We start from the raw sequence: 70,951 nt of genomic DNA, 5'->3' as shown, positions 1-70,951 counted from the left end.
AAATATATATTTTTTTTATATTTGTTTCTTTTTTTTGCAATGCAACTAGAGTTTTAAGTCTGTTATTTATATTTAAATTGAAATAATTATTCCTACTTACATTGATCTAACTTTAAAAATCTTAACCACCTCCAAGCGGCCTCGAACCTGCGATCCCAGAACCAGAACCAGTAGTCTGCACGTGACGTCACAGCCGACATTTGTGAGAAAAGCAATTAATGACGTTTTATTTTAGGCTTTGGCAATTCAAAGGCAGATGTCGCTGAACGCTTAAGTTCTTCGAAAATGTCGAACTGGTAGGCACATACTAGTTTATGAACTAGTATTTTTTCTAACTGGTTTGGGTTTTCACTGCAGGATTTTTATCAACTGACACCATGACTTTTTTCAAACTACCGCCATATACATAGTCGAAACACTGTGCGAGCTACAACTATATAGGAATTATGCGCTGTTGAGTAAGCGCTCTGCTAAGATATACACGAAATTACGTGCCAGCCGGTTTACGTTCTCCACTAATTACACCTTTAAACCTGCATGTGCTTGTGAGCCGCGCCCGTAATAATGAAAGCGGCTAACGTATGCATTTGCTATAGAACTTAACTTTGAAAAACAAAATGCCTTCAGATGCAGACCTTTATTGTATGTAAGTATGCATATGCATGAGGTTTATGCAATAACTTTCAGTTCAGTGCTTTATTGAATAACATTTTTTTTTTCAAAATTTAGTCTCATATCTACCGTTCAGAGACGCGTGCACAATCAAACACCATGTCGAACTTGATCGCCAGTGTGTACAATTTTCTAACCGCGCCAGGCACCTTGTACGGTATGTAACCGATAGCTTATACATATTTATGTACATCCTTTTAAGCCCAGATTTCAATTCATCTTCCTTTTAGGTAATCGCTTTCTGCCTTTCCATGGCGCCCTACTGCCATATCTACTTGCCGATATTTTGTATGTGCTGCTGGTGTTCAAGATCGGTCCGTGGTACATGAAAAATCGTCCGCCATACAAGCTTCAAACTGTGATGCGATACTATAATATAGGACAAATCATTTACAATGCATATTGCTCCTACGTGGTAAGATTTAGTTATACATTTTTTATAGTTTCCGAAAACGAATAGCACCAAAATTGACTGTTTGTTGGCACTTTTCATCACATAGGGCTTTTACTTGTATGTTTATAAACGTCCAACGCCCATCACGTGTATAACCATATTACCCACAAATCATCCCCTCAAGGACATCGAAGGCATCATTGGCGCGCTCTATGTTGTTAATAAATTTACAGATTACTTTGATACAATAGTTTTTGTACTCCGCAAGAGTTACAAACAAATCACCTTCCTGCATGTTTATCATCACATCATGATGACAACTTTGAGTTTGCTGTTTATAAGGTATACTGGCGGTGGTGGGCATGCATCCATGGTTGGTATTCTGAACACCTGCGTCCATGTATTCATGTATACATACTACCTGATGAGTGCGACGAGACCGGAAATGAAGAAATCACTTTGGTGGAAAAAATATGTGACCAGACTGCAGCTTGTACAATTCGTCCTGATACTCGTACATCAGGTGTGGCCATTGGTGATTCAACGGGATTGCGAGTATCCAAAGTTGCTTTGCTTGTGTACGAGCCTGCAAGCCATCCTGATGCTTTATTTATTTGGTAGTTTTTACATTAAAACATATATACGAAGACCTGAAGAGAAAGTACGCTAAATTAGTTTTAAATTTATTGCATTTAATTTGTTACGAGTACTACTTGCATAAAATCAAAAAAAAAGTCATAGAAATCGTTTACCTGAATACTCCTTAGGAACGGACAAACAGAAAAATGTGTATATTTAAAATTAAATAAAAGATGATTTTACTTTCAAAGTATTACCAGAAAAGTCAAGAAACAATTTGATTTTCAAACCGATGAATAACACAGAGTGCATAATGCTGGGCAGCTACAGCACAAAACAAAAATTATAAAAATTATAAAAATTCGACAAATTTTCAAACTATTTTCAGAATATTGTGGCATGCAGTTTTGTAGCTCATTCAATTATTGTATAATAAAAAACAAGTTTCAATTGGCTACAAAGTACCATTGATTTTTAGGAATTTTTTCGCTAATGGGTTCACGCATTTTTTCCCATACAAAGTGTGCTCCACAATTTTTTTATATGGAAGAGAATGCCTAGCATCGTTCAACAAAAAAATTTCAAAAATCAACAGTAATTTCTAGCCGTTTGAAGCTTGCACTTTATTATACTAAAATTGAATGGGGTACAAAACTGCATACTAAAATTTTTCTGCAAATTCTGAATAAAAAGTTTAAAAGTTTGGTGGAACTTTGTCGAATTTTTGTAATTTTTGTAATAAGTTTGAAAAGGGGATTTATATGGTGTTTGTTGTATAAGTAGCCAGGCTTTTATAAAAAAATATTAAACATAAAATAAACCAAATTAAGGCGAGTCTATTATTTCTGCCGCCAGTGTACATAGAAATGGGTTTGTAAAACGGGGCGTGGCACATCCCATAGGCTTGGAAATTTTTATCAGCTATAACTTCAAAACCATAAGACACATGAAATTGAAATTTAGTATGCAGACATATCTACGGTAGGTGCTTTTAGTAATATATATGTATTTGAGTTTGGAAAAAAGGGCGTTGGAGATGTTTAGATTAAAGTATATATAAATGAGTTTGTAAAAGGTGGATGAATATGTATTCATCTATTATATCACTTTGATATTTAAAACTGTGTTTTTTGTTGAACCTGACAGTCTTTAGGCCATTTCGAAATGGAAAGATTAAATCGTTTCTTTGATCCCGCGATGCTGTCAAACGAGAAATGTTCATTCATAATGAATAAAAATTCAGCTATTCTAAGACAGCTAAGGGAATAGGCAGCTAAGGGAAATGTACGGTAGTAGACTTATTGTAATTTTAAAATTCTATCGTTACCTTAATCCACCTTATATGAATAATGAAACAAGCTTTGTAGTACAGATGTTTTTGATGACAAATATATCGAGCCCTAACCGCCAAAATAACGTAAGCGACATTTTTTTTCAAAAATTTTCTTTTTGATGCAGAAATGTATCTCGATGCTCTAGTAATATTTCTGCATCAAAACCAAAATTTTGATAAATATGTCGCTGACGTTATTTTGGCGGTTAGGGCTCGATATAGTAGTTGAAGCACGATAAAGCTAAAAGTATGATTTATAAGGATGTCTAAATTTAAACAAAAATATTTTTTTTTCTTTAATTTTTGCTGAACTGTATATTTGTACTACTGTTTTATATATTTTGATTTGTTTACCCCGAACGATGTCGGGTGCTCTGCTAGTGTACATGTCGTCGATGTTTTTGCAAAACTGCCCATCGACCAATTGCAAAACCGCATACGGCAATCAAATTTTACAGGAGAAAGAAAAAACGGTTTTTCTTTGAAGGCATTGCTTTGATAGGCGGCATTTTCTCTAGCTATTATTTTACAAATCTGTTGTTTTAATAACGATTTTAAGATCTCGACGCCTGTAGTTCAGGGTTACCAAATATCATTTTTGCCACAACGGCGATTTAGGCGGTTTTGCAAAAACATCGACGATATGTATAACGGCAATCGTCGAACCAGGCATCGAACTGGGCCCTAGCGAGTGGTTGGACAGAACTTCGACCTACGGCGGCGGGCGAATATAGTTCAATAAACCTGCATATATGTATGTACGTACACATCGATTGTTCTCTGAAATAACGCCACAACTCAAAATTTCATGTTTTTGAGCAATATAGCGGATTGGGTTAATAAATAGCCATATATTTTTCTGCGTACTTGTTACTAATCCGACAGGTGGCGAAATTGTGTTATTTTTCAGAAAATCGAAGTAGGCAACCTTTACTACTTGACAGTGGCACATGTCTCACATTTATTATGAAAACTAAAGTTCGGACCGATTCCAATTTTTTTTCAGGTAGGTACCGATGTCGATGCCGAATAATCGGCTTATGGGGAATGAATCGGCCGATGTCGATGCCGATTTCATAAAAAATTACCAATAAATGTATTAATTCATAAAATCAGTTAATTTAACGGGGTTAACGAAACAAAATAAAAGAAATAATTGAATTATTTGGCTTGTTATGAACATTACATACACATGTATGTACATTAGACTGCATCACCAAAAAAAAAGTTGCGGTTTGTCCGCCAGAATTACAAAATTCATTATATTTTAAGAAAAATATTAAGATTTAAGCGAGCTGGAACGATTTGAAAATTTAGTTTTTTATGAATAAAAATAAAATTGTTTCTTAAAGAAGTTTTTGAAAAAAGCCCGCTCAGATGACTAGACGGATTAGGCTTAAAAAATCTGCATAAAAATATTTAAAAATCTTTTCAACGGAATCGTAATAATGAGTCTTTTGATGCTGTTTTTTTATTTTTTTCAAAGATTGATTTACGAAAAACGTAAATAGTATTTTCCCACTATATTTATGTGCAAAAAAAGTCATTCGTGTCCCAATTTTTTTTTTGCGTCAAATACCAACACTTCTTAATTCAACTTTGAATAATGTTCGCTCATCCTACCTTTCTCTTTCATCCTTCGAATGAGTTTAGTAGCAAAGAAATAAATAGGGTGAGAAAATATCTTTCCAATGATATCTCACAAGTCTAAATCGGAAGAGTTTAGGTTCAGTTATTCAAGTTTTTCTTATACCAATCTTTGAAAAAAGTTAAAAAACAGCATTAAAAATCTCATCATTACGATTCCGTTCAAATTTTTTTTTTAATTTTTTTTTTAATATTTTTATGCAAATTTTTTAAGCTTAAACCGTTTTGTCATTTGAGGGGATTTTTTCAAAAAAATTCTTTAAGAAACTAATTTTATTCATAAAAAACTCCATTTTTGGAGGTATTTTCAAATCCGTCCAGCTCACTTAAATCTTAATATTTTTATGAAATATTTTGGTGGACGTCTTAAAATATAATAGATTTTATAATTCCAATGGAAAACCAGTACCAACTTTTTATTTTTTTTTGTATGAGGAGTGATGCAGTGTAATGTACATACAGACGTATGTACGTGTAAAAATATATGTACATATATCACATTTATGTACATTACATTAAAAAAATTTTAATATGTTACTAAGCAAGAAATTTTTAGGAACATAAAATTTCATTTCGTTTTGTACTAAAATACACTATTTTCCACTCATTGCAAAAGAACTTATATGCCAGGTATATATATACATATGTACATACATATAGTGGTCCAGAAAATAAAACAATTGCAATATTTTGACCAGTTTGGGCATTTGGAATTTGTTTTTTTGCTTATTTACTGTTCATTATTTTCTTTATAAAAGTCTAGCTAGTATACAACAAACACCATCTTGCCGATTTTGAATAGAAACTCCCTGGGAGTTTTCTCTCTTCTCCCTTTCCTCCTATTATGAATAAAAATTCACTGAGGATTTTTTATATTAAATGGCGGAGTTGAGCTGTCAAAAAATTCGAAGTTCGAATTCCCGCCTCCAAAATTTTTGGGCAAAATGCTACCCCCTGCGAGTTAATTATTGGAGGATTTCTTTCTCGGGAGAAACAAATTCCCGGAGAACAAACTCCCCGCTAGGTAAAGGCTGCATATAAATTCAGATTTCAAACTTTGTACAAAAATTAGAAAAATTCTGCTTATTTTCACCAAAATTTGAAACTGTTTAATCAGAATTTTGGTATGCAGTTTTGTAGACCATTTAATTTTAGTATAATGCAGTGCAAGTTTCCAGCTGCTATAAAATCACGTTAATTTTTGGCAATTTTTTTTCTGCTGGCAGTGTTCTCCATATAAAAGAAAATTTTCGAACATACTTTTGTATGAAAAAAACGTGAAACACATTCAACAAAAAAAAATTAATTTTTGTGAGCTGTCTGCAAATGTTTTTTGATGTTAGCTGTCGCTTCACCTGAACATATGAAAAGAAATTCCAAAGAATCGGCAAAGAAGCGGTAAAAAAAGGCCGATGCCGATGCTGAATCGGTCGGACTCTAGTGAAAATCGTCGATAGGTTAGAAATGCTTTTACAGAATGACTGCAAATAATCCACAGTAATTACGTACGGCCCTACTGAAAAACATGAAATTTGGAGTTGCCTCGTTATTGCAGAGGACCATCGATATGTGCAATACATTTACATAATTGAACCTTTGTACTACAAATTTATTAATTGACGTTCTAACAATTAAACAAGTTTATTCGAAAAAATATTTTTTTTTTTTGCGGAAAAACGGAATAAATTTAGACCGACATTTGAACTGCATTAAAAATCAACGAACAAATATTAACAATCTCATACAAAGTAGGCATAAAATGTTGCGCGCCAGTAAACTTACAAGCGGAAGTGTGAACCAGTACTGTCTGGGAACTCATTCAGTAAACATTTGACTAGTTGGAGGCCGGCAAAATGTCCAATCTTTTGCAATATACCTACGACTTGCTCACAAGTCCCAGTCCCAGCAAAGATGGTAGGACTATTAAATATACATACATATATATGTATCCTTTATACCTAAATACTTTTGTTTATACATTATGAAATGATTGATTTAATTTCACATTTCAATTTTTTCAAAGGCTATGAATATTTACCCTACCATGGCGCCCTCTGGGTAGGCATACTCATCGAAGTTTTCTACATGGCATTTGTCTTCAAAATTGGACCGTGGCTTATGAGGAATCGAGAGCCGTTTAACTTGACGACGGTGCTGGCATATTACAATATAATACAGATAGTTTTCAATTCCTTTATGGGACTTTTAGTAAGTGTATAGTTTACTAAGTATGTATATTTATGACTACGAAATCATAAAAAATATGTACCTAAATCGGAGCAAACGCCCATTTTAACATCGCTGCGATTTCACACTTTCAGGGTATATACTTGTATATTTACAAATATGTTGTACCCATTAGTTGTATGACAGTTCTGCCATGGGAACATCCACTCAAGTGGATGGAGCTTATAACCGGCTACTGTTATTTCACCAATAAGTATCTCGATCTCTTCGATACAATATGCTTTGTGCTACGAAAAAGTTACAAACAAGTGACTTTCCTCCATGTTTACCATCATGTAATGATGACCGGGACAGCAATCGTTTATATGAGGAATATTGGTGCTGGTGGACATGCCGTCGGTACAGGCATCATGAACTCAATTGTGCATGTGATAATGTATGGCTATTACTTTGTGAGTGCCACCAGGCCGCATTTGAAAAATTCACTATGGTGGAAAAGGTATATTACACAAATCCAATTGGTGCAATTCATTTTGGCATTCATACATAATATGTGGCCACTGGTAATTGCTCCTGAGTGCAGTGCTCCGAAAATCTTTTGTGTCTTCTCTGTGATACAAGCCATAATAATGATATACCTATTTGGTAGTTTCTATAAGAAAGCCTACTTGGATGTGAGAAAAAAAGTTGAAACGAGCAATAAGTTGAAATGAACCGTCGTGGTACCTGGGAGTCAACTACAACAAATTACTTTTATTAACACTTTAGTTAGCATGCCTCCGCTCTACAGATGTATGTAAGTAATTGTTTTTGTATAAGCAAGTGAAAATGGTAATCTAATATAGGAGATTCTACAATGTAGACAATATAAATATACAGTACAAATGCACAAAAAAGTGTAAAAATCTATATCTGGAAATATACAATCTATATATACATACATATACTACACGAAGACATTTTTTTGTTCAGGATAAAAGATCTTCACCGTTCGCTCGGTTTTCAAAAATGGCATGTCAAATTAAAGCTGGTTAAAACTGGTTTATTTTTTTGAAAAGAGTTGCCACCTGTTGAACAATTAAATTGAAATTATCCGCACCGTTCGTTCGATTTTCCAAAATGAGGTGTGTCAAATTAAATGGCTTGGACTGTATGTACAATAAGGCTTTACTTGTTTGAAAAGAGTTGCCACCTTTTAAAAAATTATATTCCAATTGTTAAAAAAATAAATCAATAATTACTAAATGGGTATCAACCGAAATCGTTTTCAAAAACCTTTGTTTCCTAGCTGAACTATAGGAGGGTTGCCACCTGTTTAAATAATCATATTAGGTAAGAAAAATATGTACCACCATATGGATACCAAACGAAAGGAGTTTCAGAAAGTAGTAGTTAGAAAATATTTCAAAGATGTTTACAAAAATCGCATTTTTTTTAAATAAAAAGTGATTAGTTTTTTGATTTGGCCGTTTTAAAAAGTTATATATAAAATGCTTTAAAAATATTTCTTTCCAAAAATTCACATCAGATAAAAGTGTTGAAAAATTGTATCAACGAAATCAAATTAATGAGTTTTGAGGTATTTTAAATCGCTCAAGCTCACGTAAATCTTAAATTTTTTTTCCAAATATTTTGAGGAAAGTCTTAGATTCTATAATTTCGGTGGAAAATCTCAAATGTTTTCTAGTAACGCACTCTAATGTACATACATAAATTCGACGCACAAAAAGAGAGACAAAATCAAATATTTCGAGAGCGAGGAGAGATACCGAAATAAATGTAACGGTAATTTAAATCTTTTGAGACGATGATTCAGAAAAAGTAGTCTCGTTGCCATTGGCTAAACATGCCGGCAAACGGTTAAAGATTGAATATTTCCTTGAATACTTTATTTATTTAATGGAAAATAAATTGAATAAGTAGGTTAAAAATATAACATATTTTATAAATTATAAGAAAAAAAACCATATTCATTTATAATATTTTTTAAGTACAGGATGAGGGTTAATACGACCTTAAAAATATTGGTTTTAAAGTTTTATTTCTTTTTTTAACCTCAAAGCGGTGAATTCTTTTAAAAGTTTTAAATACATACATATTTTGGTCATTCTTGCGTCAGCAGATCCATTTCCATGGTCTGAAGAACCGAAAAACACATTTAACTAATTTTTTAAATTTATTGCTTGCTATTTCTAGACAAAAAATAGAAAATTCAAAAATGAATTTTTGAAGATCGGGTTTGAGGTCAATGTAATTTTTCATGCCTTAAAATGAACAGCAAAATCAAAATTATTTGTCTTTTTTGGCCCAAGAAAAGCTTGTAATGAACTTTTGAAAAAAATCTAAATGCTTTTTTCTGTGCTTGCGACCATGCAAATGGATTCATTCAAGCAAGAACAGCCTAAATATGCATGTATTTAAAACTTTTTAATTTCATACAGGTTTCAGTTTAAAAAAAGAAAGATATTTAAAACCATCTATTTTTGAAGGTCATTTTAAATAAAAAAGGAGAAATTATTTTAATTCTAATTTTCTTACACTTGCTTAACGAATTACTTAAGATGAACTTTTGATTTATGTTATTTCATTGTGTTTCTATTTGCCGCTTTTGTGTGTAAACAAAAATTCTATCAGCTGTTCGTCTAACTTGCAACTTTGTACCATAATTTTGCTGCCGTATATTTCTTACTGGAGACTTTAAACGAACATTCCTAATTTCGGTACCTCTTCTCGTTTTCGAGATATTTGAGTTTGTCCTTTTTTTCAAAATTGAACATAGTGCATCGCGTCTATGTACATTAGGGTGTATCATCAAAAAAAAATTGCGGGTTTTCCACCGGAATTATAAAATTTATTATATACATATGTACATGTGTTGGTTTTTTCATGTCCTACATATATGGATTTGTTAGGATTTAGAAATGTTTGATCGAAGTCTACAAAAATTATAATTAATAATAACATCTCGAGTTATATTTTTTTTACTGCAAATAAAAATACTTCCACGAGTATTATTTTTCGCTCTAAAATTTTGTAAATTGATATATTTTAATCAAAAATAATCATTGTTTTGTGAGTTTTTTTTTGTCAGAAAAATAGCAATATAATAATGACTATATGTGTTTCGAGTTTTATTTTTTATTTTTATTTTATTTTATTTTTTTTTTTGAAAATGCAACTCATTTTTTTATCGTTATTTTATCGCTTAGGGCGTGTGTGAATCGGTAACAAAGTTCTTTGGGCAAAGCTGTTGAATAATATTTTTACTATGGTGAGACAGTTTGGCCAATCTGCTGTGTGAAATTAAATCTTTTTTAACAGCAGTAAATTTTTGATAACCGCAGATTTATGCGGAATAAAATATTACAAATTAAAGTGAAATTAATATTTTAAGAAAACATCTAACATCGTTGATTGCAATTCATCAATTGAATTTCTATGCATTTGTCAAAAATTACACTAGCCTCATGAGCTACTGAAATTTTATTCACCTCATAGTTGTCAGAAATTTGATCACCGCGAACTTTGTTACCGCTCTTAGAAATAAAAATTAACTTTTGACTCGATTTTTTTTTGCAGATCAAAAAATTAAAACTAAAAATAATTTATACTTAGAAATGTAAAGTTTGGTACCAGCACCTCTTTCGGCAAGAGGAAAAATTTTGGAAAGTGCCCCAATCCCTATCTCGAAAAATATTTGTTTGGACCACTTTATGTAATGTTCATATGTGTGTATGTTTTCGTCAAAAATAATTGTCCGATGGCTAAGCCAAATGTGTATACCAAATTTGGTCGAGATTGGTCAAGGGGTTTTTGAGATACACATATATAATATAAGTGGGCGGTGCCACCCCCATTTTCCTAAAATTTCTTGAAAAATCTGAAATTCCGGTACATACACACATATAAATTCAAGGCCGTATTTAAGAAAAGTCGCCTGAATTCGACAATTTTTATGCGATTGCATAAGTTTATTTGACAATAGATTTAATTTTAGATAGTACTCCATTTTTTTGAAATTGTAGAAATTATCGATGGTCAAACTTTAAACAAATTAAAAGAAATATGTGTATTTTTTTAATTTACCCGATAAAAAATCCCAACAAGCCTAGTCCGACAATAGATCATTATATACCATTTTAAAGGCCTATATATCGTCATTCGGAACGCGACCTCCAAATGACCTTTAAAAAATCTATAAAAATAGGCAATAATATTTCTCATAAAAGCGAATAAAATTAGGGGTATGATCTTAAAATTAAAAAAAAAAAAATATTTTCGATGGGCACACTAATGTACATGTGTACCTATGTATGTATGTAAACCTATGAATTTATTAACATGACCTCAGCTTGATCTACGTTCTAAGCGTTTGAAAGCACATTAACGCCGCGTTTATACCGCAATATGCAAATGGAAAAAGTAGCGTTTCGTTCAATTGGTTTAAAAAAAATACTATTTATACTCGTCGCTAAACACATTCGTTTATAAATGAACACATGTGTTGCAACATTTTACCTACTTATGTACAAGCAAGTGTAGAGAGCTTGGTTGACCCCGTAACATAGCCAAAGGGAATTTTGCATACTGCCAATCAGTGCATTACTTTGTTCTAATATTTTTTTTTTATTCATAGAAAACTAGTTTTACCGCAACTTTGTCTTCATAAAATTCGGTTTAATGTTATACATACATACTTTCAAACCTAACAAAAAAGAAAATAACTTACATATTTCAGTGAAAAAAGTAAAATTTTGTTTAAAAAGATTTTTTATGGCCTCGAGGTTCCAGAACATAGTCAATGTGTCGAATTTCTATTAAATTGGCTTTTTTAATATAAAGAATAACTTATACTTCGTAGCTAGTATTTCTATTATATGTAGATACGTATATAGCTAAATTTTTTTTATTATTTTCATAGTTGTAAATTTTCTTCAACAATTTTTCTCAATAAAAGGGCATACAAACTCTTTTTAACCGACTTCCAAAAAAGGAGAAGGTTATCAGTTCGTCGGAATATTTTTTTTTTTCAACCGATTTCAATAATTCGCATCGGAAAGGTAGTGTCTCAGAGGTGGTCCCGTACCAATCTGGTTTTGATCCGATCATTGGATCATGAAATACATATATATATATATATTTATATATATGAGAATTGAAGTCGGTTTTGTTTTTTGCTTAAAAATTACTTGTCGTTTCACATCAATATCTCCTAGTTGTATGTATGTATTTCATTAAGCTAAGCAATATGTATACTGAAATTTGTATTTGAAATTTGAGAAAGGTGAGAAGTCTTTGCTATCAGACGAAGAATATTTTATTGCACTAATGTTCACTTAAATTGAATTAGACTTTTTAAACAGACTTATTCTTCAAAACTATTTTTGTATAAATCTTTCTTAATTATCTTTCGTTTGGCATCCTTTTTTTATATATACGTAATTTATTGGAATTTATTTTTTTTTTTTGCAGATGGCAATCTTCTTTATACAGGTGGCAACCCCATTTGGATATATTTTCGAAGCAAAGCTTTCTTATTCCACATCCATATTGTAATACTTTAATTAACTTATAAAAAAATGGGGGTTCACTTACGAACAGGGGGCAACCTTCTCAGACATATTTTCAAAGTAAAACTCTCTATCCTCTATCTAACCTCGTTCATTGCCATCCCTATTGTACTACTTCAATTAACTTATTCATAAAATTGAATTTACCTAATTACATACATAGGTGGCAATCCTTTTAAAAATGTTTTCGTAATGAGGATTTTTGAAATCTCTTTTATTTGGCATCCATATTTTAAAATTTAATTGAACTTATAATTTAATTTTTTAAGCAGGTGGCAAATGTCGTTCTCGTAAATTTTGTTCCCAAGAACGCTTAAAACCCCAAATCGAAATGAGAAGAAAACCTTCGGGAATGTTTTCACAAGAACGAAAGAGAAAACAAAACTGTCGAAAACGTTCTCAACGGGAATTATATTAGAACAAAACTCCCTGGAACAAAAAACAAAATGCGAAGAATACTTTCGGGAACGTTATGGCAAAGAACGAGACGGGAACAAAAGTCTACCTCTCGAAAAAACATTTGGGAAAAAAAGTCTCAGAGACTCGCTTAAAAAAAAAAAATTGGGAACAAATCTTCTCTGAACTATTTGCGAAGAATGGAAGCGATAATAAAATATTTCTCATAGCGTTCCATTAGTTTGAAATGCTTGCATATTAAAATTAATCAAAAAATAACTGAAAGATAATTATGCAAATTAAGTCAACGAAAGACTTAAGACACGAACTTTTCTACCACAAAAAATGTTCATTAAATGGACAGTTCAACGATGATAAACGATCTGGAAGTTGCAAGGATCCAGCGTTGCTGACATTACATCACGGTATAGAGATTTTTTCTATCGTTATTGACATTACATTTTGTTCTCATGCAGAACTAAATATCTGTGTGCCAAATTTTATCCAAAGAAATTGTAACAAACATACTTTCCCAACAACTTTCACATTTATTATGTTGGTAGGATTTCATTTAACTTATCAGTGAACTTGATTTTAGATTCCTAAACTGGTGGCAACTCTCGTTAAAAAAATTTCTGAAATACATACATAGATACAGCTTTCTTAATCACTTAATCTCTTTTATATCGATGTTAAAATATTTTATTTAGCTTGGTAATTAGCTAATTTTAACTACTTTTTAAACAGGTGTCAACCTCTCAAAGAATATTTTTTAAATATTTTATCCAACTTATTAATTATAAGATTTTAGCTTTTTAACAGGCGGTATCCGCTTAAAAATATTTTCGAAATAAATCTGTTTTGAACCCCTCTCGTTTGACACTCACATTGTTATAATATTTTTTTCAACTTATAAGTTAATTGATTTTAAGCTTTCAAAAAAGTGGCAACTCCCTTAAAAAATTATCCTATATGCTCGCAGCCAGCAAAAAGTTCGAAAAAGCAAAAAGGGGTTAAATGCGGATTTTTGTCCGTTTACCGATTCCATTTTCGAATATTTTGACGATCCGTTTTCCCCTAAAGTGTGCGGCAGAAACGTTTGTACAGACAAGTATCGAAAATAGTTTTGAAACAGATACGTTTTGGGCTGTTTTTCTGAAAATTTTGCGATTGAAGTTTTCGTTCGAAGAAGATAAACCTTAATACAGAAAGTTCAATCGATCGATATTTTTATAATTTACATAAATAATTTCAACTCTCTCTTCCCTTAAACTCAAATAAATGAGAGGAAAAATTTTCTTTTGCGGCGTCTACTACAGCTACCCTATAACGGATCGCAATTCCAGTCTTGGATTTGTGGCGGAAGAGAGGCTTCCTCGCCCAATGCTGTCATTCCACCCGCCGATCGAAAATATTTCAGTCATTTTCGCTCTCGACACAACGGAACTGGAAGGACGAGATCTCCAAAGATCTTTTCTACGAACTCTGCTGCGTAACATCCGACAACGGAGTGACGCTGATCGATTTGGCCATGGCCCGAAGCATGGTGGTCTGCAACACTAGGTCAAATGGTGGAGACGAAGATAGAAATTTGGTGTTTGATGAAGAAAAATCCAGGTCAATGTATTGCGACGATGCCGTCGTTCCTTTACTCTACTCTCTCAAGGCAGAGCAATAAGGCGCCTTAAAAATAACAAGGCATCCGATTCGGACGATATGCTGGCTGAGCTGCTCAAAGCCGACGAATAAAAGTTGGTCGGGTAAATGAACTAGCTGTTAGACAGCATTTATTCTGATGAATTCATGCCGGGATCTCAGTGCACTTTTTCCAATCCACAAGAAGTAGGATCCCACTGTTTTCGCCAGTAATCGCGGAATAAGCCTTCTTAATATTGCTTAAATGTTTCTGTCCACGATACTGGGTGATATACTTAATCACTTCATGAACCAACTGATTGGAACTCATTGGTATGGATTCAGACCTGGTAAGTCCACCATTTACCAGATATTCACAGCACGCCAAATCCAAGGCGAAAGGAAGGCAACACAAACCATCTTTTTGTCGATTTCAAAGCCGTTTTTGACATAACGAAGAGAAGCTGCCTGCACACCACTATGTTTATCACAATTTTTAGTTTCGTTCAAATTGGGGAGGACCTTTCCGCGCCGTTTGAGACCGAACGACGAGCGATTCACTCTCCTGCAAATATTTCTATCTAATGCTGAAAAGCGTAATAAGAGCTGCACACAGCAAAGAACGATGCTGCTGGTGTATGCGGATGACACTGAAATTGTCGGCCTGAAGCCTAGTGAAAAAGAAGCTAAAGGCGTTGGTCTAGGGGGAACGAGGACAATAAAGAGTACCTATTAGCAAAACATAAAAAGCTTTCGGGAATTGGGACACACGTCAATATTGGCAGTCATAACATTGAAGTACTCAAGGATTTTGTCCACCTAGAAAACCATCAAATATTAACAGTCTGGAGTCATGGATGACATGATATGAAACTCTCTCATTTCGCTTCCGAGAATCTAACTTAAACTTGTTTTCTGACTTGGCAGCACTGTCAACTAAAGTTGGACTGAATAGCTGACAAGCAAAATAGCGAGCTGCCACTAGATACGCAGAAAATACACCGATTTAATTCTAATGGATTTCTGTCAAACACATAAAAAAATTATGCTTGGAGATAGCGTTTGCAAGAAAAAACATTTTATATGTTAATTTTTAACACTAGATAATTAAGAAGATACTAAAAATCTAAAATATTTGCTTGTTTGGTTAAACGTTTGTCGGTTTGGACCGAAACCAAAAAGCTTTTCCAATTTCCTCCCTCCTGTGCGAATTTACCCAAGTTGCTCGTCCCTACCGCAGACAGAAACTAATTTCGGAGCCTTCTTGTCCTTGTCCAGCTAACGCATTTCATAATATTTGTCATTTTGCGCAATCATCTGATTTTCAGGGTAACCAGCTCCCCTGACAAAGCTTCAAAGGGCAGATAATGTGTCTTTTTGCCTACAAGGGTAGGACAAAATTTTCCCATCGTTTGCCTTTATTTTACCATTATCAACCACTTTAGCTTCCTCCGCTCAGCTGGCGGTCGCCTCTTTGCAGGCAATGACAAATATTCGAGTGAGTTTTTGCAATGCAAAGCCTTTTCAAGGAATTCTGTGGTGAAAAACTTCATTAATACTGATTTGGCGTCTCTTCCAATGATGAGGTTCAGAAAGCCTTGAATGAGAGCCCTTCTTTTGATAACGACCACGGCAAACTTTTGAATGATAAAATCCTCGTGGAAACGTCCGACGTCTACTACAGTTTGCATGTAAGGAGCGCAAATTTGGTGCCGAATTTGAGGTGGGCGAGAGACGTCGACGTCGAGCAGTGCTGGTCATCCCAGTGGCCCACCATCTCGCCACAATTCGCATCAATGTAACAACATTTCGCTCGTTTGTACCCTCGCTCCGACGGAAGCGAAGAGCCAGGTGTCCAAGAATTTCTTCTATGAGCTCACCTATACGCGCAGCCCCGTCACAATATCATAATTGTACTCGACTATTTTAATGCCAGGGTGAGCAAGGAAGGGATCTTTGGTCACACCTTCGGAAAACTCAGCTTCCAAGACGAAACGTCCTATAAAGGACTGAGGCTGATCGTGGATGTCTCCACGTCGAAAAACCAGAAACCAAATTGATCATGTTGTGGTATACGCAATACACGCTGCCATTGTTTTAGATGTACGTAGGATCCAAAAACCCAACCACGAGCCAGATCGCTATCTTGTTACAGGACATGCACACGCCTCGTTGCAGCAAACAATTTACTTAATTGACGCATAAGGAATACTCGATAATGAAAAGCTGCAATCAACACATTTGGGCAGCATATTTAACACGCGACCCTCACGAAAAGATCTTATAATACCGAGCGATAAGAAGGATGCCTAGACAGTTTTTGAAAGACTTACTTACATAAGCTCTCAAGACTAGAGCGAATTCCTGTAAGAACAAACATAACAATCTAGTGACCGATGTCTTTACATTATGGAGGAAACACTTCTCCACCTTGCTAATGACGACGATGTAATCGGTCCCCATCATCCGACTATGATGAGCGGCGAACAGAAATTTCCCGTCTGAAAAACAACACAGCTGCTGGATCTGTCAGTCTGCCTGCTGAGTTACATATTGAAGTACGGCGTCGAGGAGCTGATACGATGCATGCATCAACTATTATACAGAATATGTTCGGATGAACGCATGCCAAACGACTGGAATTTAAATGTGCTTATCGAGCGTTTTGTGTAAACTGCTGAGGCCCAAAGTCAAGGAACTAATTAGTACTTATCAAATCTTGGAAAATACCTTCGAGAAGAGGATCAACACGCACGTAAAAACGAGTTTCCTATACGCCAGGATATCTGAATTTTGGTATCCCCGCGGAACTAATACGGCTGTGTAAAATGGCGATGAGCAATAGCATTAACTCCGCCAGAATTGGGAAGGACCTCTCCGAGGCGTTTGTTACCAAACAAGGTTTAAGACAGTACGACTCTGTAGACGATAATAAGAGCTGCTTCAATCGGTTGTCGGTCAAAGTATGTTTCTGTGTTATTTGTAATTTTCAGGTTTTCATGCATATTAAAAGTACCTGATTTGATTATAGTGAGCATTAAAAATTCAATATGCATTTGTGTATTTGGGTTAGAGTGGGGAGTAGACATTTTCTTTACTTTGCACTACTTGGAAGCTAAATGCATCTAAACGTTGCTTTAACGTTTAAGATATTGCAGACAAGACATCAGCTATGGGGATAATTTTGTTTCGTTGGAAAGCGCATTGAAAAACATGCATACTTACATACATACATTAGGCTGCATCAGTTTCCATACAAAAACAAATCGATGCTGTTTTCCCATCGGAATTACAAAATTCATTATATTCTAAAACTTCTGCCAAAATAGTTTGGAAAAATATTAAAATTTACGTGAGCTGGACCGATTTGAAAACATCTTCAAAAATTTCTTTATTTTGATTCCGTTAATAAAATATTTACACATTTTTTTGCACAGCTTTTAAACTGAAACTCTTCTATCATTACAGGTGATTTTTTTTATAAAATAATTTTATTTATAGAAAAATCCAGCTCACCTAAATGTAGATATTTTTCCGAAATACTTTGGCAGGAGTCTAAAGTGTACGATATATTTTATAATTTTCGTGGAAAACTTGCAACTTTTTTGGTGAGGCCCCATAATGTGCATATAATAACTCAAACAAATGACCACGTGTTGATTTATTTTAAATTTAAAACTTTTTTTTTGTTATTTTTCTATAAAAATACCGCCCAAGCTTTATCCAAAAGCATATAAATCACAGTTTCAAACCTAATACAAGATTTATGAAAATTCAACAAATTTTAAACAAAATTTCAACCTCTTAATCTGAATCTTTTGAACATTTTTGGGTATGCAAACGCGTTGATTTTTAAGATTATTTTTTTGAGGTCTTTGAGAATTTTAAAAGTTACACTTCATTGGACCAAAATGGTATGGGCTTTAAAACTGTATACCCAAAAATGTTCTAAAGATTCAGAATAAAAGGTTGAAATTTTGGTGAAAATTTGGGGAATTTTCCTAAGTTTTGCCTAAAGTTTGAAGCTGTGATTTATATATGGTTTTGGTTAAAGCTTGGACGGTACATTCATAGCAAAATAACAACAACAAAATTGCTTGAAAAGGATAAGGAATATTTAAGAATAAAATTGTAGTTTAAAAAACTAAAACCTCCCTATTATAATTGCCATTCGTACTTGTCATCAGGTATGTAACTTGAGAATAGAAAACGCTGCATCTTTTAGGCGCATCAATATTACATAGTTACATTCCGAGCTAAAAAAAAGGAAGATAATAATCAACCTATGTCATAAAAGTGACAGGTGCGACAATTGTCGACTTTTCCATAAAATTTCAATGTCAGATTTGTCGTCGACATTTTTTCTATTTCATATACGCTTGTAGGGAGCTGTGAAAATTTTTGAAAAGCGACAGTCAAAATACTGGAATATTGTCGACAATGGTGGTGACAACTGTCACTCTGACAAAATTGTCGCAACAATATAGAGAAAACTAAAAAGCTCTGCCGGGAAGTTTTCACAGCAGAATTTTCTAAATTTATTTATATGGTAATTTTGCGCGCATTTTATTTCTATTCAATAACTTGAGTATTTCGGAAAACTAAAGTAATGCAAATACAATTATTGCATATCGTCGTTTAAAGGGCAAAACCGCGTATCAACAAAATGCAAAACCGCGTATCAACAAAATGCCAAACCGCGTATATGAAGTTGTAGAAATTATTTTCTGGAGCGTAAAAACACTCATATTTCAAAATGGTTCTCTTTTATATAAAGCAATCGCATTTTAGGCTAGTATATTTCAGGATGAAAGGATAAGGATGGAGCCAAGAGTTTGTGTGAGCAAATCCAATTTTTGGCAGCCAATGTCAGTTACGCGGTTTTGCAGAATGACGATACCCGGTTTTGTACTTTAAACGGCGATATGAATTACATATAAATTTCATATGGCTAGCGACAATATTGTCAACGAGAAGTTTAAAACCCTACAATGACAATTGAAGCACTGGTCAATAGACATGACTTCCTTTAAGTTCTGACTAAATCCTGTAAACCGGACTGTTATTGGAACAGACTATATATGTATGTAATTTTTACTATGCGCGTATAGCATAGAATGATTCTATTTGTAATTCTAAGCAAATTTGCCACAGGAACCATGGGTATAAACTCAATTTAGAGTTTTCCAAGTTGCGAAATAGGTTTTAAAGAAGATGTGGAAATGTTCACTGTTCCCCCCTCTTATGGAATTTAAAGAAAAAGGGAAGTGTAGAAATGGATTGCTCACACCAAAAAAAAACCCTTATAGCATGTTTTTATACACTTCTTTACGACACTACAGCAAAATGCTACGAAACCTATTTACGCAATTTGGCAAGCGCTAAATTTATTTAAAAAGCAATTTTCTTTTGGCCACGCGCGTAGTTTAAAAAATCTCCCTTACAAATTGCCCCGCCCTAATGTATATGTCAAAAATTCACTTGATGTTCATACATAAGTATTTACACAACTATGGACTAGTTGATTTCCTCGCAGGGTTCTGGCCAATGTAAAGTAGTACGTTTGAAACGGAATATAGACAATATTCCAATTGAAGAACAAAGAAACGCATTATAGGGAAATAAGAGAAATACATAGGTGTTGTACTAGTAGTATTCACGTGGAACATTTGAAAATGAACCTATGTCTACGCATGCATGTTTACAACGGCCAGTAATGATATGTAAATTCAACCCATTTTTTAAGTGAGCAAAATAAAATAAATAAAAGTGATTTCGTACATTGAACATACGAATTACTGCGTTCAATTCAATGTTTTTTTCATTGAAATAATAGCAAAAATGTCTATGTCTCTATACTAAATTATCGCTCGAGCGGGAAAGTCGTGCCAATCGGAGTAGTGTGAAAATAATGTCGAACATTATAAGGACCGTCTACGACTTTCTCACAAGTCCTTGTGCATCACCAGAGGGTAATTATCTACAAAAAAAAAAAAAAAAAAAAAAAAAAAAAAAAAAAAAAAAAAAAAAAANTGTAATACATATATATAACTGTATTTTCAGGATATAAATACCTGCCATTCCATGGAGCTATATGGCCAGTTATAGTTGTTGATGCTATATTTCTGCTTTACGTCTTTCGAATCGGACCATGGCTGATGCGCAAACGTAATCCGTACGATCTAAGGCGCGTACTTTTGGTCTACAATGTATTTCAAATAGTTTTCAACTCTATCATGATCATACTGGTATGTATTGGAAAGCAAGCAAGTTCATATATTACGCCGTGCAATAGAAACCACAAAAATTTCCAAACTCGCGAAATATAGGAATATCGCGTTTTTAGTTTTTCTCATTGACGTCTAATTCAAAAAATTATTAAAAAGAACTCAGTGCATTGTAAAATAACAATATGCGTACCAAACTCAAGAGAAAATTCTGTTGATTTAATTTAAAATTTGTTGGGTCACAAGGACGAATAAATATTGAAAAAGTGCTTTAGTTTATTTTTATTTTGTTTTTAAACTGCAACTAAAAGGACGAATGTCAAGGTTGTGGGCGTGTGCATATTTGTCCTTAACATATAACTTTTTGAAAAACAAATATAGGATATTCAAGGATACAATTTTGAAAGGACATTTTCAATACCTATTCGTCCTTGTGCACCAAAAAATTGAATCTTCTTCAATGCTACAGAATTTTCTATTTTGTTTGATACCAGCATTGCGCTGCATTTATTAAATTTTTTTTTAGTTAACCAAATTTTCTAAATTTCAAAGTCCTTTTGAAAAAAGCCTGACGTCAGAGGGAAAAACAAAAACGCAGTTTTACTATATGTATGTGGCCCTAGTTTCGCAATTATATCAACATTTTTATTTGTGAAATTTATTATTTGCAATTACTTCCAACATTTGTCTTCAAATTGTACTATATTTTCAACTTGTTTCCATTTCTCTCTTCCTTGCATAGAGCATTCTCTTAGTGTCAATATACATCAATCGACCAGGTGGAATTGGTTGCATCGAACGACTGCCGTATGATCACCCGCAGAAAGGTTTCGAAATATTTTGTGGACTCTTATATCTTGGCAATAAGTTCCTCGATTATCTGGAGACTGTATTTTTCGTATTGCGCAAGAGCTACAAACAAATTACACTTCTGCATGTCTACCATCACATAATGATGACCTCCTTCGTATTCCTTTATATTCGGGGGCCCGGTTCGGGCGGTCATGCGTCCACGGTGGCCATGATCAACACTTTCGTTCATTCAGTAATGTACGTTTATTATTTGTTGAGCTCAATTCATCCGGATATGAAGAAATCGTTGTGGTGGAAAAAGTACATCACTCAAATTCAACTAATACAATTTATTATCGATTTTATCCATCAAATTTGGCCGCTGGTGGTGGTGCCAGATTGTCCGGTAGCTAAGGCATGGTGTTTGGGTACTTTGACGCAAGCCACAATTATGATTATTTTGTTTACCAATTTCTATATTAAAACTTATATAAGAAAACCAAAGCCTAAAACTAACGCTAAAAAGAAATTATAATAACTAACGGAGTTCAATGTAAATTTAAGGTTAGAAATATGCATTTGCTATTATGCACATTATTTTATAAAAAATTTTGTGATATCTCAACTGATCCAAAACGATCTATACATATGTATGTATAAAATATTATACATATTGATTGTTTCATTAATAAAAAAAATATGAATATTTTCTATATCTATCTTTTAAGAAAATTGATGTGTAGGCATTTACGAATAGTTGTAACGTTGAATAAATTAAAGGATATTTGTTTGTTTAGTTAATATACAGCAAATAAAAATAAGTAGCGGCTTAATAGAATAAATTTTAATTTTCTGATATAACAAAAAAAAAAATAATCAAAATTATTACTTTTAGCTTTTGAACTTCTTTTGTCCTGCCATGTACATATTTTCTGTACACATATCGTTGATCTTTCTTGCTTCTTGTCGCAATTTTTTTTTACTCAGATGACTTGAGGCAAGAAATTCCAGCAACATTTGGGTGACTGCCGCATCCTAGTAGTGCAAACCATCCATAAATTATGAATTGTGGTAAAGCGTTAAAGCACTCGGGAAACTAAAAATGTAAGTACATATATTAACTACTATAATCAGGCCCTTATCTATGATTACTTTTCGGGGGTTATAATAAAAAAAAATAAGTTTAATTTAACATTGGTTAAGGAACAGAATTTATACATACACAAGGAGTCCTAGACCAGCCGTACACCCCCTCTAAAATGTAGGGAAATGTTTTTTTTTTTCAAATGGGATATACAGGTTTTACCATAGATTCAGATTCTGCGCATAAAACTCATAACTTTTGTCGGAAACTGTTTTTTGGAATGGACTTCCGATTATAGCAATTGACTTCCGGTCTGTTTAACTCACGCCCGGTCTAAACTAGAAGTTTGTAATACGACCAAAATATAGAACATCCCCGACACGGTAATTCATATTTTTTTATTTTTTATTAAAAAACATTTCAGAAGTACAGGACGAATTCAAGTTCGAAGGTCATTTAGAAGTTTGAAGAGGCACTTCCGAGAAAAAAGTTTCAAACAAATGCTACCTATTTTTATCCTCAGAATCCGAAACTGTAGGTCAAACATCCGGAAGTCGGTAATACCACCAAAAGGGCATCTCTGATTTGGTAGGTCATACTTTTACATATTTTGAATAAAAAAAAACATGTTCCTCCATTTTAGAGTGGCTGGACGGGTGGTCTAAGACACCCTGTATATTTTTGTATAAGAACTAATAAAAAATATCCACATAAACGCAACAAGAATAAAACTAAAATAAACTGAAAATTAGACAGTCCAACAAATTTCGACTTTCTTTCTGAAACACAATTACCATGCTATAACTTTGAAAGAGGGCATCACACTGACCAATTTTCGTGGTCATTTCCACTCAAAGCTTAAGGAGTCATTTTACGGGCCTTTACTCATTGCTAATGGCGAATACCGCAAACGAAGGAACGATGAGCTGTATGAGCTCTACAACGATATAGACATAGTGCGGCGAGTTAAAATACAGTGGCTATGTTGGTTTGGTCAAGTCGTACGTATGAAGAGAATCGCTCCACCTATGAATGTATTCAACGCGGGTTACCATGCTGGTAACAGAGGAAGAGAAAGGCCTCCTCAGTGATGGAAAGGCCAGGAGCTGAAGGACTTTGTGTGAGTTGGTGCCAGTTAGCGAATAAGAGAATCGATTGGCTTACTTTGATAGGCTCGGATAGAAACGCTTAGGCGGCTACTGCGCCAATTCAGAAAAAGAAAAGTGTATCTAAGGCGAGAAGAAGAAAGGGAAGAAAGTATGCTAATTTTTGTCTAAAGTTGGTATTATTAAAAAAAGGCAGTTCTTCAGCACGAGTTCAATATGTTTAATAGCTCTTAGCTAGTCTAAGCTAGGTGAGTGTAAGGTCTTACACAAATGTAAAGAGTACATACAAAAAATTTCAAAACCAAATACGAAAAATTGTGATTCCGAAAACTTTTAATAGAATGTCGATATTTCCAAAGCCTTCTTAGAAGCTCTATGAAATCCCGAAAAATTCTGAATATTTCCGAAAAATTTTTAAAAATTCGGAGTTATTCAATGGGATATATCCATATAATTGGAAAATCCTTTACGATTCCTCAAATTTTGCATGAATTAAAAAAATAGGAGTGTTTAAAAAATATATACGAAAAATTGTGATTAGTTCCGATAAATTGTGATGATATCCCAATAATTCGGAGGACTTCTGAAAAATTCTGGAAATTTCCAAATAAGTTGCAGTAAACCTGCTCCAGATATTTCCAAAAGATTTGGACAATTCGTTAAGATTCCTAAAATTTTCGAAAAACTCGGAAAAATTAGGAATATTTCTTAAAATTCCAAAAAAAAAAGGCCAAAATATAGAAATAATTTCGAGCAAATCCCGATAAATCCGAAGACTCTAAAAAATACTCTGAAATTCCGAAGAATTCTGAAAAATTCCGAGTCATTCAGTGAATTATCTCTATATAAGCTGCACTAAACCTGCTACGGAGAATTCGAAAAAAGTTGGACAGTTCGTAAAGCTCGGAAAAATTAAAAATAAACCGTCAAATACAAATAAATTTTAAGAAAATATCAAAAGGAAATTCGTTAAAAAATACGACAAATTTGTATTAATTCCGGAAAATTCTTATGAGATCCTGATAGTTCTGAAGGCTTCTGAATAATTCTATGAAATTCGGAAAAATTCTGAAAAATTCCCAGTTATTCTCCATATAAGCTGCAGGAAAATTGCTACAGAAGTTTCGAAAACATTTGGTCAATTCGATATAGATTCTTTAAATGTTCGAAAAATTCGGAAAGTATTGCTTAAAATACCAAAATTTCTCAAAAAAATTCAAGAAGTCAAAAATCCAAAAATTTCGAAAAAAAAAATAAAAAATTGTATTCATTCAGAAAGGTCAGATGGTTTCAAGCTAAACGAAAAAGTGGATAGCGGGATTCACTCCGGTGAACTAATTCTAAACCGCAGTTTTTGCTTACCGGACCACAGTAGCGTTTTTCATAGTTTGTCATACTACCAGATAAATCTGACCAAAAGTTGATGTAAAGCGACCCATAGCTCTCACACGGCTTGACCGCTTTTCTCTCCGATTAATAACCGGACACTGCCTTATGGGCAACACTATCTTTGTCAACATTCAGCCACTTTAACCTGACCTAAGATGAAAATATATCTAAATATATATGTATGCCTTCTAATTAATCGATAATTTATGTAGTTAGGTAAGTTAAGCCTTTTGTTTTCCGAAACCAGGTGGCCTATATAGTTCCAAGTAAACGTCTAAAACTGACTAAATTTTTTAATTAGTTATTTTCAGATTACAATTCTAAACCAAATAAATGAAGTCTTAATAATTCAAAAACATTTTCAAAATTCCATAATTGCGTGTTTTTGGGACAAAACATGTGTATATATGAAGTCATAATTGGTTCTTTCGTCAGCAGCGAGTTGGCAAACAAATTTTTATTTATGTATAATCACAAATGTTTGTATTTATTTATCTAAAAACTGAAGGCAATCACCGACGTGGCAAACTAAATTTAGCACTTAATCTCATTTCATTCAAAGAAAAAAAAAAAAGGATTTGCTAATTAATGAAAAGCAATTGATTTCGACACAAAATAAACAAAATACAAACACAAAAGTTTAAGAAAATTTAAAATTAGGAATTGTAAATTGAAAATGTAGGTGGTAAAATTTTATGGATTTGCTGAAAACACAAAACCACCGTTCGTAAATAAACAACTACACACACCCAAATGCTATCGACGTCAGCGAAACGAGAAAATTAATTTAAAGTTGTTAATAACGTCAGAGAAACAAATTTTACTCAATGAAAATTTTGCACGCCGTTGAGGCATTCTACAAATGCCATGCAATGAATCGCTGACTATAGGTGGATTGATAACGTCATCGTTGTTTCGCAATTTTTACACCTACTTTCTTAAATAAATATGTGTGGAAACATAAATAAATGCACATCCATATGTATGTATGTGAGTATGGGCAGTAAGGTGTTTACATGATAAAATAAATGAACTCTGATGTTTCAGGGAATACCGGTATCGGCAACAATTTTTAAGAATTTTAGACGCTGCCCACACCTTGGTCAATGTCCAAACATTTGAGTACCTTACGATATCTCCAAATACATACATACATACGCGTGAATGTATGTTTTTGAAATCGCGTGCACCTACGTAAATTTTTAAATAAATGAACTTATATTCATACTATGAACTTCATAGTATATGTGTAAGTACATGTAGGTAATGGCACTAATAACCGGACACTTAACGCATTTTCAGACTTTGGTTCGTCTTATCTTTTAAAATATCCAACATATTATAAAAATGAAAGTCAAATAACAACCCTTATTATATTCTTGTTATATTTTGATATGAAGTTGTTAATAAATAACAACGTTCTATTAATTATTTGTGTTTTTATAAATAAAGTGAATATGAACTGGTAACCGGACAGCAATTTCATTAACCGGACAAGATAGTTCTAACAACCGGACACTCAATATTGCGTTTATTTTTATCTCTAATTTAGTTTTATTTGAATACAAGAACTAATAAAAAATAATATAATTCATTTAAACGAAAATTTGAGAAAATTAAATTAATTCGTAGTCATAAAATTAATAAAAGCTAGTATTATTTAGCAGTCTTAACCCTTCCTTTGGATTTTTTTAAATTCTTTTTTGCCAATCGTTCTTCCTTCCTTTGAAGGACAGCTTCTTGTTTCAATTGTTTTTCCTGTTCTTTCTGCTCATAAATTTCCCTCCATCCCCTCGAAGATATGGCACTTGGCGGTCTAAATGCACCTTCCTTACACCGTTCACCTAAGTTAATCATAAATTGATAACTACGTCAGAAAAATATATTGTATATATACATATATATAAATAAACTTTTTACCTATAAATTCCACAGGTTTTGGATAAAATAGGTGAGTCGAGATAGCGTTGGAGGTAGATGCAGAAATATTGGATGAAGAAAATCCCGAGGCAAGTGATCCAGCTTGTTCATTATTGGAATCTGCTTCGTTGTTGCCCAGTGTTTGCTCGTCAGCTAATTCTAATATTCCCTCATCGTTGACCACAAATACACCTGAAGGAATTTCAATGTTATCTAATGATACGTCTAGCAATGAGATTGTCGAAAGATTGTGACTTGGCACATTTGGAGTAATGTCTTCTACTGCACAAGGTGTATTTCTACGATATTGAGCATTTCAATCTGAGAGCGTAATCGGCCATTACTCATACATTCTTCGTTTCCAGATGACTCAGCTATTAGTTTTAATATAATATCCGGATCTATACCATGATCTCGTAGTTTAGAAGATAATTCCATAATTACTTCAGAAGCGAATTTGTACTTATTAAGGGTGGAAGGTGGCTGAGCAATTTCCGCAAGGTTAATGGTATTTGTCTTCACACATTTAGAGTAATCTCCCGCATTAGGATCTAATGGATATAGACCACATTTTCGAAATCCATTTTCAATCGTCGTGGTGTAGTTTTCATAATTTTCAAGAACCATCTGCAGCAATGTGCAAAAATTTTTCTTAGTAAGTACTTGGCCCACATTATCATTTTGCCAACTGCGTACAGTATTTTTCCAATTTGCCGGTTGCAAAATATGGGTGGTATTGGGTGGCAATGCATACAAAATTATTTGTCTTTTATCGCAAAACTCACTCAAGTCTAAGGTTAAATGAGATTTGTGCCCATCAACAAAAAAAAATGACAGGTCTTTTTACATTTTGCTCAGTCAACCAAGTGTCCATACAATTTGCAACATATTCGTAAAACGTTTCGCTCCGCATCCACCCACTTTCTGTGCGACCGAGGAACCAACTGTCTGGCATACTGCTTACAATATCCTTCGGTGGTCGTACATATGGAAATATAACCATAGGTGGAACAGTTTTTCCAGCAGCAGACATAGTTATTAAAACAGTGATCGTTTCTTTTTCACTTGCAGTTGTTATTTGATATACATTCTTGTATCCTTTTGGGGCCATTACTTTTCCAGTTTTAGAGCACAAAGAAAAGCTGGTTTCGTCACCATTAAATATTCTAGATGGATCCTGCATAACGTCTTCTTGTCCGATATTTGTAAGGTATTCTTTAAGTTCCATAAACTAGCTTCTTATGGTATCTTCTGCAGCATTGGATGACGTTTTAAAAACAATTTCAGCCAAGTTTTTCCTGGTCTATTATCTTTGAAAGGCGTTTTCCGGCCACTATCTTTAACAATTTTTTGGACTGTGTTAAGGAGGTCGTCCTTTTTTAGAGGAAAACCGCATTTACATAGGTTAATAGCCCAGTCCGTAATTTGTCTCTCTTCTTCTAACGATAAGTAGGTATCAGGGCCTAACTTAACACTCCATTTATTTGTTCGAATATCCGAAAGAGCTTTTGCTACCTTGTCCTTATCAGGGATTTTTCTATTCCTTCCCGTCATTTGAATTATTGAAATCTACATATGTAATTAGGTACATGAATCATAGATAATAATAAATTAAGTTAGAAATCTTATGTAATACCTGTGCTGAATATCCACAGGGAATTTAGAAAATGAGAAAACATTCCATAATTTAAATGGGGTACTCTTTACTTATTTGTACAACGATTTCGGGTAACTGTGCCCAAACGCGTAAAGACTGGTTTTCACTATGCCATATTTTGACGCCAAAATTAGGCGACATATTTTGACACAACTTTATCCCTTTATCCATACCTTTACCGATGATATTATGGGCCAAAAACTGACAAATAGCTGATTTCGTAGCGCATGTACACGACTAAAGACCTATCCTGATACAATTCAATCGATAAACCGCTTTTTGATCACTTTTGACAATGCGTTTTCACTTATTTGACGACAAATGCCACTCAATTTGACATAGTGAAAACTAGCCTTAACCCGAATCAAAAAACTTTTACACACACTTGTAGACAAGAGTCTACGCTTTATTTATTTAAAAAAATTCTATATTTGTGCACTATTTCATTAATAATTTCGGTTTGAAATATGGTATTTTTTTGCAAATTTCCGAGCTGAGCTGTCGAACACAAAAAATATCCACGAAATATCTCTGCAAAAGGTGTTCAGCCCCTCCTCTTCGGCAACACAGAAAGGAGAATTTTAATTATAACTCAGGGTTATAATCCTTTGCAAAAAATCAAAATATCCTCTATTTCCAAACAGCTCACGAGGGGGCTGTGGGCTGGTGAGGGGGAACGGGAGAGGGGGGAGGGGTTGCTTTTCAGTAGGCGTGGTCAATCCTCTTTCGTTTAGGGGGCGATTTGGGGGCTACTAAAAACTCGTAATAGTGAGAATTTGGCAGGAAAACTGTTAAATTCAAGTTAAAATTAAGCTGTCCGGATACTAGTTGACTAGTTTTCAATAACCGGGCAGTCTGTCCGGATACTGAAATAAATAGAAAAATATTATCCAGTTACCGGACACCTAATTTTAAATTAAAAAAACGTATATTTTGTTAATATCCTTACCTGAATGTATTATTTAAATAATATATAAATTGCACAAACACTTTTTGATTCACTTGTCACTTACACAGCGTATTAAATTTGCACTAGCTTCCGCGCCCACAGATACTACAAATGTAGAAATATTGCTTCTTCGCGCTAATGACGCATTTCGGCTAGACTGTTTCGCTTAAAGATATTTTAATATTCATGTCTATCTAAGTTTTTTTGCGTAAATGTAGGGATTCAACTTTGAATTTTGAAATGGTAACATTACTTATTTACTAAGTACAACCGTTCTCTTGTTTCTAAAAGAAAAAGAAGGAAGTGTCCGGTTACTAGGGGTTGTCCGGTTATTAGTGCCATTACCTATACCTACATACATTGATATTGGTTTAATTTTTTGCTCAGAAATTGATTGTAATTTTTAAGTTTTATTTTTCGCTAACAAAATGAAACTTAAGCCGGGATCGATTCGCCACTTAACGAAAAATTTTGCATGCGAAAGCAACAACAAAGTTATCTAGCAAAGATGGACGATAGCGAGTTTGGGTGTACCTCATTGAGTTCGTTCGTTTCACCACTCACTAACTGTTGGCGAATCGATGGAGAAGCTGGAGACAACGATACATATCGTTGCCTTAATATAGAAAGGCCCTATCTCACATCGTCGCTGAAATACACAAAGCCGTAACTAACTAAAATCTTTTATTGCATAAAACGATTTGGGGCCATATAATGCGATCAAATGCATCATAATCAATTAAAACGTAAATTTTCGATTTTTAGTTAGTTACGGCTTTTTGTATATCAGCGACGATGTCAGATAGGGCCTTTCTATATTAAGGCAGCGATATGAACACGAACAAAAACGAATACGAAAATGAGCACGAATACGTAGGCGAACCCGAAAACGAAAACGGCGACTGCCATTACAATTGCAATTAAAGTTATAATTACCATTACAATTACCATTATTACTTATATTACCCTTACAATTACAATTACCAGTACCATTAACATTGTCATTAGCATTACCATTACAATTACAATTACCATTACCATAAGCTTGATATTTTTTTATAAAACTTTAAAAACAAAATTCAGTGCCGCCGAAGGTAGTCCGAGTGACAAAGAGTATATTTGTTTACCACTTATGCTCGTAGCATTTATCTTTCAGCATGATTTTTTGAGTTAAAATTTTAGAAATAATCAGTACTTTCGGTCGCTGAAAGAACACATAAATACTATTCACATATGTATGTATTTACCGGGTACTAATCTTCTTCAAAACAAAGACGCTGCTCCGTAATTCTGTACTTAATCCCTTCTGGAACACTATTGCCCGCGGTATGTCATCTCTGAGAAGTAGGATGATATGAGCTTTCGTCTGTCAAACCCCACTCTAGCAAAATTAAGTAGTTTCTTTTTGTTAGGTGGAGTTAGCTTTGAGTATTATCACAGCGGGTGCTTACAACTGCTCCCCCAAGCAATTAAGACTATGTCAACCGCATAGCCTTCTCAGAGGACTAGCTGGAGAAAATCGTCAGAACTTAATCCTGTCGGGGCGCCATTAAATAAGTACATATACGACGAGGCAAATAATATTTTGCACAATTATTTCTGGGCTAGAAAGGCAACTTTCTGCAGATATGTATGTGAAAGCCATTTCCAAAAAAAAACGTAATTTTACTCCACCTTAATTTGCATACCAAAATGTAAAAATAACTTGTTCTCAGAAATTTAAAAAAAAAAAAAAACTTTACGATGTATTGTGTCAAAACTTTACCTCGAACTAAGCTAATTCAGCAAAACTTCTCCACTGGCTACCGTAATGTTTGTGTGGTAAAACAAAATATTGTCTATACTTACATATGTACATATCGTTACCTTAATCCTCAAAGGCCCTGACGAACATTTTTAATCTTACAGGAGAAGCAAAAAACATTATAAAAAGAGTATCAAAAACTGGTAGGGCTTTTTAAAAAGAGGCATGTAACCTCGTTGTTTTTGGTAGGTACTAACACTTTAAAATTTTGTCTGAAGGTGTACTTTAATACCTCCTAGCAAAATCTATAAAAACCGCAATTTCGAAAAAAGTGTTGGTAAGGACCTTTGGGAATTAAGTAATTTGTTGGACGGTTAGTTCGTTTCTTGAACTTTTACCACTTAATTAAATGTGCATACATACTACATATATATATTTTGTGTACATATACAAACATATAGATTTTTTTAATCTAGATTCATAGTGATTTTGTTTAATTCGTTGTAGTCGTATGAAAATTTTTTGTAAGCAAACATATACATAAACATATTTTTTTGTTTACGTTCAGTGATATATATTTACACATACGTGCGTGTGTCCCGAGTACATACATACATATGTGCGATTTCATGTTCATCTTAAACCAAAGGAAACGATGAATTAATTCACAACGGGTGTCATGTACATACTGTTTTTAGGTAATTATGGGCGTAAACTTTCATTCAGTTTTATTTTAAGTTGAATGACTGCTTAGTTTGTTGATAAATTTCGTTTAATTCCTATGAACCAAATATAATAGACATATGAATTAACAAAAATAAATACATAAATTATCAGACGCGTAAAACTAATTTTCAGTAATTATTTAGTTTGTTTAATTTTTTTATTGTAATTTTTTTTCTATGCATATGTATGCTAAAAATTAAAGCCGCAAAAAATATGAATATGCTTTTAATCTTGCTTGGTAATAGTCTTCCGTCAGGGGTAACCAATCTGAGGGGCACAGCCCGCTTACAAGAATTAGGAGAGTTTTGTAAATTTGTCCATATTATAATTGTCACTGGCCTTTTATGAAATAGGCTAAAAGTTTTTACTATATTTAATTTGATTACCCAGGCAGATATGTATCCATTTTCAAAGATATACATACATACATAGTTAACATACTGCCAAGGGCTAAAAAGTGTGAATGTTTTTTTTCAAATTTATACATATTTATTTTTTACCTTCAAAATATTTATTTTAAATTTGTTGTGGACAGGAAATCCAATCCAATTGACCCTCAGAACTTTCTCCACCTTCAACGTGTTAATTTCTTCCTTTTACGCCAAATCTCAGAAAACTCGGCTTACTCTTTTGGCCTTTTATGCTCCCAAATTATTGTGGTTGCCGTTTCTGTTTCTATGGTATGTGACTCCTCAAAACTTGCACTAGCATGCGCATTTAATTTCTCCAAATGGTTAGTATCAAAACTGTTAGCTGGATGCAGCCATGACACGATTTACTTTTTGTATAACGGTAAATGGGTCCGAATGATTTATCGCCAGCAGCTTTAGCAGAGGCATTGACTTCACGGAACATTCTTTCGCAACTTCAGGTGTTGCCTCTTCGTTCACGGGTTCTTCTTCTTGGTTTTCTGCATTAGCTGGTGCCTCATCGTCAGCATCTTGCTACTTTGCGAACACATCACGTAATTTTTGGGTAAGAGACGTCTTGACGTAAGCCATGAAGATGTTAACAAACAGCTTGATATCACGAGACGAGCAAATCGCAGGCAAGCCGCAGACATAGTATTCTGCTATAAGGTCATCAATGGTCACATCGATTCTCCAGAAATATTAGAGCAATTTGGTCTAATTTGCAATAAGCCGGATCTAAGGAATAAGAATACTATTACACACTGTTAGCTCAACAAAAAATTATGTGCGCTACGGACCAAGGAATAGAATAGCAGACACCAAGGCGACACTATTAATGGCCTTAATGGCAACGTCGACTTCTTCAGTGGTACCTTATCGTCATTCTCTGCTTCAATTTAAAAAAAAAATGAACTAATTTTCAATGTTCAATTTTGTAGCACTCTGTCAACCATTAATTTTGTTACATAACATACACATACCACCTTATACATGATGCAATAAAGAAAGGTGTTATACGTTGGCAACTTCTCGCTCTAATCCGCCATCTTGAACTACCTTAGGAGAAACTGTGTTGTTTCTTTGCTAATTTCACTGAACATTTCCCAAAATATAAGAAAAAAATTCTAAACAAGCTACATTGATTCAATTTTCGTTGTTCGTTTTGTTCTTATTCGCTGACATTTGTTTTCTAATTGCTTGAAATTTGGTAAGTATTGTAATAAAACCGATTTATTTTACAAATTAATTATAATTTTGCATTTATTAGGTAATTTCCTTAGTGTTTTCCTGGCCGACCTGTGCTGGTATTGTAATTAAGAGCTAATACACGTAAGTTACAACATATTATTTTGACTTCATTGATGAACCATTCCATTTGCAGCATTCTCTGGTGAACTGCAGCTGCGGCCGAATTTGATTGTGTGCATCATCCTGCAGATATTTTGAAGTAAGTTGGAACCAGCTCTTTGTTATTTCAAAACCTAATGAACCATTTATTCGCAGATTTTGTGGACGCTTCTGTTGTGCTGCGTTCCTGCTCCGCCCGTGTTTTATAGTGTTGCGTCCCTGTTGCGCCTTTGCAATAGTGTGTGCGTTGTGCTTTAGACACGTTGAAGTAAGTTGAAACCAGGTGTTTGTTTGTTAAAAACCTAAAAAGCCATTCATTTGCAGATTGTTTATATGCTTCTGCTGTGCTGCGTTCCTGCTTCACCCGTGTATTAAATTGCAGCGTTCCTGTTAACATAAGCATCGTCGTTTAAGTACAAAACCGCGTAACTGACATTTGATGCTAAAAATTGGATTTGCTCACACAAGTTCTTGGCTCAATCCTTATCCATTCTTCCTGATACATATTAGCCAAAAATGCGATTGCTCTTTAAAAAAAGATAACCATTTTGAAATATGAGTGTTTTCACTCTCTAGAAAATAATGTATGCAACCTCGTTGGGTTTGCATTATCTTGATACGCGGTTTGGCATTTTACTGATACACGGTTTTGTACTTTAAACGACGATATGTAGATGTATGTACATATATATCACATATATTGACTTAGATATGCATAGACAATTAATGTGTACATAATTTTTTTTATGTTAAAACTAGATATGTATATAGTATATTATTATTATTATTCGGTTCAAAAAAGTCCTATCTCAAATGAAAATACTTTGAAAATGTGCTGATAGGGCGTTTTTGGATCGCCAGCTGAGATAGGGTGTTTTTGAACCGAGTTCTGAGATAGGGCATTTTTCAATCAAATTCTAAAATAGGGCGTTTTCCAGCCAAATTTTGAATTAGGGCGTTGAAAAGTTTTCTGATATCGAGTGTTTTCGACCTGGCTGCCGAGATAGGTCGATATTCCACTCAGCCATGGATAAATAGTCGCATTTTTCGGTATATGGAAGACGATTAAACACGATTTGTTATTATATCGATTCTAAAAAATCAAAGGTAATTTTTAGCCACTTCAAACTTGCATATAATAAGACTAAAATTGAAGGGGCTATAAAAAAAAAATGTGAATTTTGGGTGAAAATTTGTTGTATTTTTTGTAGTTTTCTACGAAGTTTTAAAATTGGGTTTTGTTAGGAATTGAACTTTATTTTTATTGTAAATTCTTAGAAATAAATTAACATGAGAGGGAAATAATATCACTTTGAAATAGGGTTGCTATTGATATGACCGATACTGTATGTATATAATAAATTTTGTACAATTAAAAATCAAAGTGCATTTACTAAAATGAACACAACGTATTAATTATAAATTCTGAAATATATTGTTAATTTCAAAAACAAATAAATAATTTGGATGTACGTGAACTTGGGTAATGTATAATTGTTTATATGATTCCTCAAAGTATCCCTTATATAACACTGTGGAACACAACAAAACCTTAGTGCGAATATATCCGGTTCGATAGCTGTTGGCATACGAATAATGCCTCATACTCAGATTTACTAGATCAATTCGTGTTCTCCGAGAAAAAAAATTTTCACGATCCAAAAATCTGAAAAATCTTTTTTCTCCAAATTTTGAACATTTATCGTTTTTGGCTTATATTTTATGGCAAATACCATACAAAGCAAATATAGGCCAAAAACGGAGAATTTTCAAAATTTTTAGAAAAGAATTTGGCCGCTATACTCAGATTTTTGAATCGTGAAATTTTTTTTCTCGAGAACACGAATTGATCTAGTAAAACTAAGTATGAGGCATTATTGGTATGGTCAACAGCTATCAAACCTGATATATGCGCACAAGAAGCCCATTTGAAAGAGGGGGACAAAATATCACACGTAAATTAATTCCTCTATTTGGCCTGTACAATATAAGGGAAACATTTCAAATTCACAAGGGATAATTTTCTTAGTGATGCGGCTTATAAAAGGAGTTATATATGCCATACTGTTCTAGCTGGGTATTATCAGCTCAAAAATTTTAAGCAAATTATCATATTCCTGTGAATAAAAACGCGCCTTATTTTATTATTTTAATTATCTACAACTTTATGAGACTACCAAGCCATATATATACCTATTCAGATAATCGGAACGCTGTTGAGATTTTAGTACTTTTTCAACTAAAGGGCTTTTTTTCTTCCCGTTTTTCTTGTACTTCCAAAATACAATATTGACCTAAGGTAGTTCGATTTCGGGCTGTCACAACGTACAACACCTTTCATTATTGCATCATGCACCTTATATTCGAATGGCCTCATTCATAAAAAATAAAGTAGGTTTAAAGGGCAAAATAAAGTTATTTCCGTCGGACACTCATTTCCGGAAACGCATACGCAAAGTTAAAATACAATGAAACCTGCTTTATCGACAGGAAAGCAAACAGCTGAGGCGTTGACAGTTGAGCTTGTGCATATGAAACACATCCTAAGATTTGACATTCTAGCTGGAATATTTTGCATTGTTTATCACCGCAGGTGCGATAATTATTGAAATAAAATCACGTATTTGTTGAAAATATTATCAGAAAATGGCAGCTAAAGTTTCATCGGGCAACAATAAAGTATTCCAGGCGGTTAGTTGACATGGAGATTTTTATTTACAAAACCCCAATCGTTGAAAGAAACCTAACCTCAATGAAGCAAATCGGTCTAGGATTGCTCATATTAAAACCGCATTAAAATATTTGTTTATATCTATGTATATTCCTTAACAGGATGATGTCCACATATCCTTCGAAGATCAACAGAAAATTAATCGTTTCGCAAAACATAATGCGCGTATGGATGATCTGAAAATGGAGCTGGATATGAAGAAAAATGATTTGAAGAGTGTGGAGGAAGCGCTGGACGAAATTGAACTTTTCGATGAAGATGAAGAGATACCATTCTTGTTTGGCGAAGTTTTCTTAACACACAAATTAACAAAAACACAGGTAAAGCATACAAATGTTTTTCGGTAAAACTATATGAAGTAGTATTTTCTCCAACAGGAACTTTTGGCTGCGGTTAAAGAGGAAACATTAAAAGAAATTGCTGCGATTGATGTGAAAGCAAATGAAATTAAATCCGAAATGAATGAGCTGAAATCGCACCTGTACCAACGATTCGGAAGCAATATATCGTTAGAAAGCGAGGACTAGTATTGAGCTGTGGTAATAACACGAATAAGCAATCCCTTTATGTTAAACTAAGGTTTAACTTCATATTCATCTTAAATTTTTAACAATATTTTGAATATACTTAATTAAATACTAATAACTTATTTAACTAAAGTCAATCTCATTGGTAAACACATACATGAGATTATCGCCCGCTTTGTCCAGACATGTCGCCTAAAACAGAAAAAATATATAATTATACGTAGATATAGGTTTGTGTGCACGTCACTTCCAAATATGTATGTATTTTTACCTCCAAAAAATCAAGGTCAAATGGCGGTTTATAATGCTTCCAGTTCATTAATTCATTCATCTTTCGAGCACTAGTAGTTATGTCAAGAGCCAATTTCTTAGAAATAAGAACAAAATTACAATTACAAAAAAAAAACATTTTTCGTTGAGTTACCTCTCCATCGCCATTGCATCTGCAATTCAAACTTTCATGTGTTTGGCATTTAGAATAATCTTCCTGTAAGCTAAACAAATCTAAAAGCTCATCTGCTGAAAATTTCATGGCTTTATCAAAACTCCCACTGGCAATAGTTTGCGTTACACAATCGCCCAGCGACATTTTCGCAATTTGTCTTTGGAATATTTTTTCTTCAATACAACCAGCGGTCACCAGTCGATAGATGTGCACATCTCTTTGCTGCCCATCGCGCCATATGCGTGACGTCGCTTGAGCGTCGGTCGCTGGATTCCAATCATGGTCGAAAAGTATTAACCTTGAAGCCCCTATCAAATTAAGACCAACACCTCCAGCTTTTGCACTCAGTAAAAATACTAGCGAATCATCTGCGTTGCTATTAAATTTTTCGACATTTGAATTTCTTTGAGCAATATTTGTGGATCCGTCCAAACGCAAACATTTTATGTCCAAAAAGTCACACAATCCCTGCAACATATTGAGTGTTTTAGTATGGTTTGAAACTAGAACACATTTTTCTCGATTTTGCACAGCCGAAGCGACAAGTAAATTCTGCACTAGTTCTAATTTCGCGGAATCAAAGGGTCCCATTTCCGCCCAATCAGGCAAACAACGTTCCAAATGGCGCGTCAGTACATTAGGGGTTTTAGTCCGCGCCACCAACGAAGGATGATTGCAAATTTTTTTCAATACAGTAATTAACTGAAGCGGTGATAGATCTTTTAGAATGGTTTCCTTTCGTTGGGCATAAAGTTGAAGTGCTTTTTGTAACAAAAACTGCTGTAGCTCCGATGGCCGTACAAAGCATATATACTCGTACTTTTTAGGCAAGTACTGTCCATTCACGTGCTGTAGCCGTCGAAGCACAAATTGTTCTGAGATTTGCATTAGCTCTTGTGTCCGCTCTGCCGCTATATTCTTAACTTCAATACTAGCATCAGGACATTGGCTCTGCTGCAATGGAACCTCGTAGTACGAATGAAATTCCTGTTTTGTGCCAAAAATACCGGGGTTCACAAAATCGGCTAAGGCAAAGAATTCGCCCAAATCATTTTGCACAGGTGTTCCGGTAATTATTATACGACAAGGAATGTTAAGTTCTCGAAGTGAAGCTACAATTTTTGTAGACTGATTTTTGAGGCGATGACCTTCGTCGCAAATTAGCAAATCAAATTTTAGACGTTGAAAATCTGAGGCATTTGCAAGTAGATTCTCATATGAAGCAATTACAAATGGAACATGCTGCTGATGTGCATAGCAATCCAACTTTTGTTTACCACCCACAACAAATGCATACATGCGCTCAGTTTTTAACCATTTACTCACCTCCTGCTCCCAATTTCGAGTGAGTGTGCTGGGTGTAACAATTAATATGCGCTGCATTACACGTTCACCTCCGTATGGCCCTTCTTTCAAAAGTGTACGAGCCAGCGTTAGGCACTGTAGGGTTTTGCCTAAGCCCATTTCGTCAGCAAGTATACATCCACGATGAGTTGGATTTTTGAATCCCATTACGCATTGATAAAGAAAGACGACACCTTCTCGTTGATGCGGACGCAAATGTTGGGCGACCTTGGGTGAGATTTCGACCGGTTGAATTGGTCGACACATAGTATTCAATACTGTAATATATTCTGCTGGTGGGAAAGGTAATAATAAACCGTTAACTTTGACGCTGGGTGAACATTTTCGGTGTACTTTATGCGATGTCTGCTTAATATTTTCCTTTTCATGTCTGTCTTGTGATACAATTTCTAAAATTTCTAGTTCTTTATCCTCAATTTCCAAAAATGTACCAACTTCTAATACTGCTAAATTTACTTTTTCTAGAGTACCCATTTCCTGTCCCCTCTCGTTCTTTAGAATACCTCGCTTACTACCGGTATGCACTTCAAATATACCATCACCATTCCATGTTTTATTCTTTTTTGTAGTAATTTCTCTCCAGACGACATTGAAAATTACTTTAAGGTTAGCTGATTCAAGGGATTCAGTATAATTTCTTTTTTGGATTCCGCTTGTGGTTGGTATGTTTTCCGCCCTCAACTCAGTACTATTTTTTAGAGCACATGGTGCTTGGTATAAAGTAGACAACTTTATCTTTTTGTCGACTCCACTACTTTGCAGCTCTTCTTCAACGTTCCAGCGACTATCGGCTTGTTTTTTACGCAAAGCAAAATATACATTTCTGTCGGTAATTTGCTCTAATAATTCAATCTCCTTCCCGCCTACAACCATTTGGTAGCCTTCTTCTAACTCATCAGCTTTGAACTTTGTATTGGTACCAATGTATCTACCGGAGCTGTCCTTTAGCACCGCTTTTGGAACATCCAACTGCACTTCTAGTAAGCCATCACCGTCCCATGTTTTATGCTTCTTTTTTGTAATTTCACGCCACACAACATTAAAAATTATTTTAGAACTAAATGCATCAAAGTTTTCTTTGGCGGCTTCTTTTTCAAATTTACCACCTCCTCTATTTCTAGTGCCCCAACATTCCTCATTTCCAGTGGTTGAGGTCACATCATCCCCGCTGCTTCGTTCAGTTTCAAACAGACCATCGATCTTCCTGCGTTTCTCATCTTCTCGTGCCCTTAACATTGAAGGTGCACACGAACGGCGCATTTTATAATATTTTATATATAAGAGGTATTTCACGGATAATAATTCTTCAATCTGGAACTAGAAGGAAATGTTTTGAAAATTTAGCAGCTTTTAAGCGAGCCCTACACTTCCAATATTTATTGTGATTTTGGGATAGTGCTCCACATTAAGTGGTAAATATACGAGGAACATTTGTGCGATGCATAAAACGTCGCAAAGTGGCATTTTTTCGAAATGGCAATACTGCGAACAGCGCGAGAATGAGAGAATGAGCGATAAACTTCCACGATATAGGGAGACAGAGGTGGCGCAAACAGCAGTACCCATGAACCAAAAATACAAGATCACGCCAGCAAGCCAGTATCCAAGAATGATAGAATACATATTTTCTGGATCGTGGCCAGTAGCCCATTATAATCGCATTTAGGAAAAAAGTTGGGCGCTTTTGACATTAGCCGTTTGTGGTGGACTACATCTTCCTTTTGTACCATAACAATTTTCGTACTTACATGAAATAATATTTTACTACGTTCCAAATGTACCAAAAATAGTGTGCTTGTACCGAATGTACGTTCAAATTTAAGAAGCTGAAGAGTAGGTACAATTCAACCTAGTTTTACATCACTATTTCGCTCCACTTGTTCGCTTCTTCCTCTTCTTCTTCAAAATTATTCTTTACACTCTCATTCTCAAAATAATGTGACGTCACACCCAGTTGCTCTCAGCTCGATTGGCGCAGTCTTGTATTCTATCGTTCTTGAATTGTACCTACTCTTCAGCTTCTTAAATTTGCACTTACATTCGGTAGAGCACATTATTTTAGGTACATTTGGAACGTAGGAAAATATTTGGGGTGTTCACAGTCGTGTAGACGTCTACATTTTAAGACGTTTTCTAACCGTAAAATCTGTGGTGTTGTTGTTTCCCATACAAAATTGGAAAACGACGCCGTCTACATTTTGTCACACTCAAAGGTATGTTTTTTACGCGTCTACATTTTGCAACCTCGCAGCAGGACTGCATTATGGCAATACTAATCACCTTTTTTTTTATTTATTGGGCACGTTTTCTGTATTTGCATTTAATTTGAGCGCAATTTCTGATGAAAAGAAACAAATCAAGGAAAAGAAATAACAAATATTACGAATTGGTAATTAAGTTAAATAATTACAATTTTTCAGAAACAAAATCGAAAGGCGACATATAAATAATGCATGCAAGGAAGAAATGTTTGGCAACACCAGCAAAGTTTTGAGACGATTTTGCGACGACTGCTAGAAAGGGGTGCTCACAGTTTGATGCTAAAGATGTCTTTAAAATGTAGACGTCTACATTTTCAGACACAATTTGGAACGAACTGTGAACACCCCAATTGTTTCATGTAAGTAGAAAAATTGTTATGATACAAAAGGAAGATTTAGTCCCCCAACTACCAAAAATATGTGCACATAAAAATACATACATGTTTACGGTTTAGGTACGTGTATCTACTTTTAGGAACAATACGAAAATTTAGTATTCATCACTAGTGCGCAAAAATAATAATGGGACGTCAGCGAAAGGTGGACGCTGTCAAATCGGGAAAGAGAGGACTAGCGGTTCGCGGAAGCGCCACCTTTGTTTCGCTGCATCGTGATGTAAGGCGAAGAAACCAGCTGATCTAACAACACCACCTTGCAAGGCGAATTTATACTAGGTGGTGTTACTGGCGAATTTAGATTACAACAACGACAACCACATGTATTTTGTTCCAAAGTTTACATGTATTTTGTTTTTGCTTTTGATGAGTGTGCTGTCAAATCAGTAAAAGAAAAAACAAAATACATGTAAGGCAAAGAAATCAGCTGATTTTACAACACCTTGTATAAATTCGCCATGCCACCTTGTTTAAATTCGCCTTGCCATGAACCAAAAATACAAGATCACGCGAGAACAAGATGAATTTATACAAGGTGGTGGTACTGGCGAATTTAGATTACAACAACAACAGTCACATGTATTTTGTATTACGGGTGTGATGTCAAATCTCAATTTGCCACAAAGTTTACATGTACTTTGTTTTTGATCAGCAAAAACAAAATACATGTAAGGCAAAGCAATCAGCTGATTTTACAACACCACCTCTGAAAATGTTACTAGTTCACAAAACTCTTAAATTATTTAATTTTTAGTGTTTATTGCTAATTAGTTTTGAGTTTATGAGGGATTAACTTAAGTAAAATTTTGAAATGGCGCTTACGACAATATTTTACCCAGTCCACGATAAGGTATAGAATAATTTAACACAACGACATGATTTATAGAAGAATTTGCATAATAAAAATGATTATTTATGCGCTCAACAATTACGCGGTTTTCTTCGTACTCTTCGTTGTTTACTTCTTACAACGAAGATGGCGTCGAGATAATCAAAATTGAACTGTCACAATTGACGACTGAGACAACACACGAATAGGGCTGTTAAGTTAAAATTGACCGATGTCAAGACACATTTAGTAGAATGTGTAGTTGCGAGGTTAAAATACTCCATGTTGCAATATGACGTGGCAACCCTACACGTGTTTTGCTTTTGCACTTTCTTGTTTACCCGCTTTTCTTTTCTTATTTATTATTCTTCTGCCCTCAGTGAAGCATTCGGCCGAGAGGTTGCATTAAAATATTCCAGATTTCAATATATAACAATCAAAATATTAACAAAATGGTAAGTTATGAATACTATCATCCATCTGCTTTTTACAAAAAGGATATACTGTTTCTAGACCGAGGAAGTAAGCCCGAAAGCATTCCCGCTAGCTGATGCTCAGCTCACGGCGAAAATCATGAATTTGTTGCAGCAAGCGCTAAACTATAATCAACTACGTAAAGGAGCTAATGAGGCCACCAAAACGCTTAATCGAGGCCTTTCTGATATTATCATTTTGGCTGCTGATACGGAGCCCATCGAAATTCTATTGCATTTACCTCTTCTGTGTGAAGATAAAAACGTTCCTTATGTGTTTGTGCGCTCCAAGCAGGCGCTTGGCCGTGCATGCGGTGTGTCTCGACCAATTGTTGCTTGCTCTGTTACTACAAATGATGGTTCACAGCTCAAATCACAAATCCAATCAATTCAACATGAAATTGAAAGACTTCTAGTTTAAAGTGATGTATATAATTCGGAAATATGTCAGTTTAGATGTATAAATAAAATACATGTGTTTTTATAATAGAATCATGTGGCTTTTCATTAAATTTGAAAATTAGAGGTGGGAGTTGTAAATGAGCGTAGAACGAAATTAGGCTTGGTTTGCACACAAGCGTTTTTATCTGTTGCGTTCTAAAATGCATTACAATAAATAGTAATGGGTCATGGTAAAACGAATACAATATTCTATCGACCTTGTAATGGGTTTGCCGTTGTCTGCTAACATGAACGAATGACACAAGATCACGCGGGAAGGAAAGAAAGAAAAAAGTTATTTTCTAGCTGCCGAAATCTCCACGCCATCTTTGTTGTAAGAAGTAAACAACGAAGAGAACGGAGAAAACCGCGAAATTGCTGAACGCATGAATAATCATTTTTATTATGCAAATTCTTCTATAAATCATGCCGTTGTGTTAAATTAGTCTTTATCTTATGTGTACACACGTTGTCACCGGCGAAAACGAAGAAAATTGCAGTAAAAAGCCACCACCAAATTGTAAACAACGAAGAAATATAAACAAACGGCTAATGTCAAAATCGTTAAACTTTTTTCCTAATAGGCGATTTTTCAGGCGATTTTGAGTTGAAAGCAACAATCGCCTGGTGTAAACGGCCTTTCAATGAAGTTGGTCGGCTGCCTACTTTCGTTCAACTTTTGGTTCAACTAATCGCCTGTGAAAGTTGAATCATGTAAATTCCCTATAAATACGATTCTAACGGGCTACTCTCCTGCCCGCGTGATCTTGTATTTTTAGTTCATGGTCTGCAAAGGGGTTATTGATATTAGGCAGAAAAAAATACACGGAGAAAAACCACTGGGAGTCAAGTAAATAAGTACTAAGGTTGGTGTGAGGACCCTACTTGATTGAATAGGTTTCAAGGATTCCCCAGTTACTTATATCGTACCGATAGAGAGCAGGGGAATGCTTCTGAAAATTTTAATCCGTGAATTTTCTATTTAATTTCATTGGATGTACCGCGGCTTTCCCTCCTCTGTTCTTGAACCTGAAAACTTTCTACAATTATTATAAATATCCTGAAAACATTATTTGAATTCTTTTAAAAAATAATAATTGGCTCTTCAAAAGGAAGATAGTGCACAAACGATTATAGTTTATCGTTTTATTTTCTCATCTCTGCTCGTTACTTTTATATGTCAAATTACTCGTAGTTAAGGAATGCAACCTTGCTGTGACGCGTCGTGCAAAGATACAGAAAATTTTGTGCTCGTATTTTGTGAATTTCTTATTAAAAACATATATAAAATAAATATTTAATAATACGCCTCCAACATATTTCTGGTTTGTTAGCACATAGGGTGCAGCAGGGATATAAGAACGAGACTGCATCAGACCAAAAGTTAGCAAAAATCTTATTTTCACATTCCATTTTGTGTTTGATCTTCGTAGCAGGTCAGTTGATTCGTTGGTTAATCGCGGCCGAATTGACAGAATTGGTGGATTTCGAAACGGGGAAAAAGCAATTGCGAGAACCAAGAACGCTCGCTGGAACGAACGAGCACCAAAAAAGAAGGGAAACATTGGCCAGGCGCCTCTGCCCATAGCATATTCGAAACGACGATAGCAACGCAACAGCGGGAAGAAAGAAGGTAAAATGGAAGGGACAAAATGAGTCATTAAAATGATGAAGTTGAAGTTCTCCCCAAAATGCGATAGTGACGAGTTAATTAATTGATTATCAAGCAATAATTTTGTTTAATTAATATACAGTTTTATTTCTTTTCTTTGCTTGCTGAACTAGGGACATCGTTTGGATTGTGCTTCCAATTTGTGGTTTCCATCAAGAAATCCCTGAAGTGATAAGTAATACAATTTAGTGAGAATATCAAGTACGTGAAAAAGTAACAAAGTGCAAGTAACGAAGTAATAAGATACATTCTCAACCAAATTAGAGGAGAGGAAACATTTTCGGCAAGCCCAATTAGCAGCGAACGTTATAAAATAATAGTGAGCAACATAAATATAAGTGTAACTCTGTAATCGCAAATTGATTACGGAAACAAAGAAAAATTGCAATTACGTATTCGTTTATAGTATACGACACACATACATAAATTGTTGTGCCCTCCCCTGATCAACAATCACATAATAAAGACCTGCTGAGTACGTCCACCCATCGCTGACACTATGCGCGAGTACAAAATTGTTGTGCTGGGCAGTGGAGGTGTAGGCAAATCCGCCTTAACCGTACAATTTGTACAGGGCATATTCGTGGAAAAGTATGACCCCACAATCGAGGATAGCTATCGCAAGCAGGTGGAAGTTGACGGTCAACAGTGTATGCTGGAGATACTCGACACTGCAGGCACAGAACAGTTTACCGCTATGCGCGATCTTTACATGAAAAATGGTCAAGGGTTCGTCCTCGTATATTCCATAACGGCACAATCAACATTCAATGATCTGCAAGATTTACGTGAACAAATATTGCGTGTGAAAGATACGGACGATGTACCGATGGTGTTGGTGGGTAATAAATGCGATTTAGAAGACGAGCGAGTAGTGGGCAAAGAGCTGGGTAAAAGTCTGGCCACACAATTCAACTGCGCCTTCATGGAAACATCAGCCAAAGCTAAAGTTAATGTACATGATATTTTCTATGATCTCGTTAGGCAGATCAATAAAAAATCGCCAGAGAAGAAACAGAAAAAACCTAAAAAGTCCTTATGTGTTCTGCTATAAGACTACAATTAAAAATTATATAAAGGAAACATGATAATGATTGAAGAAAATAAATAAATAGTGAGGATCTATTAAGAAAATGTTTAAAAACCAAAAAAGTTTCAGAAAAACATTGCGATCATATGTGGATTTCTCACAATCCAATCTCCTTCTCGCTGTGTCTTTAGATATTGAAAAACATTGAATACTTATAATGGTGGTATGTAAAAAAAAACAAATTACCTTCACTTATGGGCGCAAAATTTTAAATGCCGATTTTATGGAATTATTTTCTGGAATTAAAAATAAGTTTGTATTATTTCATCTCAATACTATCCTTTGTATGAAACCAAAAGGAAAGTCTAAACGCAAATATTTTATGGCGCTTAAGTGAAATTCCACTTAAAAAACTCGTTAAAAAGCCGCGTTGTCGAAATCATTCAAAATCGTTTTTACAATTTACTAAGATACTACTTTGCTACCATTTTACAAATTTACAAAATATCTATAACTAAGAAAAAAACTTAGCAGATGTTAGTTTTGAATTAACGCTTGTAAGTAGGAAAGAAATGTATACTAGGGTCTCGGTAAAGTCAATACGATTTCGCACACTCTTTACTCATGCAGTTCAAACACTTTTTTATAGCTATATTGCGCGCATAATTTCACACATAATGGTTCTACGGTTGTGAATATTTCATAATCATATTTGAAAAACCTGCTCTTAATCATATTGCTTCAAAAGTTGCAATTTTATTTTACTTTCCAAAGCTTTATTTCTTTAACAACCATTGATAAATCTTTTTTTTTAGTTAAAACTGAAATGTTAGCCATAACCGAGAATATGTAGGCCAAATCGTAATAGCTCGAGTAACCGTTTTGACTATAAAACCTAAGCAAAGGAAATGCCAAGCAAAAAAGTAATAAAAAATAATAATAATAATTTAGCGGATGTAAAGAAGTGATGAGAAAATAAGAATTTTTGCCATTTAAGGCACATAGTTGTATGTACAATCCATATTGACCGGCACATTTATTGCTAGTCTTCTATCATCTTCGTTTCGCCGTTTATTAATGAATATAAATATAGAAATAATGTTGTAACAGCACTGTCAAAAGACAAAACGATTCCCATGTGCCCTATGAAAAATATAAAACCATAATTAATCAGTTTGTCGTACTCATGCATAGTAAAACATATATTCGATCCCATACATCAAGACCCGAGCAGTATCCGTGACGAAAAGAAATATGCCTGTTTGCTATTGGCAGACCAACGATCCCTTCACGAAACAATCAAAATGTGTAAATCACTTTGTAGCCACTTTGTATTGATAAATTATTTGTTTGATGATTATATACTTAATTGATGTTTTCTAGCATTATGAAAAATTTTATAAATTTAAAATGAATGTAATGAAAAGTTGCGTAGAAATATGTATGAAATGAAACAAACAAACAAAAAATCATGTTTTAAAACAAGTAAACAATTAAAATTGTGAAGACTAAAATTACCCCTTTTGTTTTAAATAAGTTCTCGTTTTTCATTGTCATATGGCATATGAGAAATTCATTAGTATCAGCAAAGCAAAAATGAACAATATGTATAATGATCTAAAAATGTGACCGGTAAAAATTAATTTAAACCAATTTAAATCGCAACAATATAAGATGGAAAAAAATAGAAGCGAATGAGAAAATCAAAGTGTAACAAAAAATAAAAAAAAAAAAACAAGAGAATAGGTTTATTATCTTCTAAATATTATTAAATGTATTACGTTTATATAATAATAAAAACAAAAACAAAAAAATTGAAAACATTAAACATGAAAATAACGTTCACTTTTTGTTTTAGAAGAGGTGTGCGCTGGTCTTACCATCTCCGGATCATCCGTTTGGGACGCGCTCGTTGAAAATTTGTACTAGGTTTTTTTTTCAACGCTACAATGCCAATTCATGGGCGTAGATGAAATCAGTTACTAAGATTGATCATGCTATTTTTGGAAATTTTTAGTTGATGTCCACTCAGATTATGTCAAATCTGATTATTTAAAATAAATGTGTGCGAAGCTTAGAATATTTCAACAGAAGTGCAATGATATAAAAATGTATAATTTATTTCTCATGTGTTCAATCGTTAAATTAGTTACACATTTTGGTATTTAGTTCTTTTTTTTTAATAAGTCACAGTGGGTTCAAAAAAATATCGCATTTCCTGTTTCAGAGCAACAACTGAACCTACTGGAATTATTAGAAAAAAAGAATCTTTTGAAGTGAAAAATTCACACGCAAATTCATAAAAAATAAAGGACTTTATTTAAATATTTTATAAATCGAAAATTAAGTTAAACTGTTTAAAGTTACTTTATTTTTTATGAATCTATTACTTAACGATAACATGGAAAACAATTTTTTTATTCATATTGCATTGTTAGTTAAATGTGTATACATAAATACACTTAATCAAAGCCCTTATTAGCATTCGCAGCCAATCCATGAACATTGACTAGTTTATGTACATATCGTCGTTTAAAGTACAAAACCGCGTATCAACAAAATGCGAAACCGCGTATCAAGGTAATGCAAAACCACGTATGTGAGGTTGCACAAATTATTTTATAGAGAGTAAAAACACTCATGTTTCAAAATGGTTCTCTTTTTTATAAAGCAATATCATTTCTAGTATATTTCAGGACGAATGGATAAGGATTGAGCCAAGAGCTTGTGTGAGTAAATCAAATTTTTGGCAGTAAATGTCAGTTACGCGGTTTTGCAGAATGACGATGCTTTGTACTTTAAACGACGATATGTATCTACACATGCATATGTGTATTTTCAAAGTCGTCGCCATTAGTTTGTTGTTCCCGAAAACCCGCACCCGAACCATATAGACGATAGTTAAGTCATGAATGTGTGCAGTTGTTGCGCTGGTTGAGCCGGCCGGCATTTTAAAGAAGGGTACGGCACGGCACGTCACGGCAGGGCAGGGCAACATCAATTGAAGAATAAGAATGAAAAGGCAGAAACCTAATACGAAAGTGTCGCAAGTTGTTGCCACTGTCTAGGGACGTGTTGTCGTTATCAGCAGTCAGTATGTAGCGATAAACGTATTTCTGAATAGGTCGTTGGACGTACATACATATGCAATGGGAAAATTTATTTATCGCTAATATGTGTGCATATGTATTTAAGTGCATACCTACTATACATATGTATGTACATATATGGTATATGTAATTAAATTTTTGTGAAAAACGTATGTATGTCACTGGATTTAAATATTCCGATTAAAGAGTTATCTGAAAATATAGCAGATTGTAAGATTTTGTTCTTGGTAAAGCTCTGAACGAATTGCTGCCGTTTTAAAAGTATATCGCTTTCCTTTTGCAGTCAAATTAGAAAACTTACATAAGCCTGTGATAATGACGACGATATCTTATTTATAAATTTTGAACAAATTCTAAGAAGGCATGATTAAAAAATAGTACATACATACATTGCAAGTCATGCTTGAGAGAAATGTGGTTTCAATTAATAACTATAGCGTCATAATCTATGTACGTATGTGCATACGCCTCGATATAGTGGTGGGAGAATGCTACAAATTAAAGGCGTTTTAAAATTCCATGGGCGTTTGTAACCAAAGCGTGCGTATGTATGTACGTAGTATACGAGTATACTAATAAATGTACATGCCTATGTACTTATGTATGAATGTGTGGAGATACACCAAGTTTCGCTTGAATAGGCAATTATTTTTTCGTTCCCCTTATGCCAGAAGTATGAATGTGGAAATTTAACAATTTTGAGTTAATGGTTTGACATGATTGACCTTTGGATGGTCTGTGTTACACTAAAACCCGCCAACTACATGAATGTAGAGTTAAGTCTCATAAAAATTTACTTTCAAACTTGACTTCTCATCATGTTCATTTTTACACATTCATGTTTCTGGCATTAGGGGCACGATATAGACTTGAAGGCATCCTTGGAGCTTCGTATTAATGTCATTTAGAAGACAGAAATTTAATATTTTTTTTTTTATCCATTCGAAAAGTTATTGTAAGTTTAGCGCACTTATGAGTTAAGAAAAATTAATGAAATTGCAAACAGTGGTCTTTTAACTCTGAACTATAATTGAAATGCCGTATTAACGCAACTAAGCTCCGATTCGGCATTTAACATGGATAGCCAAGGAATGAAAAACAAAACACGAAATGTAACCAAAAATTAAAAGGCTACACAGAACTGAGGTCAGGTCCTTATTGTTGTGATTCTGGTTCAAAATGAAAGAAAACGGTAGTGTTCATGCTAGGACGAAATATGAATAGTTCTATGCATTGTGCTCAAAAAAGGCACACCAATAAATGTACAACTTAAAGAGCCGCAACTGGAATTTTGAAGAGCTTACCCGCCATCAATGACAACTAGAAAGTAACAGTTTTCTTCGGAAGGGGAACTTTAATTTTGAAGGCTCTAAAGGATTTAAAAATTATTTTGATGGTTTTCGAAAGGTTCAACGCATTTTCGACTTGACACCGTGACCGAGTGAGGCGTATGGTGGCTTTAAAGATCTCCATGGCTGCCTCCCCATGCGTTTACTGTATTTAAGATGATAGGGTCCAAAACGAATAGTGCTAAATATTGAAATTAAAATGAATGGTATGTATGCTTCTGTTTTTCGAATTTTTATTGGTAATCAAACAACCGTCGAAATTAACTCCAAATGTTCAATGTGGACGATTGTGTTTTTCAAAAAGCTCTTTTTCATTTAACAGCCAATTTGGACGTAATATAAGAATGTTTCAAAGTATCGAATTACACATCGTCGTTTAAAGTACAAAACCGCGTATCGTCATTCTGCAAAACAGCGTAACTGACATTGGCTGCCAAAAATTGGATTTGCTCACACAAGCTCTTGGCTCAATCCCTATCCATTCGTCCTGAAATATAGTAGCCAGAAATGCGATTGCTTTATAAAAAGGAGAACCATTTTGAAATATAACTGTTTTTAATCTCTATAAAGTAATTTATGCAACCTCACATACGCGGTTTTGCATTTTGTTGATACGCGGTTTTGTACTTTAAACGACGATGTGTACATATACATACATATGTACAGTGGTGCACAAAATAATAGGAGTGCGTTATTTTGGTCAGTTTTTGCCATTTGCCTTTTGTTTACTTAATGTTTATTATTTTTATGTAAAAGTCAAGCTGTGTATACAACAAACAACGAATAAATTCATATTTCATTCTTTGTACAAAAATTATTAAAATTCTGTAAATTTTCACCAAAATATCAAACTTTTTAATCAGAATCTTCAGAGAAAATTCTGGTATGCAGTTTTATAGCCCATTCAATTCTAGTCTGAAGAAGTGCAAGTTTCAAACTGCTAAAAAATTCCGTTGATTTTTGGCAATTTTTTTTTGCTGGCACTGTCCCCATATAAAAGAAAATTGTCGAACATACTTTGTATGGAAAAAACGTGAAACACCTTCAACCGAAAAAATTCTCAAAAATCAACGGAATTTTTTAGCAGCTTGAAACTTGCACTTCTTCAGACTAGAATTGAATGGGCTACAAAACTGCATACCAACATATTTTCTAAAGATTCTGGTTAAATAGTTTGAAATTTTGGTGAAAATTTGCAGAATTTTTATAATTTTTGTACAAACTTGAAAATGTAAATTTATATGGTGTTTGTTGTATTACCAGCTAGGCTTTTACAAAAGAATACGAAACATTAAATAAACTAAAGACAAATAGCCAAAACAGGTTAAAATATCCCACTCCTACTATTTTGTGGACAACTGTATGTATACGTATGAAAGTCTGCAATTATGGTGGATCAACGGAAGCGATCGGTAAAAAGTTCAGCCCTTTTTGAAATGACAGCAATAAAAATGAAGAACTAAAACATATTTATATAGTAAATATGTATGTTCAAACATATAAACACATGCATGTATGTATGCACGCACATGTAAGTATGTATGCATGTAATTCCAATTACACTTTACTATAAACTGTGATGTACATACTATACTCGAACGAATTTTTTAGTCGTGTTAACGGAAACCACAGCAAGAACTCCAAAGACGAATTAAAAATTCATGAAACGAAACTGCAAACGCTTATGTATGTAATATGTAAATATGTATCTATTGAGCTGCGAGTGTCACCATGACACTACAATATCTAAAGGAAAATACGTATGTACGAAATTGCAAAACAGATAGCAAAGTTCATGTTAGCTACAATCCATGAAGTAAGTACATACAGTGCCGAACAGAAGTATTGGCACAGTGAATTTTTCGCAATATATGCAAAGTTTTTTATTCTAATTTATTTTGGATAATTTTTTATAAAAATATTGGTTATTCTACACCAAAAACCATAAAAATAAAATCTCTTGACTTTGTGCAAAACTTAGGAGAATTCATCAAATTTCCACACTAATTTGCAACTTTTTATTCAGATTTTTTAGAAAATTTTTTAGTACAACAAAGTGCAAGTTTGAAGTCGCTAGAAAATCGCATTGATTTTTGGTATTTTTTCACACAAGCAAGGTATATTCCACAATTATTTTTTGTATGGAGAAAATGAGCAACACCTTCCACTAAAAAATTTGCCAAAAATCACCAGGATTTTCTAGCAATGGAATGGACTATAAAACTGAATACTTAGAATTTTCCTAAAAAAAAATCTGAATTAAAAGTTGCAAATTAGTGTGCAAATTTAATGAATTTTCCTGAGTTTTGCATAAAGTTTAGAGATTTTATTTTTATGATTTTTGGTGTAAAATGAACTATATTTTTATAAAAAATTATCGAAAATAAACTAGATTGAAAAACTTTGCATATATTGCGAAAAATTCACTGTGTCAATACTTTTGTTCGTCACTGTATGCATGTACACACATAAACAAAAGGGAACTACTATATTTAGAATTAATGGTGCAACAATAAAAAAAAACAAATACTAAAGTAAACACTGCAAAACAATACATAAAAGCTCTGCGAGTAGAATTTATTACTATCTTTAGACAAAACAACGTGAACTAAATATTTACATACATACATTTGTATGTACATACATAGATCGCAGCGGAAACTTTCGTACATATATTTGCACATTAGTTCATATACACCTACTTTTCTTTGCATAACGATCCTATCCAGGCACCAAATCTGAATTAAAAATAGAGTTGGCTTTAAGTTTTGAGTAACATTTATTTGTTTCTCTTTATTATGTATATACTTAGTAAAGTTTATTTTTACATACATAATTTGTATTATGTCTTCTACATATTTTATGGCCTTTTTTAAATTATATTGATGTAGTATATGTAACTCTTCTTCTGTTATTTACGAGAGCTTAGTTTTTGCTATGATACAATCATTTGCATACATGTGGAGTGTGTGCTACTTAATATGCATGTAGTTACGTGCTGCCTTTTTTTAACTTTTCTGTACTTTGTATGCTTTTTTCTGCGTCGCCTTTCCGTAAGAACAAAGGTTTCATTCTATTTTTTTCTACTTACAAAGTTAGGTAGTCGAATTTCAAAATGAGTTCGCATTCTATGTACATACACATGCGTTCAACTAATTAGAAACGAGAATCAAAATGATATTGTTTGCAAATTATGTTTATTTTTTTATTCTAATAATTGTTGTTTAAAATATAATTCAATCTGTAACAGAAACCACAATAATAAAAGTTTCAAAGCTTGCAAACATTGCAAAAAAAAAATTAATCAATCACAAGTCGTTAAAAATTAGTTGATTTTTTAGAACTTTAGAACTTGCGTTGCGGATTTTTTTCATACAAAAAAATAGCGGAAGAAAATGCGCAACACCCTCCACAAAAAACAAAAAAAATAAATCAACAGTAATTTTTAACGACTTGAGACTTGCACTTCTTTAGACTATAATTGAATGGGCTAAAGAAATGCGTACCCGAAAATTTTCTAATTATTCTGATTAAAAATTTGGAAATTTTGATGACAATTTTTTGAAGTTTGATTTATTTTTTTTTTACAATTTTTGTTACAGATTGAATTATATTTTAAATGAAAATTATTAAAAATAAAAAATACATAATTTGCAAACAATATCATTTTGAATATCGTTTCTAATTAGCTGAACGCAGGTGTATGCATGCATGTATATTTTGCAAAATCCTAATTTTAAAATTGGGAGCATATCACTTTTGGTTAATTATTATTTTTAATGCATATAGTTTTTAGACGACTTGTTTGAGATCTGGATTATATAGTTTTTATATATTCTTTCTGTAATTTATGCTCAAATAAATACAGATTTTCATGCAATTTCATATTTTATTATATTTTCTTCAGTAACTTATTACAGATTCTTTAAATTTCTCAACCTCACTTTGGTTTTGTTTTGCACACATTACAATTAGTTTTTAAGAAAGTTTAACCAATGTATAGTATGAACAAAGGCGAAATAATTTGAATTAGTTTGAGATTTTGAATGTTATCCCTAAATTCTCGTTTTGTTTTCTGAACATTTTATTTGAAGTACTCTACCAATTACTAGACCAAAAATATCTTAGTAATTTGATTCAGAGTAAATTTATTTCTCCTTTTTTTGGATCAACGGTTATTACAATTTTTAATATTGAACAATTTTTAAAAGATATTCGTGTTCGAGTGCTTAAAGTTTAAATACCATTGGTTTTTGGGAAAATTTTTGTAGTCCAATTCGTTTTGGAGACAACCCGATTTCGCTGTTTAGCCATTTTAAAGTTATTTTCCGTTCTCGAGTGCCAAAGTGGATAACTGCATTACATTTTTTTTTAACATGAGCTGAAAATCAGTTTAGTGACGTAATTTGAATGAAGTAATATTTGGCACATATACAATGTGATATGCATATTTTCGGAAGCATTTATAATTTAAAAACCAATAATGCAAACATCTTAATGGCCTTATTCTTAAAAAAAAATATAGGTTTAAAGAGCTTTATAAAGATATATTTTCGTACAAATTATCGTTTTATAAAGCAGTTAAAGTCTTCTTTATTTTATTTTAACACAAAGATTTAAACACAAATGAACATTCAATTCTTTAGCAAATCAATTTTTTTAAACAATTGCACATGCATATTAATACATACATATATTTGTATGTATATATGTAAGTAAATATAAAGTACCACACAAATTTTGAAATATGAAACTGTGCATTATACAGTTTTTAATTGAGAAACCTGCTTTGTGTGAAATTTGGAAATTGCATTAAATAATTTTCTACCTCAAACACAAATTTTTCGATTACAATAAACTTGAATGCGCCTTTTAAATAGTTTACTTTTATATTTTTGTTCTTTGCTTACTGATTATTATTAATAAACTCTTTTTAGTTTATCTACGACAAGTAAAAACTATTGTTACTAGTTGACGGAAAATTTGATACAATATATGCATGTAGTTTTATTTTTTATTTTATAAATTTAATTGTGACTAGTCATGTTATATTAAGATTTATACAATTTTAATTTATCATAACAGTTATTAATTTAACCATATGTATGTTTCTAGGTATTTATGCAATATAAGCCATTTTGGGGTTTGTGGTTTTTAACACTTTTCTGATGATAAATTAATTCTCACTCTGCATACCATACGAATTTAAATTTTAATTTTCTGGCTTGCAGATTTTTGAGACATTTTATGTTGGTTTGAAGAATTTCAGACCAGTTTTCTTATTATAGCGTTAATTTTGATGGTTTAGGTTACATAATTATACATAAGTGCATACACTGGTGAATCGTTTTTTAAATCTCTGCGCCTCTTGATGTTATTAATCTAATAATTATGTATCTATTCAGTCCTGTCAAGTATTTTCTTTTAAAACAAACGTTATAAGGTGCAAGAACAGCATTAAATTTAAGTCAATTTATCATTTATTGCACTACCATCGCTTTGAGATTCGAATTTTACTACAAGGAAGCTTGCACATTTATACCCAACGTTAAATGTTTACGTTGATAACGATTTGAGCCTTAATATAAAATTTGTGTATTTAAAAATTTGGAAAAATTCGTTACAAATGCAAAAATTGCATTTGGAATCAAAACTTCTTTCATATCAATCTTAAATTTTAACAAATTGTACATCAGGCCAAAATATAAGATTACTATTAAAAATCATACAATTTATTTAAATATATATGTACATATTACACCGTCCACGTACTTTGTATCAGTCAAATAACAAATAACAACTGCTTATCAAGCTATAAAAAACAAAATATTTGCTTTAAATAATAGTTTCCAAGCTCAACTGCACAATATTTTATTGCACTTCTCATTTATACACTACAACCTTTCACGCCATTTACTCGTCTTAACATAATTCTCATACATTATTTGATAACTAAGATCACTTAAGATAAAGTGTTAATTTTTTCAAAGCTTTTGTGTACTTGTAGAATTTAGGTGTTTGCGTTAACAAGCAACCACTTTTAAATATATTAAAGAATAAGTATAAACAAATACGCTTATCAGCAGGGAAATCTTAGGAGCATCACATTAGATTATTGCAATCTCGTATGTAAAGCATAAAATAAAAAAATTATTATACATACATATGTATTACTAAAAAGTAAACCGGAATATTTTAACAACTTTTACTTAAAAATACAAGTTTTTTTTTTAAATTGAAACAATAAGTAATGTCTAAACAAAGTCATACCGTATCCTAAGCGTACTTGTCTTTCCTTTGCTATCTTATTCCTCCCTTTACTTACGCTGTTGCTGATGATGGTGCTCTTCATCGTCGCTAGGCTCTTCCTTCAATGGCAGCGAATCAATTTGTTTGGCTGTTGTTGTCTTCTTGTTGCGCTGCCACGTAAAAACTCGCGCCATTTGTAAGAATTTCTTCCTGGACATCTTACCCATATGCTTTAGTCGCTCTTTGAATGCTGCATCATCTTCACCTTTAGCTTTGCCGCACTGTTCTTTTTCCAGAGCGTTCATAAATTCCTGATTCCATCGCAATTGATTCATGAATTCCTCATTTTGCAACATCATTGCAAACTGTTCGTCTGGCAAGTCAAAATCACGCGTCACTCCATCCTGCGTGGTTGGGGTAATGCGTAGAAAGCCAGGCGGGAGAGGGCCGATCATAGGTGGATTCCAACGTCGTGTACCATGAGCAGCATTGCGTTTTGGTGTTCCGCTGGCTGACGATTTGTTGGTGGCACTTACCAATCGTTGCTTAGGTGATGCACCTGTATTATGATTGGGTGATGCATTTACACCATTACTGCCACTGAGATTCAATAACACTGCATTGGCCGCTGCGGCTGGAGTTTGTTGATTGTTCGGCACTGTTGTGCCACTACCATCAGAGGTGTCAATCAACTGTGCGGTCGCAGGTTGCGTTTCCGTGCCGTGCAGATTGATTAAACTGCGTTGTGGTGACGTTTTAGCATCCAATTCATTGCGCAGCTTTTCGTTCTGGTTATCGGTTGACATTGCCAGCAACTGATCGATTGTAGCATCCACTGCGCCTTGGTTGGCACGCAACACTGCCTCAATAACTTCACGATCCATGTCTGGAAACATGGTCTTGAAATCAGACATGGCCTGCGAGAACTCCAGCTGCATTGTTGAGGCCATGTTTAGATGGGTTCTGGTGATAGAGGTACGCTTCCAAGTTTTTTTTTCGTAGCTTTAACCTTGCAGTTGTTTGTTAGAGCGGCGTACAAGACACAAAAGGAGAGTTTATTTACCAAATATTTGCAAGTAATACCTCGTTATTTTCCGTACAGCAGTGCCCTTTTGATTACTTTAAACTCGACAACATGCAAGTAGTATGGATAAAATATGAGAAATGCAAACGAAAATTTTTGACACCGACAGAAAACTGCAAAAACAGCAGCGTTTTGACAGTTGCAAAACTATCGATCACGGTTGCCACTGTTGCTTGTTTCCAACCAAGTTTTGTTCTTTTTCGTTTATTTTTTTTTGTATTTGGTTGTTTGGTATGAATGGTAATGAATAAATGAATTTTTCAAATTCCTATTTCTTATGTAACGTGCATATAAAATACATATAAAAAGTAATTATGTGATCGAACGCACAAGTTTAATAAGTTTTGCTTGTTCTAATATATACGTGGAGAAAAACAAATTTGTTTTGTTAGTTTTAATTTGGTTTTTTTCATGTTTGGTTTTTTTGTTTAATAGCTGGCAACCGTGCTATCGATGGTTCTATCGATAGTACATTTTTTTGAGGAGTATGGAAGCCTATCGATGGTTTGTGCAAAACTATCAAAGACTATCGATGGTGGTGCTATCGATAGTTTTGCAACTCAAGCATAAAAAAAAGCTGAAGGTGTTGTGCACTTCCTTCCATATAAAAAAGTTTCGAACATAATTTTCATACTTGCACGCTGCAAGGAAATAATTCGTATTATCATCGAAAAATTTGAAAACGTCCTGCAACTTGCTAGTTGCAAGTGCAAGTTGCTGTGTATATTCCCTTGCAATTAGCTATCAATACAATTTTCTACGATAAAAAGCGCTCATAAGCAGAAAGCAGCGATAATTTGCTGTACAGGAACAAAGCAAATGTTGCCAATTCTACGCAGGGTTGACATTTACTTGCAGGATGCGTCAAAATTACTGTGTTTAAATTTTCGTTGTAAGTAGCTATGCAAGTTCGAAAATGTATGAGTTTTTCGGCGATTTTTTAGCAACTTCAAACTTGCACTTTATTATACTAAAATTTAATGGACTATAAAACTGCATACCAAAAGTTATTTTAGAAATTCTAACTAAAAAAATTTTAAATTTGATGAAGCTATGTTTGTCTTTGTCATATGATGAGCTATACTATTACAAAAAATTTATGAAATTTAAACAAAAGAAAAAAAGAAAAAAAAAAATTAAATTGGTTAAAATGTCGTGTTTGTAATATTTTGGTCATAGGCGTACATAGCTCTATTGATAGTCTTTTTTGGAGACTATCGAAGATTACCGATGCATCGATTTGCATTGAATTTTTCAGATATTCGAAATCGTTCACTTTTCCCTTTCGGAGCTTTTTGGAGCCATTTAAATTTTTTGGCCAAGCTCACTTCTTTCTGTTGCACAATTGAAGAACTGAAATGGCGATGCATCGATAATTTATCCTCCGATGTGGCAGGCAACTTGCCATTAGTGCGGAGGCTTAAAGTACAACTCCACAACAAGCTTTTCAGGCTTTCAGCAATAGCTGAATTGTGTAGATAGCTGAAAGCCTGAAAAGCTTGTTGTGTAGTTGTACTCTTTCTCTATTCCCACATGCCATAATTACTGCGCCTAAATCATTCTCTCGTCATTGTTGCGCATTCAGTAGGTTATAACAATAACAATGACAGTTGCCATGATTAGTGCGCTCATGCGGCATAGTTTTAGGCGCATTAGTAAAGACAATAGTCAGCCGTTGAGTTTTGCCATTGGCGTGGGTATGGGGCTGTTAGCCGAATCACCAATCAGTCGTACGAACAAGATGAAGACAACTAAAGAACAAAATCAAAAAGAAAACAACAGCAAAAAAACAACCATCAACAACAGAACCCAATACTAGGAACAGTAGGAACAATCAGGCGAAAGCCAAGCCGAGAGTCCTTAAACAAGAGATCGGAGGAAGAGCTTCCTGCAGTCTCTCTCATGCTGGGGCAGCACTATTTATGAGCATGTGCGATATGAGGAGACACCTTCTACGATCTCAGGCATCTTCCCGGGGAAGACAATAGGCGGGAGACCAACGAACGTCGGGAGAGGCACCGAATTAGGCACGACAGCCAACCGGCGCGTGTGTGGGATAGGTCCAGAAGCCGGACTGGCTCTACAGCATCGCGTGATTCCACGAGGCGGAAGAGGGATCGCCACAAGGATGCGCGGGCGAAACCGCCTAAACTTCCAGGGCAACCAGGTACTTTGGATGACCGCACCCGTTGAAAGACGGAGGAGGGGACAATATCGCAGAAATTAGAGACAAAGGGAGCAAGGGGCGGGAGCTGAAAAGGGGCCGTATTATGTATTAAACGTGGTGATGAAATACTTCCTATGCGCGATATGTCTGATTTGGGCGCAAAAGGAGGGGCTCTATACCCCAGCGTTGCGCGTCACATCGAACAGCATCGAGAACACCGGCCTACGGCTGAACTTGGGCATTGGCGGGGACTCGCTTCACAGCGTCAGAAGGGCTGGATATAAGCTAAACTATAGGTTCAGTTTTAATACAATGTGGCCCTGGTGACAAAAGCCAGCGGGAGAGAAGGAAGGTGGTGAGGAGGATATGCAGATGAATAAGAGTCCTCTCGCTGCAGCAGAGGCAGAAGGCGCGCCGGCTTTCCACCCCACGCCTCCTACCTTCAAATTCAGGAGGCACCACTGAGCAAAACTCATCGGCCCCACACAAGGGCAGATCCCCTCTATGCAGGAGCAGCTTGAATTTCTAGACCAGAGAAGGCTTGAGCTTGACGGAAGAAGCGAGGGCGATTTAAGGCTCTCGCCCAACAACGAGCAATGACGAGGTACCCATCGCCCTTGAAAGTAGGCAAGATCAATCTCTTCAATGCAATTACAGCCTCGGGGTCTCCAATGAGCACCTGATAAGGTAATATGCGATCTCGCCGAGGAGAGGTTCAGAGCATGTGTAATGCTTAAACGCAAACTTTCTTATTTCTACAGTGGTAGTGCAGGTGACAATTTGGGTGGACGGAAGATCCAAGGTTCAAGGTAAAGACACCGCTGCTTTTTCCGAGAAACAAGAACAACATACCCCGCTGCAGAGGTACAACAATTATTGGCGCATTGCAGAAGGTCCAATTTCCACTTGTCCTTGGCGCTGATGCAAATGCCCACCACGTGGAGTGGAGAAGCTCCAACACCAACAGAAGGGCGAGTCTTTATAAATTAAGTGAAGATTTGTGCATAAATAATGTGGGATATAGTCCAACGTTTGTCACTAGAGTACGACAGGAGGTCCTTGATCTGAACCTCAGCAGCAATGTGGGTAACGATCTGATAGAAAATGGAGGGTTTCCACGGAGCCTTGTATTCCTGACCATAGAATTATCCAATTTTTGCTGAAAGAGGAGGTCAAGGTAAAAACTCCGAGAGGCAACCCTAGAAGGAAGGAATATGCAGCTAATTTAACGAACTAGAGCCAGGAGATTAGGAAGGCGAAGAGCGATAGTTTCAGAACCTTCTGCGAAGGTATCTCGTATGCTCCAGCAGCTGCGAGGCTACATAAGGTTCCGGCCAGAGGAACGGTGGCAACGGAACCAGCGATAAGTGCAGTGACAAAAACTACACTGGAAGTAAAGAAGAGAGGACAACCTCTCTCCTTGCGGCACATTCCCGGAGGCCACTAACTTAGTACTGCAGCCGGAAGTTGGCTAGACTAGGCCGATACCATCTGACTAGAAACTGGCAAGAAGTACCGGAATTCAGTCGAATGGATGCTGGGCTCGTTTTAGCGCTACATGTTACAGCCGGGTGGTGAGAATTTAATACCGCACCTAGTGGACATAATGAGAAGCAGCCTTGCGGGAGCTTACTTACATTCCACAGTAGTGGCGGAGAGCGTGAGTAATATTTTATCTGAATGCGGTGAAACACTGCTCTGTGCCTTTTTCGATACAGAAGGAGCGTTTTGGAAATATGTCCCACTCTAGGGAGCGCAGGGAGAGGAGGAATGTGCACCCTGTGTTAAGGAAGGATTAAATCTCCCCTTCTGCGAAGCGTAGTAGTGGATGAATTCCTTAAGCTTCTCTCTGACAATGGTATCCGCTGCCAAGGGTATGTGGACGACATATTGATCATGGCAATAGGCTAGCTTGAGAGCACCCTCTGGGACACTATTCAAAGAGGCTTAAGTTAAGTTAGGGCTTAGCATTAATAAAGCCAAAACCAGCATTGTTCCATACCATAACAGTATAGCCAATAATAACCTATGGGATGGTGGCTGGGGTTTCAAGAACTTCTTCGGCCACAGTGAGACAATCGCCCACTAAGCTACAATGACTGCGATGCGCACGTGTTCGACAACGGCTCTGGAAGTGGTCCTTGAGTTGAGAATTCTGTTGAGTTTTGATTTTTACGTAAAAATGATATAGCAGTGCAAGTATGCATATCTGGGCTATAAGTCGCTCGGATGGACGATTATGTCGACAGTAAAATGGACGTAACGCACGGTAATATTTCTGAAGTGAATCATGATTTTCCAAATCTGATGCTAAATGCGACCAATTTGTGACTGTTAAATCGTTACCGGAAAATCTTGTCTCTACTAAAAAAACATCCTTTATAAGCCGCAATTAGCAGATGCCATTATGAATTTTTTACGCAACATAAAAGAAAGATTTGCAGATAGATTTGCTTTAGCGTTCTTCCAGGAAACGAGTACATCTGTGAGGCAGAAAGGCTTTACAAATTGCAATAAAATATTTCTAAAACACTTGCTGTAGGGTACATTTTTATGCAAAATTTGGAGTTAATACACATTTGTAGAAAATTTGCGATACTTATGAACATACATACATACAAACCTCACTGATAATTGGGGCTGATTTACCAAATTTTGGGCGATCACGCTAAAATCAGACAAATGTTCGGTTGAAGCACGTGAAATAGACCCACGCTTTTTTGGTGATTAAAAAAAGGATATATTGGATATCTGGCAATTAATCGAGTATCACAATTCAGTGTCTATAAATAGTCACTAGAAATGATTAGCAACTTTTTTACCAAATTTTCGTTAACATTAATGAAATTGTAACAGTAGCTAATAACAAAATATGTACATACTTTTGTACATATGTATGTTTGTACATTAGACCGTGCCACAAGCTAAATAGCTTTTTTTTTGCCCGAACTAAGGGTATACAGTATCTTCGGTATGTATACCCTCTAAAAAGTGCATGTAAAACTACTACTGGAAAGTGTTTATTTTTCAACCAGAATTTGTGAAAGTATACGCACACGATGTTCAAGATTTGATTTTGAATATGAGATGTTTAAAATACACAAATGAAATGTTTAAAATTGCAAAATCTTTGAAAGTAAAAATAAATTTTTTACTGAAAATAAACATTAAGTGCTCATATTTACCCAATTTCAATCATTTTATATGTAATTTTGCTCTACCCGACAAATTTGGTATGTAAAAGTAAACAGCACAATTTTTGTTTTCGAAATTGCTTCGGACGGTCTTTACACCTGAACGGAGTTGACTGCCATCAAGTTGTACGTCGTGTTCACACGCAACTTGAAGAACGCATGGAATGGAACATAATTCGGAAAATTTACAGCGAAACGAACAAGTGTTTGTATGTAGGTATTACTTGCACCGCAAAAAAAATTTAAAAAAATAAAAGTGTTAATAAATTCTCGCTACACACGTCAAAGCCCAAACAGATGCCACAAAAGAAAAAATAATTTACCAATTTCTCATCTTCGAGACGCTTCGGAATCGAAACATTCATCTTTGCGTCGATTTTTATTTTCTACATCGGAATTTCGGCGCAAATTTGTTTTCATTTACTCACAAGTTACTTTTCATCCGCTCTCTGTCAGATATTCGTTCAACTCCGCGCAGGTGTAATGACCGTCTTGCAAAAATACCTTAGACTCAGCGGTGTACATGGAACTTTTTTTGGTTGCTTTGAAGATAGTATGGTCTAATGTACATCTATATATAAATGTATATGTATCTTGACAATCTATACATGGCTAGGTATCAAGTATTTATTACAAGCATATGGGTAAATCTCCGGAACCGTGCGATTCAACGTTAAAAAAAAAAAAAAAAATTTTAAATTGAATGCACACAAATAAATTATACATCAAATTGTTTGAAATCCATTGAGGAAACAATAAATTCTTGTGTGATTATTTTGCTCAAATGATTAAAGAGTTATAAGTAAAAAACGATAACTTTCGAAAACTCAAAGTTATCGATATTTCTAGAGGGCGTGGTTTTTGCTTAAGATCCATTGTAAATATCTTTTTTGAGTAAATATTTAAAAATTCAAACAAAAGGTACCCAAAATGACAAGGCAAAATTGTTATTTTAACTACTTTAAAATAAAAAAAAAAAATTAAATAAGTTAGGTACAAGAACTCGTCAAATTTGTTATCAAAATGGGTAAAGTTTTTTATTTATAAAAAGTAAAATAACATTAATAAAATTAATTGAAAGGTGAGTGACACAAAAGCACACGGTTCCGGAGATTCGCCCATATATACATACCTATCTACATACATACATTCCAATTAAAAAAGAATACATAAATTATGTTAATAAGTGTTCATGATACATACATACATAAATATAGCTGTCTAAATTCAGACAAAATCATGAAAAATTATGTATGTACATACATATGTTCAATAAAAAAAAAGTGCCCCAAAATTATCATCGTAATTTGCATAGACAAGCTTATCGGCCAGTCTAGGTAGAGAATTATTGAAAGCGTGACAAAAAAGAAGCACCGAATATGATGATGCAAGAAATTTGACTATTTCACCTTTTGTATGGCTGCATGCAACACTCGTATGTATGTACATACATACATACATACGTATGTATGCTTATTTTTATAAACATTCCGTTAGAGCTGAATGATGACTCAAATATCTGTTGCTAAATATTTAGATTAAGTATTATACCGAAAGTTATCTTTCGTACCTGCCTATTTTAGGATACAAGTAGGACTTTAACTCTCCGCCAATGTGATAAGAATTCAAATTTTCTTACAGTTTTTTGTCTGTTGGAAGCAAAAGTGGCATATGCGACTATAACTACGGTGACCATTCGTACCGATTTTGGCGGGATAGTACCGATTTTGAGAAAATTGTACCGCACGTATAAGTATTTCAGTGTTTTCTTTATTCATCAGAGACCATGTAAGTACGGATTTGAATCTTTGTACAAAAATTAGCAAAATTCGACAAAGTTTCATCAAAATTTTGAGCTTTTTAATTACACTTCTTAGAAACATTCTGAGTATGCCGTTTTGTAACCTATTTAATTCAACAAGCAAATTTTAAGTAACTAGGACTTACACCATTGATGTTTGGTAAATTTTGTGAAAGGCGTTGCTAGCTCATTTTCTCCATACAAAAAAAATCTTGAACTGTGTAACTTGCACTTTATTATACTAAAATTTAAAGGGCTTCAAAACTGCATTCTAGAAAATCTGATTAAAATTGTGATGAACATTTATTCAAATTCGTAGAATTTTTATAGCTGTTCTACCACTTTTAAAATTTTTACTTAGATGTTTTTAGATAGTAATAAGTTATATTTTCATGAAAAAATAATAAAAATTTTTAATTTTTTTCCCTTTGTTTTGGTTTAAATAAAACTGTATTAAACCTTTTTATGCTAAAAACAAAATTGTATATTCGGATTCGATGCTTTAGAAATGTCCCGATTTTTGGCCACAGAAATCTGGTCACCGTAGCTATAACTTATAACTAATTGTATACAAAAGTAAAAAAATAGGGTATCTATAAACTACTCATACGCCCTGTCGTTCATAACAGTTATAAGAGAATGGAGTCAGTGGACTTCGGAACAAAAAAGTAGCCTCCTCGAAACAAAAACATCCATGTATATACTTTAAGATCCGACTGAAAATCGATGGCTGAGTGAAAGATCGATCTATCTCGGTAGCCAGTTCGAAAACGTCCTATCTCAGAAAACTTTTCAAGAACGCCCTACTTCAAAATTTGATTGAAGAATGCCCTATTTCAGAATTTTATTGAAAAACACCCTATGTCAAAATTTGGTAGAAGAACGCCCTATCTCAGAATTTGATTCAAAAAAGCCCTATTTCAAACGAAAACACATCGAAAATGTGCTGAGATAGAGCGTTCTTCAACCAAAGTTAGGGTGTTTTTCTATAAAATTCGGAAATAGGGCGTTTACGAAATGGCTGCCAAGAAAGGTCGATCTTCCACTCAGCCATTGAAATACAGAAGATAAAATGCAAAATGTAAAAAGAAGCCCCTATGTCCGGCCAAAGAAAAATTTTCTTTTATCAAAATTGCCTTGCAAAAATACTTAAGACTGGTAGGTGTGCGGTGAAATTTTTTCCGGTACGGTCTAATGTATATATGTACGTCCAAACATATTCTCATACATACATATGTATGTATATATGTTTCATTGATAAGCATGGTCAACAATTTTTTAAAGATTCTTCGTTCGAGAGATTTTTAAAAAGTAAACGTGTGATTATAAAAAAATGTGCACCCACAAGTATAGCCAGTGACAGCCGGATTTTTGTCGACAATTAATAATATTATCTTGGCGCCACTTTGATGTTGCATAAGAGTAGTGATGTTTTTTTTTCTTGCTGTAATGAAATTTTGTAAAGGAAAGATTACTACGCACAATTATTAATCTCTGGTATGATGTGGTGTTATGGAAAAGATTGGAGCAAGAAGAAGGATCCCAGCTGTGGAACTCTGCAAAATGATTACTACTGGAGCTATGGATATATGTAGGGCACAGAATCTATTCGATGTATGATTTCCTCGGAGACCTGGCAGTATGGGATGGTCTTATTTCAAGGGCTTACTTTACTAGATTTGACAAAAGAGCGGACTAGATAAGGTCTATTGCTAGAATTAGTTTCTGTGGCATCCGAGTGTACAAATTAAGTGACGCTTACTTATTAATCCAAACTTATAGATCATCCCTACAAATCGCACGTGAGCATTGGTTGGCGTTGTGAATTCCAAGACTCTCGCTAAAATCTCGAATACACATTTGAATGCAAAGTGGCGATAAGAGATATCAGAATTGAAATCGAACATTTGTGTTCACGAACATCTGCAATTAAGTACATATGTATGTATGTATATGAACATAAATCTTTAATTTATTTAAAACATTAGAACGCAAAAACGAGGTCGCGGCCTTACTCAAAACGCACATTCGCGCGCCTACGCTGTACTCTAAAAATATCAGTCGTATAGTCTCAATTGATAAGCGTCAAATTATTGAATGAACACGCACGTAAATATTTATATTTAAATTTATGAGCGCATTAAACATTTTTCGAGTAAACTAACCATTCGCGAACTGGTGATCACTTTTGATCCTTTAAAGAATTTTAATTTTTTTTTACGAAAAATCATTGGCTTTGATATAATATGTATAAGTATGTTATCTTTCATACATGTGTCTAGCTTAATTGGCGCTAACGCTTCATGCAACTTAATTAATTGTGCTTTGTTCTAATACTTAATACAATAAATGCATACACATACATACATATGTACATATTCATTAATAAGCTGGGCCCCAATGCGTGTGGCTATGCTATGAGGAATGTTGATTCACACTTATTATATTAGGGCTAGTGGGGCGTATAGGGGGTATTGACTTTATAATTTTAGCGGCCGCTGAGTCGTTCAAACTTTATAGTTTTAAGTTGAAGGACTTTCATTTTTGAGAATTTGTTCACGATTTTTCTGTTTAGTTGCTAAGTTAAAATTTTTGTATTCACTTGTTTTAAAAAATATGTTGCACCATTAAACATCGACATACATACATATATATGTACATATGTATTCCTTTAGAACATGATATGCAAAATTTTAAAATTTCAAGGTAAGTTGGTTGTTTGCTGGTTGTTGTTGTTGTAGCGCCTTACTTAGCCCTGCCTAGATCGGATTGTCCTTCAATCGTTGTGGTCAAGCGTGTAAGCACAGGAAACATGATGTTTCGACGGCGTCGGACCAGAGAGAGAAAGCTGTGTTAGGTGACTTGGATTGAGTGTGCATGTTGGACACGCGCTGAAGATGTTGGGATCAAGTCTGGATAGGTAGAAGTTGAGACGGCTACAATATCCAGATCTCAACAGTGCTAGAGTTACACGGGTGCCTCGAGGCATTTGATGCTCACTCTCGTCCACAAGTGCTGATTGGACACTGATGACGGCATTCACATTCAAAGGGGGGTCTTTGTAGATGGTAACAGGTTTATGACCTGTGTGGACGCGGGACTGACAGCGGCTTGTTGTACGTCATGCTGTATCTCATCCTTCAACTCATAGAAGTGACTTCTGACCTGGTTAGATGGAGGCTTTGCTTAAATGTCTGTTCGCGTACGTTGCACTCTACTAGGTAGTAACTGCTTGCTGAGCATGATGTTGTGGTGCCTTACTGGGAGCATCTGGGCTTCACTGTGGTTCACGGTTGTTTTTAAATAAAATAAAATCAGAGGGTTCAGAAACTAAACGGAACCTTTTTCTATGTTGTACTCGACCAGAGCTACAATCTACACTAGGTTTTATTTCGGGTGTATTCCATGACCCTTTTTTTGTAGCACCGTGTTATCAGCTGAATTCTGATGTAGACCAGTGTACATTTTTCTTTTTAATTGTTTTAAATATTTGAAACACAAATCACTCAATATAAATGATATTAGTGGTCGAACGTAGCAGTCGAAACTTCTGAGGCATCACTTAAGAGCAATAAGACAGCGAAAGTTTGCCAGTGGCATAAGAGAATACTACATATCGTCACTACACACGAATAAAGGCGCGCTAGTGTTTTGACGGCGAAAAAAGGCGCGTAAAAAAATTTTGCGATAAAAGATGCTTATGAAAAACTTCGTCCAAGTATGCTAAGAGTCTTTGACGCTGAAATTTTTGAATGCGTCTTTTTTCGCCGTCGCCTTTGAGCTCGCGCCTTTATTCGTGTCTAGTGACGATATGTCGCATTGGCTCATCATCGCCGATGCGCCTAAATGCACACGATTGAGGATCGTTTGAATTGTCGAGTAGTAGCTTGCTACAAAGCTTACTGATCGGCTTAGAGATATGTATATGTACATATGTATAGTATCAAACGATCCTACATTATGCTTAACTGTTTAGATGGTTCATATAAATTCTCAAAGTGTACCGTTTTTATTACAGTTCCATCTAGGCTATGAATCAATTCGTACGATTCTAATGTGAAATAGCGAGACAATTATTATTTACACCCACGTAATTTTACACAAAGACGCTATAAATTAACACTAAAAAAAAATGATAGAAGAGCAAAAAGTATATTTAAGAAAATCTGAATCATAAAAACTTTTGAAAGGTAGCGTGCCTGCTACCGCTTTTAATTATTTGCAGTTAATTGTATGAGTCGCACTGAAAAGTGAAAAATAAAAGTTGAATTCGCGATTGGCAAAGTATTTGTAGAAAAAGGATATTCATCATAATAAATATCTGACAATCGAACACTCAAGCATAGAATTTGAAATCTAGTTATGCGGCTAGAAGACGTCAAAACATACATACGTACATACATACACACCAAAGTAAACCAATGAAAGGTGAAAGCTTCAAAGTGAACATCAACATCAACAACAACTCAATTGTGTGTGGTTAAAGTGCTTGTTGTTGTTATTGTACAGGACAGAAATCAACGAATGCAGCCGAATTGACGTACGACACCACTTACCAAGAAAGGGTTGAACAGCTCTGTGTGGTAGCAACGTTCTCTGCTGTAATATCTCTATGCATGTATGTATGTTTGTGTACCTACATTCGTGTTGTTGTTATGCAAGTTGGTCGCCTTAGAAGTTTGACAAGTGGTAAGCGCAAGGATGTTATTTGAACTTTACAGTAAATAACTGGGTGAAACAAAGGAAAGCGGAGAAGCACTTGTTGCTTTTGCAGTTAGCAGAAAAAAAAAAAAAAAAAAATAACTGCATTTTGTGTCCGTTTTTCGCATATAAAACCGTGGCCAAAGCAAATGTAATACCATTTTGGTGTTAACCGCCGCACATACGAGTGATCTAGATTTAATACGAATCGGAAACGGAAGTGCATACGCGGTTGAGTGAAATTCAAGTTAAAATGCTTAATAATACGACGTCAAAGCATTTTTGATTATCATAAAAAAAAAAGAACTAAACTAAAAAATTGGTGAGTAAAAAGTAATAATATTAATCATTTTAATGAAGTAAGTATGTCGCAGGTACATAAGTGTTTTGCGCAGTGCAATCTTATAAAATTCAAATATGTATTGCGTGAAATTTATGAAAAATTTGATTGCAATCTAAATCGTCGCCATCAATCACACTTTTTTGGAAATGTGTTTTTCAAATATTCTATTAGTTGGCTATCAGGCAACCTTTTATTCAAAATTCAAATAAAAACTGTGAGATTTATTAGTGTCTGTAGGACAACTTTGTAAGCATTTTAAATACAAATAAAAAGTAGTTTTACACTGAAATCGCTTTTTAAAATATTTAGTAGAATGAGATTTTAAGTAATTTTTTCGAATTTATTTTCCCCTGTTTTAATAATAGTAATAATGTTTTGACGCTTACACTTTTTTTGCTAAGTGTTTGACCGAGCTTCTCCTCCAATTTGAGGTGTGCGTCTTGGTGTTGTTACACAAATGGAGGTACATACAGTTTTACGCCGCATCAGAACGGCAAATGGAGGTAATATGACCAGGAAATAATGTTACTCATACGCCATGTATAAACTATTAATGAAATCATAAAAAAAATTATTACGCATTTTCATTTGACCATTTACAACTTTATTTATCAATAAATTTTTTTCGCAGATAACTTGATGTTTTTGTAAAAGAACAGGCTTTAACACAAACTTAAAGTATTTGCAAAAAACTTTTATTTAAAAAATGTTTCTCTGTTAATGTTTGCATTTCTTTCATTCACAATGCAAATTTAAAATAAAAATATCTCGCAAAAATTACCTGGTCTAGAAAAACGGTATCCAAAGACGTAATCTGCAACAGAAAATTAAGTTTGCATGTTTCGGCGTTTTTTCATTGGTCATTTCAAAACTTGAAATTTTCCTTAATTTTTTGATGAAAAGTAAATATCCGAAAGGGTATGCCTTGCTTGTGAATAAGCCAAGTATTTAATCTTTTAATTGGTGTGTCGGAGGACGGTTATGGGTGCAGAAGTCCAAGTTTTTGATCGTCATTCT

At 34.3% G+C, this 70,951-nt stretch overlaps 9 protein-coding genes and 1 long non-coding RNA gene across 12 annotated transcripts in view; 8 read left to right on the top strand and 2 right to left on the bottom strand.

Moving 5' to 3' along the window:
* The first annotated feature begins 746 nt into the window (after nt 1-746).
* Nucleotides 747-1,736, top strand: LOC108360739 (elongation of very long chain fatty acids protein AAEL008004-like). The gene is made up of 3 exons (XM_017613158.1): nt 747-829; nt 903-1,087; nt 1,173-1,736. The coding sequence occupies exons 1-3, from the start codon at nt 772-774 to the stop codon at nt 1,734-1,736; spliced, it is 807 nt and encodes a 268-aa protein (XP_017468647.1). The 5' UTR covers nt 747-771.
* Nucleotides 1,737-6,407: 4,671 nt separating this feature from the next.
* Nucleotides 6,408-7,752, top strand: LOC108360735 (elongation of very long chain fatty acids protein AAEL008004-like). The gene is made up of 3 exons (XM_017613156.1): nt 6,408-6,539; nt 6,649-6,833; nt 6,947-7,752. Exons 1-3 carry the CDS (start codon nt 6,479-6,481, stop codon nt 7,523-7,525), a joined length of 825 nt encoding a protein of 274 aa, XP_017468645.1. The 5' UTR covers nt 6,408-6,478; the 3' UTR covers nt 7,526-7,752.
* Nucleotides 7,753-20,201: 12,449 nt separating this feature from the next.
* LOC108360734 (elongation of very long chain fatty acids protein 4-like) lies at nt 20,202-22,254 on the top strand. The gene is made up of 3 exons (XM_017613155.1): nt 20,202-20,385; nt 20,477-20,661; nt 21,383-22,254. Exons 1-3 carry the CDS (start codon nt 20,325-20,327, stop codon nt 21,965-21,967), a joined length of 831 nt encoding a protein of 276 aa, XP_017468644.1. The 5' UTR covers nt 20,202-20,324; the 3' UTR covers nt 21,968-22,254.
* An 11,276-nt stretch (nt 22,255-33,530) lies between these two features.
* Nucleotides 33,531-34,365, top strand: LOC108360737 (uncharacterized). The gene is made up of 5 exons (XR_001847174.1): nt 33,531-33,627; nt 33,688-33,749; nt 33,802-33,867; nt 33,924-34,035; nt 34,092-34,365. It is a non-coding gene; the product is annotated as an uncharacterized LOC108360737 (long non-coding RNA).
* Nucleotides 34,366-36,288: 1,923 nt separating this feature from the next.
* Pfdn4 (prefoldin subunit 4) lies at nt 36,289-37,152 on the top strand. The gene is made up of 3 exons (XM_017613157.1): nt 36,289-36,458; nt 36,600-36,818; nt 36,876-37,152. Exons 1-3 carry the CDS (start codon nt 36,414-36,416, stop codon nt 37,023-37,025), a joined length of 414 nt encoding a protein of 137 aa, XP_017468646.1. The 5' UTR covers nt 36,289-36,413; the 3' UTR covers nt 37,026-37,152.
* LOC108360733 (DNA repair and recombination protein RAD54B-like) lies at nt 37,141-40,309 on the bottom strand. The gene is made up of 3 exons (XM_017613154.1): nt 37,450-40,309; nt 37,297-37,392; nt 37,141-37,217 (listed from the first exon to the last, which is right to left on the bottom strand). The coding sequence occupies exons 1-3, from the start codon at nt 40,093-40,095 to the stop codon at nt 37,149-37,151; spliced, it is 2,811 nt and encodes a 936-aa protein (XP_017468643.1). The 5' UTR covers nt 40,096-40,309; the 3' UTR covers nt 37,141-37,148.
* A 2,322-nt stretch (nt 40,310-42,631) lies between these two features.
* Nucleotides 42,632-43,285, top strand: hoip (NHP2-like protein 1 hoip). The gene is made up of 2 exons (XM_017613164.1): nt 42,632-42,775; nt 42,834-43,285. Exons 1-2 carry the CDS (start codon nt 42,773-42,775, stop codon nt 43,212-43,214), a joined length of 384 nt encoding a protein of 127 aa, XP_017468653.1. The 5' UTR covers nt 42,632-42,772; the 3' UTR covers nt 43,215-43,285.
* A 1,131-nt stretch (nt 43,286-44,416) lies between these two features.
* On the top strand, nt 44,417-47,611 carry Rap1 (RAS oncogene family member Rap1). Of its 3 annotated transcripts, none has more exons than XM_017613151.1 (2): nt 44,417-44,867; nt 45,020-47,611. In XM_017613151.1, exon 2 carries the CDS (start codon nt 45,406-45,408, stop codon nt 45,958-45,960), a length of 555 nt encoding a protein of 184 aa, XP_017468640.1. In that variant the 5' UTR covers nt 44,417-44,867; nt 45,020-45,405; the 3' UTR covers nt 45,961-47,611. The 3 variants fall into 3 exon arrangements, with proteins under 3 accessions (XP_017468640.1, XP_017468641.1, XP_017468642.1); XM_017613152.1 differs by having other exon boundaries at nt 44,989-47,611; XM_017613153.1 differs by having other exon boundaries at nt 44,855-44,940.
* A 7,399-nt stretch (nt 47,612-55,010) lies between these two features.
* Nucleotides 55,011-57,845, bottom strand: LOC108360731 (CUE domain-containing protein 1). The gene has a single exon (XM_017613149.1). It carries the CDS (start codon nt 57,592-57,594, stop codon nt 56,713-56,715), a length of 882 nt encoding a protein of 293 aa, XP_017468638.1. The 5' UTR covers nt 57,595-57,845; the 3' UTR covers nt 55,011-56,712.
* A 12,002-nt stretch (nt 57,846-69,847) lies between these two features.
* The window catches only part of CNMa (CNMamide), a 13,102-nt gene continuing 11,998 nt past the window's right edge, over nt 69,848-70,951 (top strand). Inside the window, exon 1 of the mRNA XM_017613162.1 lies at nt 69,848-69,913. The gene's annotated coding sequence lies outside the window, so the exon portion shown is untranslated. The remainder of the gene's footprint in view (nt 69,914-70,951) is intronic.

Source organism: Rhagoletis zephyria, unplaced genomic scaffold (assembly GCF_001687245.7).
Source record: "Rhagoletis zephyria isolate East Lansing unplaced genomic scaffold, Rhagoletis_zephyria_1.1 Rzeph_scaffold_00618, whole genome shotgun sequence".
NCBI classification, from domain to species: Eukaryota; Metazoa; Arthropoda; class Insecta; order Diptera; family Tephritidae; genus Rhagoletis; species Rhagoletis zephyria.
This window is presented reverse-complemented; position numbering and strand designations above follow the sequence as displayed.

Excerpts from the sequence above, each read along its gene's own strand:
- Pfdn4 (XM_017613157.1), top strand. The coding sequence starts at position 36,414 with ATGGCAGCTAAAGTTTCATCGGGCAACAATAAAGTATTCCAGGCG. Across the intron at positions 36,459-36,599 it reads ACAATAAAGTATTCCAGGCG|GATGATGTCCACATATCCTT; the intron begins GTTAGTTGACAT and ends ATTCCTTAACAG. Across the intron at positions 36,819-36,875 it reads ACAAATTAACAAAAACACAG|GAACTTTTGGCTGCGGTTAA; the intron begins GTAAAGCATACA and ends TTTCTCCAACAG.
- LOC108360735 (XM_017613156.1), top strand. The coding sequence starts at position 6,479 with ATGTCCAATCTTTTGCAATATACCTACGACTTGCTCACAAGTCCCAGT. Across the intron at positions 6,540-6,648 it reads TCCCAGTCCCAGCAAAGATG|GCTATGAATATTTACCCTAC; the intron begins GTAGGACTATTA and ends ATTTTTTCAAAG. Across the intron at positions 6,834-6,946 it reads ATTCCTTTATGGGACTTTTA|GGTATATACTTGTATATTTA; the intron begins GTAAGTGTATAG and ends TCACACTTTCAG.
- Rap1 (XM_017613151.1), top strand. The coding sequence starts at position 45,406 with ATGCGCGAGTACAAAATTGTTGTGCTGGGCAGTGGAGGTGTAGGCAAA.
- LOC108360733 (XM_017613154.1), bottom strand. The coding sequence starts at position 40,095 with ATGCGCCGTTCGTGTGCACCTTCAATGTTAAGGGCACGAGAAGATGAG. Across the intron at positions 37,393-37,449 it reads GATGCAATGGCGATGGAGAG|AAATTGGCTCTTGACATAAC; the intron begins GTAACTCAACGA and ends CTTATTTCTAAG. Across the intron at positions 37,218-37,296 it reads TTGACCTTGATTTTTTGGAG|GCGACATGTCTGGACAAAGC; the intron begins GTAAAAATACAT and ends TTTCTGTTTTAG.
- LOC108360734 (XM_017613155.1), top strand. The coding sequence starts at position 20,325 with ATGTCGAACATTATAAGGACCGTCTACGACTTTCTCACAAGTCCTTGT. Across the intron at positions 20,386-20,476 it reads TCCTTGTGCATCACCAGAGG|GATATAAATACCTGCCATTC; the intron begins GTAATTATCTAC and ends CTGTATTTTCAG. Across the intron at positions 20,662-21,382 it reads ACTCTATCATGATCATACTG|AGCATTCTCTTAGTGTCAAT; the intron begins GTATGTATTGGA and ends TTCCTTGCATAG.
- LOC108360731 (XM_017613149.1), bottom strand. The coding sequence starts at position 57,594 with ATGGCCTCAACAATGCAGCTGGAGTTCTCGCAGGCCATGTCTGATTTC.
- LOC108360739 (XM_017613158.1), top strand. The coding sequence starts at position 772 with ATGTCGAACTTGATCGCCAGTGTGTACAATTTTCTAACCGCGCCAGGC. Across the intron at positions 830-902 it reads CGCGCCAGGCACCTTGTACG|GTAATCGCTTTCTGCCTTTC; the intron begins GTATGTAACCGA and ends TCTTCCTTTTAG. Across the intron at positions 1,088-1,172 it reads ATGCATATTGCTCCTACGTG|GGCTTTTACTTGTATGTTTA; the intron begins GTAAGATTTAGT and ends TTCATCACATAG.